Genomic DNA, 72,089 nt, shown 5'->3' on the forward strand with positions numbered 1-72,089 from the left:
AAGTTGTAGCCTAGTTTTGCACAGACTTGTCCCGGCGTATCCTCTATCATCGATTCCACTGTAGCGCAGACTTAGTGTTTTAGGTTGTCCAGTGTCACCAATAGCACCCACCTCAAACGGCTGTAAGCTGCGTTAAAAACTTGAAGAGTTCTTCTAACTTTTCTTCTCATTCTGGCTGTTTGTATGAAATCATTTGTACTCTTGTACCATTCTTTTTGGTTAACAAATAATTTAGAATCATTCAAAATTCCAAAATCACGGTCGTGTCTGAAATCAGGGGGTTACAGAAACATTCAGAATAATAATGAAGTTATATCATCAGTTAAAAAAAAATATGGTTCAAATTCCTATTTCTGTGTCAATAACATTAACCCCTAGTAAAATAGTGGTAATAGCAAAGGACCGGGAAAAAAATAGATTAGTAGGAGACGGGGGTGGGGGGAGCCTTCAAATGATTGGGGGGTGGGGGGGGTAACTGTCTGTGCCTCCATTGATACTCATTGGAGCTTATCATGGCGGGAGAATATAGATGTTAATTGTGCTAATTGGGCTGCGTGGTAGTACTTTGGGATGTTAGAAACTCCCAGGCCTCCTGCACTACGAGGTGCGTATAGGGCAGATTGTTGGATGCGTCTTGACTTGTTCGACCAAATTAAGGTCAACAGTTTGGATTGTAGGCAGTTCAGATCTACTGCTGGGATAAGGATAGGCAAGGCTGAAAGAGATATAAAATTTTGGGGAGCCTTGACATTTTGATGGAGTGGATTCTGCCTAGCCAGGAGAGATTATAGGATGCCCAAGTATTCAGGTATTGCTATTGCAGCTCTCCTTTCCGTGGATGCTTCCCAGCATAGGGACCAGCCACCTTTATCCTCGTCTGTGACTACAGGTAAGGCACTTGGAGACCCACCTTGGGTCCAAGTGTCCACACCAGGTTAGTCCTTACCTATTCTCTGATGCGCTCTCCTGAACTCACACCACTACCTAAAAGTGAGGCGATCAGTTTGATGAGAATAGCCTCACATCGGGAACCTGGGGGAATCCTTGTCTGTCCCTTGGTGGTAATGAAGATATGACAACTGACAGATGAAACTCACAATAGACTCTGCAGTACAAGGTAACAGATATTACAAAACCCAAATAAGAATAATGAACACTGTCGACTAATCTGACAATATGCTGAAACCAGGAGGACACTGACAAGATCAGAACGCCATCCACCAGGGTGATAAATAACTGCAAAAGGTCATGGTTTGAGGATATCCTGTAGAGAGAACACCTGTGGCAACATCTGAGCCGCTGACAATAGTAACATCACTTGTACAATACTATGGAAATTCTGAAAACCTGACCTGTTGGGGGTCGTGAGGATTGGAGTTTGGACAACACTTGTCTAAATGCTGAGTGGGAATAACAAGGGCTTTATCACTTATATCCTTAAAACTCACAGGCAACGGACAGTGGCTGCCAAATAACAAGTCAGCCATAACTTGTAATATGTGATGTGTAATATACCAGTAGTGGTACTAGACTCAAATCATATTATTACAATGGTGGCAGTCATCCTTATTCCTAGTAAAGAACATGTCACTGCTGGCCCGTCTATCAAACACCTTGAGGCTGGCTCCAGAAGACCCTCACAAACATGTGAGACTGTATTCTTTGATTTTCCTGTCTTCTACGGACTGCGTGACTTTGTATCAGATGAGCCTTTCTGTATTCCTGGCTGTTCTGTCATTGCTGACCCAGACCTGTCTAACCACATTTCTTGCATGTCAGCTTTGCTTTGTGCCTGTAGTGTTTGGTCTGATACCTATCGATTTCCCTGTTACCTATAGGAAGCTATTTGACAGGCCATGACCTGTTGTTCCTATGTAGCAAAATCTATATCCCAGGGAGGGCTGTTAATGTAGCCTCTTCTTGCCTAGTTAGTTATAGTCCTTTAAAAGCCTGGAGTTCCCCACTTCCTCTGTCCTGGATACTATTACCAAGACGGAGGGAATGGTTGAGGAAGTACGGGTGGCTGGGACCTTAGGAGGCAGTGATCATGCTATCCTTGCATTTTGGATAAAAAGAGGAGGAAGACCTGAGAAAACCCAGACCTCAAGGTTGGATTTCAGAAAGGCAGATGTTAATGAACTCAGAAGGTAGGAAGAATCCAATGGCTGGATGTTCTTAAGGACAGAAATGTCCAAGAAGGTTGGGAAATATTGCGAGATGAGATTCTCAAAGTACAATCGTTAACAATCCCTAAAAGAAGGAAGAATGGGAAGCATTTAAAGAGGCCAGGATGGATGAACACAGAACTTGCACACATTTAAAAATGAAGAAAAATATGTTTATCAAATGGAAAGAGGGGGGAATATCTAAAGAAGAATGTAATGCAGTCTGCAGAAACGGTAGGGAAAGTGTCAGAAAAGCTAAAGCTAATAATGAATTGAGGCTTGCAATAGAAGCCAAAAGCAATAAAAACGGATTTTGGGGGTATATCAAAAGCAAAAGAAAAGTCAAAGATGCCATTGGATGTTTACAGGATGAAAATGGTGAATTGGTTAAGACTGATCTCGAGGAGGCAGAACTTTTAAATTCCTATTTTGAATCTATTTTCTCTCAGAAAGTAGATGTAACGTCAACTGATCTTCCTTGTGCTATTGGGGGAATAAAAGAATGTAGGCTATCTATAAGCAGAGAGATGGTGAAGGAGCACATGGCTAAGTTAAATTAATTCAAGTCTCAAGGTCCAGATGAAATACATCCTAGGATACTAAAGGAAGCAGCAGAGGTAATTGCTGAACCACTCGCCATAATCTTTGAAAATTCCTGGAGAATAGGAGAAGTCCCAGAAGATCGGAAAAGGTTAAATGTTCTCCCTATCTTCAAAAAAGGGAAGAAGATGAATCCAGGAAACTACAGGCCTGTGAGCCTGACTTCTATACCGGAAAAGATTTGTGAACAAATTACCGTATTAAACAGCATGTATGCAAGTACTCGGATGAAAATAGAGTAATTAACCAGAGCCAGTATAGGTTTGTAAGAAACAAGTCATGCCAGACAAATCTAATTTCTTTCTATGACACAATCATCAAATGGGTTGATCATGGAAATGCGGTGGATATAGTATATCTTGACTTTAGTAAAGCATTTGACAAAGTATCTCATATTATACTTATAATTATAAAAAATGATCAAATATGGGATTGACAAGGCAACTGTTAGGTGGATTCACAACTGGCTGAGTGATCGTACTCAAAGAGTGGTCATAAATGGCTGCACATCCAAGTGGAAGAATGTATCAAGTGGGGTACCACAAGGCTCTGTCCTGGGCCCAGTGATGTTCAACATTTTTATAAATGATCTGGAGGAGGGAATAGATGGCAAACTGATCAAATTTGCAGACGACGCAAAGCTAGGAGGGATAACTAACACTAAGGAAAAGAGAGAGAGAGTATTCAAAAGGATCTAGAAAAGCTTGAAGAGTGGGCGGCGACTAACAGAATGGTATTTAACAAGGAGAAATGCAAAGTCCTACATCTGGGCAAGAAAAATGAAAAAAGCACATACAGAGTGGGAGGAAATGGGCTAAGTATCAGCACATGTGAAAAAGAATTGGGTATACTAATAGATCATAGACTGAACATGAGTCAACAATGTGATGCAGCACCGAAAAAGGCAAACACAATTCTGGGATGTATTAAGAGAAGCATAGAGTCTGGATCACATGAGGTCATTATCCCCCTATACTCTTCCTTAGTCAGACCTCATCTGGAATACTGTGTCCAGTTCTGGGCACCCCACTTTAAAAAAGACATCAACAAACTGGAGCAAGTTCAGAGAAGAGTTACTAAGATGAAGAGCGGTCTGCAAATGATGTCCTATGAGGAACGGTTAGAGGATCTGGGAATGCTTAGCTTGCAGAAGAGAAGGCTGAGAGGAGACTTAATAGCTGTCTACAAATATCTGAAGGGTTGTCAGACTGTAGAGGGATCAGCCCTATTCTCGTTTGCACAAGGAAAGACTAGAAGCAATGGGGTGAAACTGAAAGGGAGGAGACACAGATTAGATATTAGAAAACACTTTCTGACAGTGAGGGTGATGAATGAGTGGAACAGGTTACCACAGGAGGTGGTGAGTTCTCCTTCAATGGAAGTGTTCAAGCAAGGGCTGGCCAAATATCTGGGATGATTTTGTGAATCCTACACTGAGCAGGGGGTTGGACCCGATGACCCTGGAGGTCCTTTCCAACTCTACCATTCTAGGATTCTATTCACAGAACACTAACATGACATCCCCCAACAACAAGGGTTTGTATCCATTTCAATGTCTCTAAAAAAAAATCTATAATAATATGCAAATCTGTACTATTATTCCACATGAAAAAAATTCTATAGTAAATAATAATTTTAAAGCTGTGAAACGCCCCACATCCAGGGGTTTGCACATGGATTGTTAGGGCGATATCGGGCCATGATTCACGGCCCAATATCATTCTCACCAGTGTGAAGGAGCCCTGACTCTTCCTAGCGGCACTCTTGACTGAAGCACAACAGCGCCGCTAGACTAAACATAAGAACTTTGACCCGGCCTGACAGTCACTTAATGTATCAAACTCAAATTTTATGGTGAGGATGTCACAAATCTAATGCCACCAAAGGTCACGCAAAGGGGGCAAAGTTTGGTGCAAGTTGGAGGCTTTTTTTGTATTAGGCTCAATGTCAATGGGCGGATTTTAATTATAAAATCCGAGCGGGAATCCACACATCTAGAAGCCCATAGGCAATTTAATGCATGCAGATGCGATTTTTTTTTTTTTTTTTTTTTTATCAGCATGCAAATCGCACGCACAAGAAGAAATCGCAGCATGCTCCACTTTTCTGTGGATCCCGCAGGCAGGCTTCCATTCAAGTCAATGGAAGCTGTCATATTCGCGGCACACCCGCAGCTGACATTGTGGCTGTGCCACGGATCTGCGGGACACCAGGACATTTTTTAAAAAGTGAGCACGGCGCATGCGCGGCACGCTGAGCACATCCACCGGGCAGAAGCAGGAAGAACCGGCCGCGATAGAGGAGAGCGCCGCAGTGTCCGAATAGGTGAGTAAATGTAACTTTTGGCCTCATGACGGGGACGGGTGGAAAATGCTGTAGGATTCCACACTTGCATGCCCGTGGACATTAGGCTTTAGATGAACTTGGTTCTGGTGCTGTATTTATGTACTGAGCTTGGTTCTGTAGCTGTATTTATGTTAAGACCTTGGTATTGCTATAATATGCATTCGCGGAGGTGTCCTGGAGTGGGCACACTGTTACCTTGCTGATTTCTGCTCAAGCAGAATACAGTTAGACTACTTAGGCTGGGTTCAAACTGGGTGGATTTGCCATGGAAATTCCGTCCAGAATTTCACTGCGGCAAATCCGTCTGCGGCCGCTAATCCCGGGATTAGCCAGCCATATGGACCAGATTTCGCAAAGCTGGCAGAAGCTGGCGCTGCAGAGCGCATTTGCCGGCCGCAGCATGTTCATTTTTTTTCTTCTTCCGCTGCGGCCGCGCTTTCCTCTATGGGAGCTCTGGTCGTAATGGAAGAGCGAGCGTCCAGGCCGCTTCAAAAGCTGTGGCTAAGTGCCTCGGGTTTTGAAGCAGCGCTTCTCACGGCGGGAATCTCACGGTTTCCCTCTGCAGCCAAACAGCGAGAATTCCGCCGGGATTACGGTGTGTGTGAACCCAGCCTTTTTACCGTGTTTCCCTGAAAATAAGGCAGTGTCTTGTATTATTTTTTTTCAAAAAGCTTTAACTTTTTTACATGTATAGCTGCCTGGACACTATTTAAATTGACTTTTTTAATTAACTGTTAGCAGGGCTTAATTTTGGAGTAGGGCTTATATTTCAAGCATCCTCAAAAATTCTGGAAAATCATGCTATGTCTTATTTTCAGGATATGTCTTATTTTCAGGGAAACAGGGTAGTACAGTATATAAAGTTTTTTTTCCTTATGGTGGCTGCTAAAAAAAAAATCTGCACAGGGTGTAATCTAACCTAAGGCTCACACTGAATGTATTAGGAGGGAAAACTACTCTAACCTAATGTGTATAAGCAGTTTGCCCAATCCTCTCCTCTGTAGTTCCTGTTATATAAGATTGGTTCTTGGAGAAAGCATTAGCAAATCTGAGTCCATAGAATACAATGCACTGTTGTTTCGTTAATAAAGGCCAACATGCAGCACATGGGGGCTGTTCTGTTTGGGTAATCTTGGCGGCACCCATACAAAGTAATCCTGGCATTTGATATCCAAGAATTTATTTTCCTAGAAAATCAAAGTTTTTGCAGCAAACTCTTATTAACTGCTGAGCTCTTTTATTCCGATCTTATTGCAATCGTCTTTGGAGTGGGGATTACGGTAATGTTGTGACATGCCTGGTACGTTAGCTCCGATAATAGGTGATATATAATCATCCCTGCCGGAATGCTGCATGGATATACCTGCTACAGTATTACAGTAGCGCACGCCATTTGGAGATAATCGTAGCCGTGGTCTGTGTTTAGCCTTTGGCTCCAGTTCCCTACTTGAATAATCATTTAATAATATGAACAAAGCGAACATTGTAGTCAAAGTTTCTGAAAATGTTACATTAATAGGTTCTCTTTAATGCCGGATAATTCAATTTCCAAATCTGAAAGCAAATACTGTTGGGTTCCACATCCAGAGGCAATGTGCCAGGGAAATAGATATTCGGCCACAAAATATTTAATCACTACAGACAACTAGCGATTTCAGCTACAACGAGGCGATTGTCCATCCACTGTGAAGGACTAGTTAGACCGTACATGTAATCTATTAAAGGCACGCACCATTAATAATCCGAGATGGAAACCCCTCACTGCTGCGGTCCTCTATATCTAAACGCTCATCCAAAGATACTAAATATCCTTCTTGAGGATCCTTCACACGTAGCAGAATTGGTGCGGACTTTCCAACCAAAATGTAGATCAAAACCCAAATACCATATCAAAATGCGCACCATTGGGGAGGATGTTGTTAAGGAATTTGCAGCGGATCTGCAGCGGACCTCACCCCTTTAATTGAAAGGGTGAAATGTGCTGCAGACCCGCTGCAAAAAATGCATCGAAATCCACACCAAAATACACTATGTGTGAATGCAATGGAGGAATGGAGGAACGCCCCTCTCGCCGGCTCACCTTCTCTCTCCTTCCCTCCGGCTGTTTGCAATTGGAGTGGGTGGGATGGGGGTGGATCTAAGCACCCGTCCTTGTCTGCAGCCAGCAACGGCTTAGCTCCGCCCCTTCTATTGCAAACAGCCGGAGGGGAGGAGAGAAAGGGGAGGGAGTTTAGCAGTCACGCTGCTAAACTCCCTTCCACCTCCCTTCTTTGGCCACTGTCATTTGGCTCCCATAGGAACCTATGCAGTGGCCAACGTATTCTGGGCACAAAGATAGTTCCAGGACTATCTTTGCTGCCTGCCGTAGAATCGCCTGGAGCCATATTTGTCGGCCGAGCGCTTTTACGCTGTGGAAATACGCTGTGAAAACGGCGGGCGATATACGCTCGTGTGAATAAGTCCTCATATAATCAGGAGTATAATCTGTGGTCTCCTCTATTATAACTGTATGACAGAAGCTGTATAATGATTACCAGTAACTGTGACGGGCGTGCCTGTGTCTCCTCTAGGCCGTTTCTGTGGTAGGGTCCATGTAATGATATCATACGGACTGAGAAATTGTCTAGAAACTGAACACATAAACCCAAAGAAATCTGAGCGTATCAGAGCTGAGATCACATGACCATCTGAGGAGAAGGAGGCCAGGAGTTTCAGAGAGAAGGGAATAACTAACCAAGGTAACACTAGCTTCCTTCTATATACTGCGAGGCCAGTTACATAATAAATGAGGAAAATTTTTCACCGGAGTAGCCCTTTATGTTAACCTATCTGAAGCATGTAATACAATATATTAAGTATTCATGAGTCTACTAATTAAAGCAGGTTAAATCAGGTTAAGGAGGCAAGACAGAAAGAAGGAAAATGTGCATAAAAGAGCACTAAAAAGCCATTATTCGCAATATGTACAGTTAGTAGAAGAACACTGAGGGCTTAAGCGGATCGGCGTATATGCTCGCCGCTGTGGAGCGTTTTAGCGCATGAACCAGGGATTTCTTCCAGACTATTCAAACTCCGCACTAGTGCTCGCAAGTTTGAAAAAAAAAAATAAGCGGGAGGATAGGTCCTGGTCCTGCCCTATCTTTCCCACACGTAGTACAAAGTATTAGGGCAAGTCCTTTCTTTTCTTGAGCGCAATATTACCTACAGTGGAAATGAAGCCATTGAAATCAATGGTTTTGTTTGTCCTGTTATTCGGTCGTAATTAAGCATTAATTGCCATTCCGAGCACTTTCTTGGGATAGTTGGTTTCTATCGCGTCTGCATATTTTTTAACATTCACGCAACAGCACCCCGTGTGAATAGCTTGAAAAACGCAATGTAGTAATTTTTCCTCCACGGGAGGGGGGGGCGGCAGCGACACACTGGACTCCACAAAGGTATAGAACTCACTTTAGCCTTTATTGCTGTACAGCGCACTCCATGCAAAGATAACAGCAACAGTCCATACGACAGAAAAAGGTGCACCATGCAAGGTGTTTAGAGGCTTCTTCCTCAGGCTGTCAGGCTGTACAGCCAAATAATAGGTCCATATGACATAATTCATTCAAATCTGCACCACACAGGGTGCTCAGGTCCACCAGGCAAGTGGTAATCCCACCTCAAGATGTTAGACACTGACTCCTGGAAGCTGCAGCCTTTTTTGCTCCCTTAATGGGGTCAGTGCCTCCAGTTGAGCTACCTGGGAACTAGGGTGAAGTTGTGGACTGGACCGCTACCCTGTCCAGACTAAAAGCCTAGGAGGGAGGTATACTCCATCCCCAAATTCACCCTTTAAATGCCTACATATCCCCCCCCCCTCTTCTCTCTTCTCCAGACCGGAGGCCTGAGTCTTCTTAGTGATCAGACAATGCACCCTAGACAGGGCATCAGCGTTACCTTGTGACTTGCCTGGTCTATACTCGAGGGTGAATATTCTTTTCCGTATTTTGCTTCATCCAGGTCAAGGGGGCATGGTCTGACACCAACTTGAACTCTCCCTCCAAGAGATAGTACTTTAACGTTTCCAGTGCCCATTTTACTGCTAAACATTCCCGTTCAACAATAGCGTAATTCTTCTCCGCAGGAGATAGCTTCCAGCTTAAATACAATACTGGATGTTCTTCCCCATTTATGGACTGGGACAACACTGCACCCAACACTACACTAGAAGCATCCGTCTGCACAGCAAACTCTTTTGAGAAGTCGGCCGTTAACACTGGCTGTTGGCAAAGGGCCGACTTTAAATTTTGAAAGGCCTGCTCGGCCTCGGCTGTCCATGCCACCATTACTGACTTGCCCCCTTTCGTCAAGTCCGTAAGTGGTGCTGCCATGGAGGCAAAGTTAGGCACAAACCTACGGTAGTACCCGGTCATTCCTAAAATGGCTCGGACCTATTTTTTTGTTAAAGGTCTAGGCCATGCCTGTATGGCCTCTATCTTGTTGACCTGGGGTTTAATGACTCCATGGCCAATAACATAGCCAAGGTACTTGGCTTCTTCCAGGGCTACTGCACATTTCCCAAGGTTTAAGGTTAAACCTGCCCTTTTTGGAATCCATGACCGCTTGTACCTTCCCAAGGTGACTCTCCCAATCGGTACTAAAGATTACAACATCGTCTAGGTATGTGTCAGAATAGTTATGGTGAGGCCTCAAAATCCGGTCCATTGACTTTTGAAAGGTGGCAGGCGCGCCATGTAACCCAAACGGCATGTCTTTGTACTGAAACAAGCCCTCGGGGGTTGAGAAGACCATTTTCTCTTTGGCCTTGTCAGTCAGAGGTATTTGCCAGTACACTTTGGTAAGGTCAAGTGTGATGATATATCTGGCACTACCCAGTCTCTCAATTAATTCATCAACCCTGGGCATGGGATATGCATCAAATTTGGAGATTTCGTTTAACTTCCTGAAATCATTACAAAACCTCCAAGTACCTTCCGGTTTGGGAACTAACACAATGGGGCTTGACCACTCGTTTCTTGATTCCTCCATCACTCCTAATTCCAGCATGCACTTAACCTCGGCAGCAACTGCTTCTCTACGGGCTTCTGGAATCCTATACGGTTTTAAGTTTATCTTCTTCCTGGGTTCAGTTATGATATCATGTGTTATGACATGTGTATGACCGGGCAGGTTAGAGAATTTGTCTCTTTCTTTGCAGGAACTCTTTTGTCTCCTGCCGTTGGCACACCGAGAGGGCCTCACCTACTCTAACGTCGGGCTCCACTTCTGATGCTCGAGGTAGCCAACGCTTCTCTATCCTTCCGGAGTTTTATTAAATTAACATGGTACACCTAATACGGATACGGCTTCCTTTTCCCCGGCTGGTGCACTCTATAGTTTACGTCGCCTACATAGTAACATAGTATGTAAGGCCGAATGAAGACAATGTCCATCTAGTCCAGCCTGTTTATCCTCCTGTGTTGTTGATCCAGAGGAAGGCAAAAAAGCCAAGAGCAAAAGCCAATTAGCCCTTTTGGGGGAAAAATTCTTTCCCGACTCCCTAATGGCAATCAGACTAATCCTTGTGTCAACTAATATTTCCTACCTTCTGTATACCCAGATTAACAGTTAACCTAAGATTTATATCCTGTAATATCCTTCCGCTCCAGAAAGACATCAAGTGCCCTTTTAAATACCTCTATGGATTTTGCCATCACCACACTACCTTTTCAACAATTTCGTAGGGACCCTGGCACCTAGCGAGAAATTTACTCTCTACAGTAGGTACCAAGATGAGAACGTGGTCACTGGGACTAAAAGTTCTCACCTTGGCAGAACGATTGTACACTCTGCCTTGGGCCTCCTGCTCCCTCTGCAAGTGTTCCATGACAATGGGCATTACAGTATTAATGTGGTCCTGCATCTGAGCCACGTGCTCTATAACACTCCTATAGGGAGTAGACTTGGATTCCCAGGTTTCTCTGGCTATATCCAACAACCCTCTGGGGCGCCGACCATATAGCAACTCAAATGGCGAGAAGCCTGTGGTACCTCCCGTATGGCGAATATGAGATAAGGTAATAGATGGTCCCAGTCCCAACCATCTATCTCCACTACCCGCTTTAGCATTTGCTTCAAGATCTTTCTGAACCTCTCTACCAACCCATCCGTCTGAGGGTGATATACTGAGGTTCGTATGTGATCAATTTTAAAGAGGTGACACAACTTTTTCGTAACTTTGGACAAGAACGGGGTTCCCTGGTCCGTGAGGATTTCCTTGGGAAGACCTACTCTGGAGAACATAAGGGACAATTCTCGTGCAATGTTTTTGGCAGTAGGGCTTCTCAAAGAAATTGCTTCAGGGTACTGGGTGGCATAATCTAACATGACCAAAATGTATTGATGTCCTCTAGCCGACTTGACTATAGGACCCACTAAATCCATTCCCATTCTCTCAAAGGGTACCTCTATAATCGGGAGAGGCACTAAGGCACTGCGGACGTGCGACACAGGAGCGGTGATCTGACAGGTGGGGCACGACTCACAGTACTCTTTTATGTCCTTGTACACCCCTGGCCAGAAGAACCTTTGAAGAATTCTGTCCTGCGTTTTATCAGTTCCTAAATGCCCCCCTAATACATGGTGCCAAATCTAGCACCTTGTGCCTGTACAGCTTTGGCACGACCAACTGTTCTACCATTTTCTCGATGATTTTTGTTACTCTATACAACAAGTTATTATTCATGGCAAAATGGGGGAACCCGGATCCTGTAACACACCATTTATTATCACAACATTTTCTTTTGCAATAACAAGAGTGTGGTCTCTTAATTGGGCTGTCCCAAAGTTCTCAGGCGCATCCTCCAGATCGGACAGATTCTGAACCTAGGGGTGAACTTCCTCTTCAACATCATCTCCAGCCAAGACCTGTAAAGGAAAGGTTACATCTCCTGGTTCAATGTCCACATTTACCCTGTTATCCTGCGGAGGGGTAAAGTCAGCTGGGTTTGCTTCAGTCTCTTTAGAAGTCCCAGAACACCAGAAAATCACGTCCGAAAATTACACTGTGCATTAACCCTTTGACCACACCTACATCGTAGGTCACAGTTCCGACATGGGTCTCAAAGTTACACCGTGCCATAGGATATACCCTTGTGTCACCGTGTATACACACACCACACTGATGTGCTTACTACTTGGTAGGAAGCCCTCTGCTACCAGACTAGCATGTACTAAGGTGACCAGGCTCCCCGAGTCCAATAGCGCCTCCACAGAATGGCAGTTTACACTTAACTGACACAGTTGCGGCTCAGTCTCTAGTCTTTGGGAGGCACCGCAACTAGGCCTTGCGAACAAGGACCGGCGCCAAGCATCGTCACACTCCATAGGCTCATTGGTTACAGGGCACTGAGCCAACACATGTTAGAGCCCCTGGCATGTCTAGCACCTCAAAGGCCTTGGTTTCCTCTGCTTAGCAACCGAGTTGGGGCTATCAGGGGCTTTTAAATTCAACTGTGCCCCTTCCGGTGACCCAACCTCCTTCCCGCCATGCTACTGCTTCCCTCCAGCATCTTGTGGTCTCTTACCCCGTGTAGGCCTGAAAGTCGTAGCGGGGGTTTGGACGGAATGGACGTCCCAGAGGCAGCGTAGTGGTCAACCAGATCCAGCAGCTGGTTAGCATCCCTGGGTTCTCCATGGCCGACCCAGTGCCGCATGTCCGCCGGCAGGGTACGGGTACATCAATCCACCATGACCCTATCGATCATCTGGGCGGGTGTGCAAACGTCCCTCCTCAAGGTCGGATGCTTTAGGAGGACCTTCATCAGCACGTTTAAACATCACATCGCGCTCGTATGAAACTTGCATGTATATATGACGAGTGCTATGTGATTTCATAGCAAATAATAGGCAGGTTTTCGGCAGAATCGCAGAAAAATAGAACATATCGCAGTCTTTCTATCTTGCAGCATAGGTGTGGGAGAAAAATCACCCCTGCAAATAATGGGTTCAATTTTTGTGCGAGTTTTGGGCGTCTTGCAACTTAAAAAGCCTGCACTAGGAAATTGGCTGTGTAAATATGGCCTAACTAAAAAAAATAATGTACATATTGTCATCCGTGCGTTGCTGGCGCAAATGCACAGTACAGAGGACGCAGGGCCGTTGCTATAGTGATGGTTACGGGAGCCGCGTCATTCTGCAATGATGATTGCAGAATGGCCGCGGGATGGACGGCTTCCATTGACTTCAATGGAAGCCGTCAATGCGTAGCCTGCACAAAATCGCAGCATGCTGCAATCGATTTCCGCTCGTGGGGAAGAAATCGTGTTTTGCCATAGCATGCTATGGGCTGGGTTTGCTGCAGAATTCAGAGGCGGAATTCCGCTCCGGATTTCGCAATGCAAATCTGCCCGTGTGCAGGAGGCCTAAGGGGACAGCGTAACGCTTGGATTACCATTATTCAAATTCCAATTCCCATCACCTCTATTTCAATTACAATATTGGTTTTGATTCCACTGTCTTCCTAGATTTAAAGGGGTTGTCTCGCGGCAAACATCAAAATTTTACCTTACCCCATTCCCCCTGTCACCCCCTGGCATAAAATAGCAATTTAAAGCGTTTTTTAAACCGCTTGCTACTCACCGATCCGACGAAATATGGAGTTATAAAAATCTTCTCCCTAAGATGGCCGCCGGTCCTTTCCCAGGGATGCACTGCGGTTTTCTCCCATGGTGCACCGCGGGTCTTCTCCCATGGTGCACCATGGGCTCTGTGCGTTCCATTGCCGATTCCAGCCTCCTGATTGGCTGGAATCGGCACACGTGACGGGGCGGAGCTACGATGACGACGCGGTGACCAGCTCTCCGGCACGAGCGGCCCCATTCACCAGGCAGAAGACCGCACAGCGCAAGTGCGTCTAAAAACGCCAGAAGGCAGCGAAATTAGACGGATCCATGGAGACAGGAACGCTAGCAACGGAGCAGGTAAGTGAATAACTTCTGTATGGCTCATATTTAATGCACGATGTATATTACAAAGTGCATTAATATGGCCATACAGAAGTGTATAACCCCACTTGCTGCCGCGGGACAACCCCTTTAACTCTTTTCAATCCACTGCCTGACGTCTGAAGACATTATGATTTAAGGCTGTACAGCTCCGATGTTGGAAGACGTCCGTCGGGGTTCTCTTACTGTATATTGTCAGTCTCTCTGCTGTCGGAGCCTATCCAACGTGTCACCTCATGCAGTACTGGCTTTAGCCAGTAGATAGCACCATTTTATAAAGGCGGAAAAAGAATAAGCTCCCTAGGAAAACAAGGATGCAAATTGGATTGGAAAAGGTTAACCAGGCAACACAGGGCTGAAAACGGCCAACGATAGGGCATGCATCGCTGCCAAAGCACAGCGTTGAGGACGCTTGTGTCAACAGCCCCATTGAAATGAATGGGAGCGTTGTACAGCGTTTAGCGCAGTGCTGAAAAGGCAGTACTAAACGCTGTACAAAAACGGCCGTGTGCGGGAGGCCTGAGTGTTATTTCATGCACAATTCCCTACTTCATCTTGGCTTAACCTGGTTTAATGCAAATACTCATAAATATTCAGTGCATCGCATCACATGCTTCAGAGCAAGGAGGCAGCTTGGTTGGAAACGCTTAAGAATGATTCCCTTGTGATGTTTTCTTAAGCTTTCAGCATGTGAATTTAAATGGAAAGATGGCTCTTGTCTTTGGATGAGTGCTGAACTCAACCTTTGTTTCTTTAGTTATCCCCAAGGCCCGGAACAGTGTTTGTAGCGTGCACCATCCACGCTGGATCAATACATGTGGAGCTATCTAGCGGTGAGCCGATTCAAACTGCGCTATGCTAACTTCTGTAGGGTACTTAAAGGGGTTGTCCCGCGAAACAAAGTGGGGTTCAGCACTTCTGTATGGCCATATTAATGCACTTTGTAATGTACATCGTGCATTAATTATGAGCCATACAGAAGTTATTCACTTACCTGTTCCGTTGCTAGCGTCCGCGTCGCCATGGTGCCGTCTAATTTTCAGCGTCTAATCGCCCGATTAGACGCGCTTGCGCAGTCCGGTCTTCTTTCTTCTGAATGGGGCCGCTGGTGCCGGAGAGCGGCTCCTCGTAGCTCCGCCCCGTCACGTGCCGATTCCAGCCAATCAGGAGGCTGGAATCGGCAATGGACCGCACAGAAGACCTGCGGTCCACCGAGGGTGAAGATCCCGGCGGCCATCTTCGCAAGGTAAGTAAGAAGTCACCGGAGCGCGGGGATTCAGGTAAGCACTATCCGGTTTTTTTTTTTAACCCCTGCATCGGGTTTGTCTCGCGCCGAACGGGGGGGCTATTGAAAAAAAAAAAACCCGTTTCGGCGCGGGACAACCCCTTTAAACATGGGCAGACAGTCACCCAAGTAATCGCTGAAATGAGTGACTGTTGACTCGGGTTAATACGGGAGACGATCACTCACTTGTCAGATTCAGCTCACCGAAAAAGTCAGCCATGTAAACAGGCAGTCGTTCATCTATAAGTGACTGCCTGTTCATTCTGAATGAAGGCAGGCAGTAGGAAGAGATCTTCGATGCACTCAGCCTACATTCAGTGAGCGATCATCACTCCTGTGTGAAAGGGATATTGCTGGGACAACTGGCATTGACTGGCATTATGCATTAGGGCCCTTTTACTCAAGGCGACCCAATGGTGATTATTCCTGGGCTTTTACAAAGGAATGATCTTCATTCAGTGAATAGAGACGGATCGAACCGGGGATCGTTGCAGCCTGCCCAGCTCCATTCACAGTTAACAGGCAGTCGTTCATAGAATAGTAGAGTTGGAAGGGACCTCCAGGGTCATCTGGTTGAACCCCCTGCTCGGTGCAGGATTTACTAAATCATCCCAGACAGATGTCTGTCCAGTCTTTGTTTGAACACTTCCATTGAAGGAGAGCTCACCACCTCCCGTGGCAACCTGTTCCACTCATTGATCACCCTCACTGATCTGTGTCTCCTCCCTTTCAGTTTCATCCCATTGCTTCTAGTCTTTCCTGGCTAGATGGCCTGTTTACACGGGCCTATTCATTGTTCGGTTTTTGGGCATGCATAAACTGAACAAGGAACAAATTATCGTTTTTCGTACAGTCGATGAATGCTTTAAAGGGGTTGTCTCGCGAAAGCAAGAGGGGTTAAGTACTTCTGTATGGCCATATTAATGCACTTTGTAATATACATCGTGCATTAAATATGAGCCATACAGAAGTTATTCACTTACCTTCCCTGCGCTGGCGTCCCGTCTCCATGGCTCCGTCTAATTTCAGCGTCTAATCTCCCGATTAGACGCGCTTGCGCAGAAGGGTCTTCTCCCATCTCTTCGGTCCGGCACGAGCGGCATTCTGGCTCCGCCCCCTTCTGCGCGTCATCGCATAGCTCCGCCCCCGACACGTGTGCCGATTCCAGCCAATCAGGAGGAGATTAGACCCTGAAATTAGACAGAGCCATGGAGACGGGGACGCCAGCGCAGGGAAGGTAAGTGAATAACTTCTGTATGGCTCATATTTAATGCACGATGTATATTACAAAGTGCATTAAAATGGCCATACAGAAGTGCTTAACCCCACTTGCTTTCACGAGACAACCCCTTTAACACCACTGAAAGATAATCGTTCATAGTCTAGCTGATTGTGGGAATCTGAATAATATGTTGGCTTGTGTGACGTTGACCCTTGAGGACAGAAACACATGGAGCATGTTCTAATGACCTCGCCGCTACGGAGCATATTAGTGCATGAACCATGTTTTGTTTGTTCCGGACTATTCAAAGTCAGTATGTGTGAGTCTGAAAAAAGAAGAGGGTACGTCGGTCCTGCCATATCTTTCTCACATGTAGTAATAATGTGCAGGAATCCCGATAGTGGAAACAAAACCAATGAAATTAATGGTTTTGTTTCGTCCCGTTGTGCAGCCTTGATTTTCATGGCCACATAATGGGACTAAGACACGTCCATCTATTTAACCTCTAAGGCTTCCTTTAAAAGGGTTGTCTGACTTATTCAAATATTATCTCAACATTATACCCCAGAATTATCAGCTTTATTCGCTGAGCTGTCCTTGGCTGCAGCCTGTCACAAGCTGCTGCAGCCTGTAAACGTTACATGAAAGGGGAGACCAGAGTGACGTCACTGGACATTGATGAGGAGCGCTAAACGCCAGAAAATAGAACAGACTCCGCTCGAAAATCGAGAGGCTCCACCGAAAAAAAAGTCTGTGTGAGTAAGTCAAAACTGCATGCTTTAATTTGCGGATGCCCATGCATACCTATGAGAGGCTTGATTTGCAGATCTCCCGCGTGGGTGTTCCGTGCGGATTCCGCAAATCAAATCCGCCCGTGGACATGAGGCCTCCCTCTCACGGATGTTTTTGTACAGCGTTTAGCGCTGCGCTACACTCTGTACAACGCTCCTATTCATTTCAATAGAGCTGCTCATGCAGGCGTCAAAACGCTGCGCTCTGACAGCAATGCATGTTCTATCTTTGGCCGTTTTTAGCCCTTCATCGCCCATTGAAATGAGTGGGCAGCAACTTGGTACGGTAAACGCAAGCGCTAGTTGCACTACCTAAAAAAAAAAGGAATAATTGCCTAGCAGGTGCTGTCGGGGTCTCCGCCGCTGCTCTCCAGAGCTCCGGGCAGACTGCCGGGCACTGGTCACGCTGACAAAGCATCTATTGCTAGTGACGGGGATTGAAATCCCCACCTCCCAGTGAGAAATTGCTCGGATTGGTTCAGAAGCACTGGCTCCGCAAATCAGAGCCCGCACTCAATGCACCAATCACATCCATTCAATAAATGGCTGTGATCGGTGCATCCAGCACTGGCTGTGATTGGCTGAGCCTGCTGACACTCAGCGGCGCTTAGCCAATCAGAGCAATCTCTTGCTGGAGGCGGGGTCTTCAAACCCCGTCACTAGCAAAAGGTCCTCTGTCGGTGATGACAGGTGCCAGGAGCTCTGGAGAGCATCGGCAGGGACCTGGACAGCGCCGACTAGGTGAGTATTGATTTTTTTTTCAGCCTTGGCTGAGTTTTTAAACGCAGCATTGAAAAACTGTGTGTGTGTGAAGGAGGCCTGAGGGTTTGTACAGATGACGATGATCTTTGTGTAGTCTATGTGGTCAGTTACATTTTCGGCTCAGCACTTGCTCTGGTAATCCAATAGCATATGTATGTAACATGACCTGTGGGTGCTGGGGGAACATGTTAAGGTGATCCTTAATGCATGATAGCCAGGGATTCCTCTTAGATCCAGAAAACAAAAGTTACTCCCCAAGGACATACAGTAACTCTGTAACAAGAGAAGCTGCTATCTCAGTCGATGCCGGACATCTGTTGCTATGAAAGCCTAGAATGGCTGACCAGCAGTGTCCTTATGTGCGAGTAGACTCGCTAGACTTATACTTTGCATTACTCGAATATGTTTAGCTGACATTACATCAGTATGCTCCTCTGCGATATATGAGGGAGTGGCCAGCAACTATGTTTCCCTTTTGGGTGTTCTACCATTGTGTGTACTTGGGAAAGGGGGTAGGGTTTATTTAACTTTTATTTTATTTAAAAAACTTTAAATATATTTTTACTTTTTTCTTTAGTCCACATAGAGGAGTTGAACTTGTAATTTTTTGATGTCTTTCACAATACACTCCAAATGTTTTACGTTGCAGTATATTGAATATTTGCTGGTATCTAGTAGGCAGTTTGTCACATTTGAGGATAGAAGGAGCCCTCTCCCCTTATCAAGCCATTTAAACGTTGCAGTCAGTGCTGACCGCTGCATTTAAATGGTTAAATAGGTTTTCCAGACATATACTATTGATGGCCTATTCTCAGGATCGGCTGGAGTTCACCGTTTGGGACCCTGGCCGATCAGCTGATATGACGCCTGCCAGAGGTGTAATTTGAAGCTCCTGGGCCCCAATGCAAAACCTGGAACGGGGCCCCCAACTATAATGCTTTATTCATAGTACTGGGCTCCCTATATGGAGAAGAGAGGCCTTATGGGCCCCCCAAGGCTCCTGGGCCCGGGTGCAACCGCATCCCCTGCATCCTCTATAGTTACGCCCCTGGCGCCTGCTGTCAGCTCCACAACACACAGGGATACGGAGCAGAAGTAGTTAGTTACAACCACTGTGTAGTGGCTGGCACTGGTAACTGCAGGCTGGGGTCTCCTTAGAATCAATGACAGTTGTACCTGCAATTACAAGCACCAACCACTACACAGGGGTCGGAACTAAGTGCTTCCACACTGCACCGCACCCGTGTGTTGTGGTGCTGACAGCGGGCACCCGATAAGATGATAAGACGGGGTTCCAAGAGGCGGTCCCCAGCCGATCCACTATTGATGACCTATCCCAAGGATAGGTCGTCAATGCTACTTGCCTGGAAAACCCCTTTGAATGTCTGGGATTGGAGTTACCTCTGATCCTCACCGCTGTCAGCTGTCCTTCACACGGCGCATACATTTTTATGTTCGCTCGTGCGTGTCGTTAATTCGCATGAATAGACGATTTTCCTTGATCAAATCCCTAGCTTAATTAGCGTTTTTTCGTTCATTCACACGGCCGAGTACGATGTATTAGCGAAAAAATACGCCGCAGCCCAGAGATCCTCGGACTCCATGTTCCCTGTCTTATGAGCAGCATAACTTAAGTTTATAGTGCTTATTACATGTGACGGGTTCCCTTTAAGCCTTGGGTACACTGTGAACATTCTAAAATCTACCTTGGTATTAGTTTTCTCAGTATTGTGAGGTTTATGTGTTACAGAAGGTTCTCGTTGGACAAGTCATAATCACCAAATAATCTGGCCAAAACAATGCAGGCTCATTAGGTGGGCGAGCAGAACATGTGACCTTTTCGATAATACCGAGTGATGACAGATAGAACACAGTGTCAGTGATAACGAAGCCTCTGCTATCACTGGTCATTGATGAAGGATTAGATGAAGGCGGCCCTAAAAGTCCCACTGGTGAAGCCAATACGCCCGTAACTTAACCCTTGTACTAAAAATGTCTATGGCGGCACAATAACCTCCGCTGTTAATCCGTTCCATCAGATGCTAAATGTACTGGACGAGATTCAGTAATGTTTCCTTTCAAGTTGTTGTTTCTGTGATGTTAAAGTTTAGAGGGGGTGTCCCACCTGGGCAAAACTTTCTCAAAAGCAAGCCCCCCGCAGTTAGCGGATATTACTGGTGGAATGTGTGGTTGGCATATCTCTCTTTAGCCGGATGACTAAAGGCCCCCATACACAATAGTGAAAAGTTGATTGAAGTTCCCAACTTGGGGGCCTCCCAACTTTTCTAGACAATTGATGTTGGGGAAAAGAAGAATTGGGCATGTTAAATGTCAGCACCCGATCCTTTTGTTCTTTCTAGTAAGCTATCTAGCTGTGGCCTTTCCAACTATCTCAATGGGGAACATGAGCACTTGGCCGAATCAAGAGTAGATGTGTATAGGACAGTCGAGAGAGATCCATGAGCATCTGAACTCACCTGGCCACACTGGACCCTGTTTAAGGGGTTATCCAGGACTTTTCCTATTGCCTTTTACCTGTTCTCAGGATAGATCATAAATAGTTGATCGGTGGTAGTCCACTGATCAGGATCTCTGCAGATCAGCTGTTGGCTCGGCCTGTCAGTGTCAGTGCAGAACGTGCTGGGAACAGATGGGAGGTGTGCCTGCAGTACCAACCTGGGTCACCGCAATGTTGACAGCACTATGTGCTTTCAGCGCTATCCGCACTGATGGCGGTCTGGTAAAGAGCTGATTACCGTGGATCCCGAGTGGCGGACTACCGTCGATCAACTATTGATGACTAATCCTGAGGATTGGTCAATAGTAAAAGTTGTTCCTCTCCTTTCCCAATCGCTGCCTTGCCAATCTCCTGCCTTTATTCTCCCCCTTGCTCTCTATAGATATCCTGAAGCCAACAGCCATATGTCCACTGACATTTCTTCAGCCACCAGCTCAAGGCCCTCCAGGAGGCTTCATACAAGTAAGGCGACATGTACTATTGCCATCTGTTCTTGATGCCACTGAAGAGGAGTCCAGGTTCATCTCTGGTCATTTTTAGGTATTTTTTTATTACACAATACAGAAACAGACAATTTTGAGTAGGTTTTCTAAAGCTAAACCTCAGCTGCACAACAACATGCGCCATGGTGGTTGAGTGGCCCCAAACCTAGCGACAGGTTCCCTTTAAAGTTGATGGCACTGAAGTTGATCATTTTTGCTGAAACTGAAAATTTCTCCGAATGGCTTATCCAGTTCTGCGTAGTTAAATATTAACCGGAGTTCGTGTTTCCAGCGTTATCATCTAGAATTCTTCGTCTGGTTGCTGATACTCCCTGTACCTGGACTCCCACAGCTCACCTGAGCAGCTAAGTGTTAGGACTTCAGCATTAGCCGGAATGCCCACATGTGATTCCTTATAGACGTCATTACAAAACGCTGCTGCTCTCTCCCAATCTGAGTCCTTCTGAAAACCAGTCGTCCTTCTCCGCTGTAAGCCAACCACCTGTCTCCTTTCCAAGAGAGAAACAAATCTCTATTTTTACATGGCCGCCTGTGGGGGATTCCAGGTCTTCCCTCTAGAATTGGCTTTGATGTCTGAACTGTTGGCAGAAATTTCTACCAAAGATATCAGAAAAAAATTAGCAACATAAACACAAAGTTCCTGGGTCCCAATGCAAGATCCGTAATGGGGCCCCCTTCTACCATGTGCCGTTTCTAATATTGATGTCTAAATATGAGGTTCCAAGAAGACTGGGCATAAGAGAATGGTGGGCACTTTGTACCAAAGCTAGAGACATTGGGACATATTTGCTGAAGGTGCCCATTAGACAAGTCTCAACCGAACCGGACGGTTTTGGTTGATGAGCTAATGTAAATGAGAGCCTCCTGACTCTCCTCAATGTGGCCGGCCATAGCTACATGTGACCCATGCCATCACAGGACGTCAGATGGCTTGTAGGTTGGGGGCGATTGCTCCTCTTAGGTTTGCCTGCCCAGATGATCTTCCTCCATGTGGCAGCGTCTTGTGGAGCTACATGAATGATCCTTCTCTTGGCGTTGTCTCCTCCGCTCTTATATATTTTGAGTCGCTACTGTCAGCCCATCGACGCTTAGTTCTGCTACTTTATTCATATTTTGAGCTTGGTTCTGGTATTGTATCTGTGTACTGTGGTGGGTGGGTGTTATATTTATGTGCAGAGCTTGGTTCTGGTGCTGTATTTATGTACTGAGCTTGGTTCTGGTGCTGTATTTATGTACTGAGCTTGGTTCTAGAGCTGTATTTATGTATTGAGCTTGGTTCTAGTGCTGTATTTATGTACTGAGCTTGGTTCTGGTATTGTATTTATGTACTGAGCTTGGTTCTGGTAGAGTACATATTCACTGACCTGTTCTGGAGTGAGGAAGCTGCCATCTCACTGCAGACCGCCTATCAATACAATATATTTTGTTCTTTTCTTATGATGGGGGGTCAGCACAATAATATTCCACACAGGGTGCCATCTAACCAAAGGCCAGCATTGCTCCTCCGAAATAATATGTTCAGGCAAGAAAGAATAGCTTTGGCCCATTCAAATGAATTGGTGCCACGTACTATATTTTCCTGCCCTGCAGCTAGGCCCTGAGTTGGGGTTGTCATATTAAGACACCCCCTGACTAATTGCAAACCACATATTGACTTGTCGTTAGGTTATACTGTCAAATCAATTTGCCAGGTATGAGATTCAATGTTGATGAATCCATTGTAATCTATGGACTGGCAAATCTGCATAATATTCTGTGCTGTCAAACTCCTTGGATTGGAAGGCGTATCCGCTTATCTCTATGGCTCATGTACGGCTTCTCTCCAATCAGGATGGAGTCCTTCCTCAGCAATGGTGGAGATAAAAAGGAGTTTTCCAGCAACGGAACATCTCCCATCCACAGAGCAGAGAATAAGTATCTAATCGCTGGGGGGTTTGACCAGTAATACCTTAAGCGATCACGGGGGTTTGATTACTGGGACCCCCAGCAATAATGAGAATCAGGTCCATCTGCCCCGCTTGATTGGGGCAGCGGTTGTGCATGACCCCTGTCACTCCATTCACTGTCTACAGGAGTGCTGGAAGTAGTTGACAGATAGATCCTATGATCACTGGGGTCAGATACTTATGCTGTAGATAGGGAATGTTTTGTTTGTGGGAAAACCCCTTCAAAGGCCCATTTAGACGCAACGATGATCGCTCGAAATCTGCTCAAATGTGTGTTTGAGTGACCGTTTTGAGCGATCATTTTGCATAAACTCTTAAGTAGCTACTCAGCTACTTAAGAGTTTATTAGCCTGCAAATGAAGCTTTTCGCTGAATGCAGATAACAGCTGGAGGTCTGCTATCTGCATACAGCAGCTTTTTTCTCGAGCGGGACTGCAGCTGAAAGAATACTATCAGCGCTATTCCACGGAGAACTCGGCGTGTTGTCCCGATAAGACACATCGCTGACTTCAAGCTGGCTGGAGGTGAGCAATGAACGAATAGTGCAGGAAAAGTGCACAATGGGCGCGCGTTTAGACACAACGATTATCGCTCAAAAGATGGCTTTTCAGTGAATTTTGAACGATAATGGTTGTGTATAAATGGGCCTTAAGTGACTATTTCTATCTTGTAAATTGCTGTTAGCACTTTATGATTGAAATGGGTCTGGGTCTGCCATGGCCTATAATTGCTATTATTATCAATAATACATTGCAGTACAGAAGTAATGCAATGTATTATCATAGCGATCATAGTATCACAGGTTCAAGTCCCCTACAGGGACATTAAAAAAGTAAGAAAATTTTGCCCCCCCAAAAAAACGCAATAAAACTGATCAAAAAAAGACATGTGTATCTCAAAATGGTACCAAGAAAAACTACAGCTTGTCACAAGCCTCCACGGAGTTCCGTCGATAAAAAAATTAAAAAGTTAAGGAACTTTGAACGCTGCCCCCTCCATTCACAGTAAGCACGAGTCGCAGAAACATTGAGCAACTCCTGTTTATACGGCCGACAGGTGAGCGGCTTCTCACTCAGGGCACCTTCACAATGGCGATGAAATTGCACGATTTCCCAGTGCTGCGAAAAATCGCAACATTATGAAGCAAATGGGTTCCAATGGCTCCATTCACATGTGTGATGTAGCATTAAAACAAAATCGCAAGTCCATTAGTTTTGCGATCTCGCCCATTGTTTCCAATGGGGCCAGTGGCAGAAGCGCCGGCCCCATTAAGGTCAATGGGAGGTGATCGCGATCCTCTGTGAAATTTAAGCCCTACCCCGAAAATAGTCCATAACTGTAGAAAAAAAAAATACATCACCTTAGTAGCGCTGTCATCTTTGGTGCGTCTTCTACCAGGTCCCTGCACTCTTCTTCTGCTTCTCTTCTGGCCAGGAAATGAAAAATCTCCGCCTCCTGAAAGCGCTGGCTCTGATTGGCTGAGCGCTGTGACCAATCAGAGACAGCACTCAGCCATTCACATCAGTCAGGAGCCTCCGTCACTGATTTCCGTTAAAATACAGGATGCATGCAGCGCTATTTCATCCTGTCAAAATGACGCCCAGAAACCGAACAGACCGTATTGTAGTCCATGTGCTTCCATTAGGGCTCATGTCCACGGGCTTAAAATCCGCAGCGTTTCTCCCGAACGCGGATCTGCGCCCTATAGGGATGCATTGGACACCCGCAGGTAGTTAAATACCTGCGGATGTCATTTTTCCCGTCAGGCGCGGATCTGCGTGCGGGAAAAAATGGACATGCTCCATTTTCGCGTGGGTCTCCCGCGGGGATGGCTCCCGCAGGCTTCTATTAAAGCCTATGGAAGCCGTCCGGATCCGCGGGAGACCCGTACCAGAATTAAACTCACCTGCTCCGGACGATGCAGATCTTCCCTTCTTCGCGGACGGATCTTCTTTCTTTGGTCCGGCGGATGTGCCCGGCGCATGCACACGGCACGCTGCCAGCGTGCGAGCACATCTGCCGGGCCGAAGAAAGAAGATCCGGCCGCGAAGGAAGGAAGATCCGCATCGTCCGGAGCAGGTGAGTTTATTCTGATTTTTAGGCCTCATGTCCGCGGGGCAGGAGGGACCCGCTGCGGATTCTACATGGAGAATCCGCGGCGGGCCTGATTTTCCCCGTGGACATGAGGCCTTAGGGCTCTTGCGCATGTGCATTTTTCTTGCGCATTTTCTTCGCGCGACATTGCTGCATTTTTTTTACGCGATTGTCCATGGGACTTTTATAATGTTAAAAACGCATCGCACAAAAATTGCAGAAGTGCAAACTTGAGTTCTTTGTGCCATGCGTTTTTAACATTAGAAAGTCCCATTGACATTTGCGTGAAAAAAATGCGCAAGAAAAACACAAGTGTGCCGGAGTCCTAAAACGGAAACCTCTGGCACTTACCCCGATGTGATCGAGTCCTTAGTGCACGGCTGTCAACCTGAATTCTACTTTTTAAAAGTTATTTTAAAAAATCCCAGACATGAGAGAGGAAGACTATAATAAATGATAATGATCACTAGATGTCTATAAATGCTAATATGAACTGTCCACCACTATTTACTGTGCGCTGATGACAATTACAATCACCCCATCAATTATCATAAACCTGAAAAAAGTACTTTATTGGTAAAGACTGTCCAGGAACTTAAAGGAGATGTCTCGAGGAAGCAGTTAATTTTTTTTTTGCCCAGTCCCCCCCATTAAACATACATTACTAAGCCCCCCTGTAAATGACATTTCTAGCTGGTTCGTACTTACCGTTCCAGCGTTTCAGCAACTTATAAAAGTTTCCTCAAGATGGCCGCCGGCTCTTTCCCCGTCGCTCGCTGCAGCCCGACGTGCGCGCTCCCGAGACGCCGCCAGCTGTGTCTCCATGGCAACCGGACGCCCCGCAGCCGCCGACCAGACGCCCCGCAGCCGCCGACCAGACGCCCCGCAGCCGCCGACCAGACGCCCACCGCCAGGCAGCAGGTAACCGGCGCTAGCCCCCGGCTCCCCAGCGCTAGACCCTCAGCCCAGGTGAAGGCCCCGGAGCCCAGCGCTAGGTTCCGGAGCCCAGCGCTAGTTCCCCCGGCCTAGCGGCAGCCCCCCCCCCCCCCCCCCGGCCTAGCGACAGCCCCCCCATCACAGCGGCAGCCCCCCCCGGCGCAGCGACAGCCCCCCCCGGCGCAGCGACAGCCCCCCCCGGCGCAGCGGCAGCCCCCCCCCCGACCCATCACTTACCTGGGAGGCTTCTCGGGGCTGCTGGGCTGGGCTTCTCCGCTGGGCAGCTCCAGTTTCTGCACCTTCCTCTAACAGAGGATGGTGCAGAATGGCCGCTCCAGCGCGCTCCCGAGCAGTGACAGCTCGTCTGCGCATGCGCAGAAGAGCTGTAGCGGGGAGCACACTGAAGCGGCTCGTGCTGAATGGAGAAGACCGGACTGCGCAAGCGCGTCTAAAAAAGCAAGCTGCCAGCGAATTTAGACGGAACCATGGAGACGAGGACGCCAGCAACGGAGCAGGTAAGTGGAATAACTTCTGTATGGCTCATAATTAATGCACAATGTACATTACAAAGTGCATTAATATGGCCATACAGAAGTGTATAACCCCACTTGGTTTCGCGAGACAACCCCTTTAAGTTTGGTTGACAACCCTGTGTAAACGGGCGTAGCTGTAGTGTAAATCCCTCTAATCCATGTGCTGATCTCACACTTCCCATCTGCTGCCCGTCCTGCCCTCACACTCCTCGCACTGCCCTTTTCATTGCCAGTTCCAAAAATGGCGATCTCCAGCTCGCAGCAGACAACGTCACTCCTAACCGCAACCGGTCAGAACAGATAACCCCGCCCCAAACTACGAACGTCACCGAGTAACCCCGCCCACCCCTTTCTGGAAGCTATATAAGGAGCTCGCTCAGAGCCGGCCCTGGCTGGCTGAATCCTGTCTGACTTCTCCTCCATTTACACGCAGGCACAGCGCGCGTACAAGAACCTCCTCAGGCTTCTGTCTCCTCATCGTATCTGACGGATTAAGCAGCGCCGCTGAGCCGCTTCTCGCCCGTGCCTCCCTTCGGGCTTATGGCAAAAGGCGCCCGTGTGATTTCTGCTTTGTGTTCCCACACCACTCTTTAAAAATTCCGCCAAAAAAGAGAAGACGATTCCCCAAATCCTTTGGGCCGTTACCTCACGTAAGTACCTGCCGGAGGGTCGCGCCGTGGTGGGCTGTTTACACAAACCCGGCTTCTAGGCGAATAGCTCTGCTCTCCGCGGTTAGTAACCCCCTCTGTGTCATTTGAATGGCTCATTGTAGTGGCGCCCTCTAGTGGTTGTCCTGGTCTTACCACCCCTCCGGTGACGGCTGTGCGCCGCGCGTCACCCGAACGCTTCAGTGCACGAGCGCTGGGGGGGGATGTCACGTGGTCACGGCTCGAGAGAGCGCGGGAAATTCAAAGTGGTGGAGTTCGGCGGGCGGATGGCGGTTTTTTTTTAAGTGTCTGAGGTGTTTTTGTGGTAAAAATGTCATAAAATGATGTGTGGCCTTGTCCTGTAAGGTTCCCTGCGGCAGACATGACAGCAGTGTCCTCAGGTGATGTGAGGACCAGATGTGACAGCACTAGGCCGGTCCGTGCGTGGCGTGTGCCATCGTCCTACATGCGACTTGTATTAGGCGCCCACACCTGTTTTTTGGGGGGGGCATGTATTACAGGCAGCACTATGTAGTTTTGGTGATTGTCTGCTAGATCTGGCGCTAATACGTGATGAGGGGTACGGTTGCCTTGGTAACGGCCCGTCGCTGTCTGATGAGACTGCAGTTGGGATACGGATTATAGGGGTTGTTTGTTTTTTGCTATCGCTGACTGACGGGTCATCAGTAGGTGATTGGTGGGGCCCTCTGGTTGGGGTGGGCAGCGCTGACTAGAACGCAGTGGCCCAGGTTGGTATTGCAGGTGCAGCTTGTGGCCGCTCCACTGCCATATCCTCTGAGGTGACAGGAGAACCAGCTGATCGGTGCGGATCTGAGGCCGATCCCACAATCCTCTCCATGACCCGTCTGTTATCGGTCGCGGCAAGAAAGTCCCAGAAAAACCCTTTAGGCTGGGTTCACACGGGTTGGAAATGTCGCAGAGTGACCGCACGGAGATACCGCCAGATGTCCGCGGCAGAAACGAAGCTTCAGAACTCTCAGCGCAGCTTTTGAAGTGGCTTCACCACTTACATTCTGCTGCGGCCGACCGTCCCCATGGAGGCCGCAGCGCAGACGGAGATATAATGGACGTTCCACGCCGAGATTTTTGCGAATCTGGTCCACTTTGCTGCTTTTTCACTGGATATAAATTGCTGACGACATTTGCGTCCCGACGGTCTGCGGCCATCCCGCCCCGCGTGAATCAGCCGTAAACCGGATGACATCAGTGAGGCTTCTGCGCTGATGGTGGCGTATCGCTGCAAGCGAACTCGTCTTCTGTGACCAACGTTTTCCTTTAATGTAACCTCTCTGGGTGGTCTGACTATTGTGTGTTGTAGTCGGGTGCGGCTGTGTAGCGTCTGTGTTGGAGGCTCCATAAAAGGCTGGACAGACCGGACGCCATTCTATATAGTCAGAGGCTGTTGGCATGCCTGATCTGGCAAAGATGGCACAGCTCTTCAAAGCTCTGTTCACATAGTTATAAAGTGATCCTCTGGATAAGAGATTACTTTATGATCAGTTGGGATCCACATGCCGGGACCCTCGCTGAACCTGAGAACGGGGGTCCAGTCAGTCCCAGAGTGATGTGGAGGTCGCCTGTGTGCTCTAGTCACCTGAATGACCGCAAAGGAGAGGAGTGCGCAAGCTGTTTGACAATCTCCGGGGTGGTCAATGACGTGAATGGAGTGACGGACCGCCTGCACAACCCCCATTCACTTGGGAGACCCGCCGGACCCCCGTTCTTGTGATCGGTTTGGATCCCCATTTATCATAAAGTTTCTCCTATCCAGGAATAACTTTATAACTTGAGACAAGCCCTTTAATACTGAGGTTTAACCTGCAGCCAAGGCTGGGAGAATCGTGGGCACAGGCTTACTGTTGGCGCACACATTTGGTGGACTCCACTGAACCTTGGGCCCCCCCTCATACAGGTGCTTTTTACCACGATTGGCATGGCGCTTTCAGCTCTGCGCCAATCGAGGTACAACGCTTGTTTTCAATGGGACCGCTCATACAGGTGCAGACAGCCGCTTCTCCAGTGGTGCATGGTCTATTTTCAGGCATTCTGGCCCTTGAAATCAATGGGCAGAGTTCTCAGCGCTGTGTTTTTGACAGCGCTAAACGTCCTAGCTACACTGCATGAAAAAAAAAGAAAAACCTCTGGGAGGTGCCGCCCGGGTCCCTCCTGCTACTCTCCGGCAGGCGCCGCCCGGGTCCCTCCTGCTGCTCTCCGGCAGGCATGCTTGCATTTGTCAGCGCTGACAGAGCATCTCTTGCTTTTAAGAAAACCCTGCCTCATTGAATGGCTGTGATTGGTTCATCGAGCGCTGGCTCTGATTTTGGTGTGGCGCTCGAGAACCATTCGAGCGATCTCTGGCTGCAGGCGGGGTTTCCAACCCTGATACCAGCAAGAGATGGTCTGTCGGAGGCTGACAACGTTACTGAAGCCTGCAGGAACGCTGGAGAGCAGCAGGAGGGATGGCGCCTGCTAGGTGAGTAGTCCTTTTTTTTTCCAGCTTCCCTAGCTGTGTTTCCATGCCAGCGCTGTTGAAACTGCTGTAAACGAAGTGTTACAAATGGTTACGGCCCTTTTACACTGGACGATTATCACTCAAAATCCGGTGCGACTGCGGTGGGATCTGAGCGATAATCATCCGGAGTAAATGCATACAGACAACTGAATAACAAGCCGTTCAGAATGACTGTTTACACTGAACTATCTGTACAGTGAATGGAGGCTGGTCGGGGGGAGAGCGCTCACCGGACCGCTGCACCTCCATGCTGTGAGCGATACCAATGATACTCGCTCCTGTGTAACGGCACAGGAGCGAGCATCACTCGGGCGAGTGTTGGGCATAGTTTGCCTGATGGCTCGTCTCCTCTAACAGGACCCTTAGATTAGAGGATGTGATGGTTTCCTTAAAGTGTGTTTAGGGCGTACTTAAAACGGAGTGTCCGTGATTGTCTGGTGTAGCGCGTTCCAGTGAACCACTGCGCTCTGAGAAACTTACAGATCGCCACTGAAAACAGAGCTGCTGAACTAACAGGGTTATCTTCATGGCTGGCAGCCTGAAAACCTTGAGGCATACGCTTAGTGTAAGGCCGCTGTCACACGTACGGTCACAAAACGGGGCATCCGAATCCGTGCCATTTTACCGCAATTTTGCACAGCGCTTTTAAACGCATGTTATAGAGCTGGATAGCGGTTTAAAATACACCCCATCATTGTGATGGGTGATGAGGTGCGTGAAAATGGGCAAAAGTAGAGCACCGTTGACAATCGCACCGTTAGAGCGCTGGTCTGCGAAGCCCAGTTGAAATCAATGGAGGTGTTGTACCCCAGTCAGCACATTATTAGAGGGCGGTAAAAAGCTGGCTGTGAGAGCGGCCTAAGGCTGGATTCACACGAATGTATATCGGCTCAGTTTTCACGCCGAGCCAATATACGTTGTCCTCATGGGGGGGGGGATGGAAGAGCCAGGAGCAGGAACTGAGCTCCCGCCCCCTCTCTGCCTGCTCTCTGCACTATTTGCAATGAAAGGAGGCGGGGCTAAGTTATGAGAATTAGCCCCACCTCTCACCATTGCAAATAGTGCAGAGGGGGCGAGAGCTCAGTTCCTGCTCCTGGGCTCTTCCAGGATCCCCCCCTGCAGATAGAGACGCCGTATATCGGCTCGGTGTGAAAACGGAGCCGATATACGTTCGTGTGAATCCAGCTTTAGGCTGATTTCACACCAGCGTTGAGATCAGTTTAGGGTTTCCATGTGATATATATATTTTCGGAGGCGAGAAACTGAAATAAGGGTAAAGCAGATTTGTTTTTGTTTTTTCACCCATCTGATTTTCAATGCCATTTTAAAAGAAAAAAATTAAAGGCTTTCATTGGGTTTCCATCCTCTTAGAATAGCGCGGTCTGCAGCGTTGGTCTTCCATACTGTCAGCTTCACTTTTTTATGGATGGTAACATCAGTTTGCTTTCCGGGTTTTGAAGCCCTCACTGAAATCAGTGTGGAAAAACGGATCAATTTTTTTTGTGTGTGTTTTATTTCAATTTCTCTCCTCCAAAAACGGAGCAGAGAAATGGAAACGCTGAACTGACCCTAACGCAGGTCTGACCGCAGCTTCCTGGCATGCGGAGAGAAGAAAGCGGACATCGGCTGCTGGGGTGTGTCCGGCCTGCCATAGGTTGCCATAGAGACTGCAGGCAATAACACTATCATAAGGAAATGATGTGCAGGCACACGTCGATGTGGAGTAGAATATGAGAAGTCGCAATGACCTGCTTTCACATGACTGTGCTGCCAGTATTATGAAGTTATATTCCTTATGGCGGTGAAAGGGATAATCTGAACCAGATGGACAGTGCTGTAGGATTTGGGTCCAATTAGAACTTGCAGGCCTGTAAGGAACATCACACACCTGTCCTGCTGGAGCTGCTACAGGTAGCGCTTCCAGAAGGCCGCACTGCCTGTGTCGGTTGTTTCTAGCTTCCCATCCTCATGTGAATCTTCTATGTTCTGGTCAGCACAACGGCCAGTTCTCATATGTACTGTTCTCTGTAGGTTATGTGCTGCAGCTCTGTGATAGTTGTACAGTAACTTACTGTTTCTCTGGTGAAATTAAAGGGGATGTCCTGCTAGAAAATAACTTTGTTTAGAGCCGCATCATCTAAAACAAAAAACAGAAAGGTACTTGTCGTCCTCGGCACTGGCGATCCAGAGCTGCAGTCCAATAATTCATCCCATTTCTGACAGCAGAGATCGGATGACTGCAGTCTGCCAATCAGAGACCGAAACATCACCATCTTTGTAACTCCGGGCATCATGGCACCAAGGATGCCAGGAAAACAAGCTGTCAGGCTGTGGCCTGATTGGTAGGCTGCAGTCACCTGACATCCACTGTCAACTGACTGGGTGAATTGTTGGGCTGCAGTACTGGATCACCTGGGCTAAGAAGTAACCTTTTGTTGTGGTGTTTAAGGGATGTGGCTCTCAATTTTATTTTTTTCTGCCAAGTTCACACTATTGAATCGCAGTCGAAAAGAGAAAACAAGTGCAGGATCGGGCATGAATGGACCCCTCTGACTATACTGGGGTCTATCCAGCATGGGAATGATTTGGAGCTTGACATTAAAAAGGTGAAACTGCAACCCCAGTAAAAGCATGACATTATTCGGCGTGGTGTTTAAAAGATGTTAAAGGGGTATTCGGAGTTAAATTGTTAGATTTATGGAACTTGTTACCTTGTAACAGCCCCATAAATATAATTATAGTGTGGTTCAGGGAGGTGATGGGAAGCCAAATGATGTAATTTTTATACTTGCCCGCTCCCTGGTTCCTGCAGTGAAGATTGCACCAGACACATAGACTTGTATGGGAGTGTGAACATCATTCAGAAGAGTCAAATCTTCATGTCCAGTGCAATCTTCATCAGCGGAGAGCAGGTGAACATAAATACTTGTCTCCCTGTCACCTCCCGGGCCAGATTTATAACTTAAGCCACATTTACACGGGACGACTGTCGGGCAAGCCATGCCCAACACTTGTCGTAGTATGTACTCTCACGCTGTTGCACAGGAGCGAGTATCGTTGGCTCACAGCGGGGCGACTGGAGGTGATTTTTCTCCCCCTTAACACACGGCGTTCAGTACTGAAGGGCTGCTGTTTACACTGAATGATCATCGTTCAGTACTAAACGGTCATGCGTTAAGTGAATGGAGAAGGGCGGGGGAGCATGAGGAGAGAAATCTCCTGCAGCCATCCTGGCCCCCCTGCTGACCGCTCTCAGAAAGCCAGCGATACTCGCTTCTGTGTAACAGCACGAGAGAGAGTACACACAGGGACGAGTGTCAGGCAGTCTGCCAGACATTCATCCCGTGCAAATGGGGCTTTAGTTAATAGTGGTGTCCTGAGGTGGTGAGGGTCCCTTTAAACAGCTGGTCATGAAGAAAAGTAGTAAAAGAACCTATATTCACCAACCCCAGATGCCTGCAACTCATCGCTCTCCCTGCCAGTGCTTTGCTTACAAGCTGCAGTCAGCATGTATACCGAATGCCAGGCTGCAGCCAATCACAGGCCTCTGTTTATAATGCAGTGAAATGACACGTGGTCTTCTGTGAGTCAGTAAGAGAACAGCAATAACAAACTTATGTTTTTTTAAGTTTTTATATAGCAATACTTAATTTTTTTAATTGCCTTGTCGACATATTTTTACCTGTGTATTTTTATTTTTTCCATTGATGGGGGCTGTAAGGGCTTACTTTTCTGTGGGGTGACCTGTCGTTCATATTGGTACCATTTTGGGGAACATACAACTTTTTAATAGCTTTTTGTTCAATTTTTTTTCTCTCTTGGAGGCGGTGTGACCAAGAAAGACCACAATTCTATCATTGCATTTTTTTTTCTGACAGTAAGTCCTCATGCACACGCCTGGTCCGGATTCCGCCAGCTGCATCCTGCACAAAATCCGGCCCTGACCGCAGCGGGTGACGCTGCATACGTGTGTGCAGGCAGTCGTCTTTGCCGATTTCTGCGAGTAACTGGCTTCTCTACTGCGAATGGTCTGCGCTGTCTGGCGCGCACTACAAATTTAAATGTGTCTTTTTCTTTTTTTTTCAAACCCCTACTTTTCCTGTGGAATCTGAGGTAGGCAGCTTTCAGTGACCTCAAAGGAAGCCGTCAGTGCAGGAACCGCAGGAAAACGAAGAATGCTGCAATTTTTTTTTTTATTTTTTTTTTCGATCTGCAAGCCTAAATCGCAATTGATTTTCACTTGTGGGTATGAGGCCTAAATCATGCAGGATTAACAATGTGATATATTATTACATTGGAGCTTCACAATGTAGAGATACAGAGATATATATTTTTCTACAGTTTAGTCCTCACAGGGGACTTGAACTTGCGATTGTTCACTTTTACAGTGTTTTAATAGGCAAGGCAAACTATCATTGCAACCCTGGGATCTTCAGTTTTCCAGGTCACCATGACACCAGATGGCAACCCTGAAAACCTATGGGGGGTGGGGTCTTCAATTGTGACTGTTGCTGGGCAGGTGTATGGAGCCGGTTCAGCTCCTGAGCGCTTTCCGTACACAGCGTGTGCTGGGAACGGCTATCCACGTCCAGACTACGTGGGGTATGCCCAATTAGGACGTAAATAGTGGTGTCAGTAAGGGTTCCGTTGCTCCTTTGTTTATATAGGCTTTCAGTAGTAGAGCATATTTGTGCTGGAGGTCTTTGGCCTACTTAGCCTGTCTAGACTGGAGGGTAATTGGTTTACCAACAGCTAACATATTGGAGCAACATGTTTGTGATCAGCTTTGAGCAGGCTAAGGCGATCATGTGTATTAACATGGACTCGTTCTTTTATGTGAGTGCACTGTTTAAACTGGAGTCCTAAGGATGTGGTTACATGGGGGCACTCAGTCTTTCCACCATGATTTTAGCTGTGACTCTAACCCTGTCAATGAACAACATTCGCGTGCGGAATTCAGATGTAGAAAATAGTTTCTGCAAGTTACCATGTACAGAAGTATCATGTCACTACTTTTCACATGGAAACAGCCTCACATCCCTGCATGGGTTTTCCATCCCTGCCACGGCTGTCACAGCAAAGACAGGGGATCTCAAAGTTTTTCTCATTGTTTTCAATTGGGCTGGCGCTGCTGCCACAGGCTCCAATGAAAACAGGTTGAAGCCCCTGGATGTGACAGCCTCACATCCCTGTGGGGCTGAAGGAATTGCCTGCTGCAGCCGTCACAGCTGCGGCGATATCGCAAAAAGAAAAAAGATGCTGCAGTGTTTTTGTTTTTTTTATTCATTTTTTTCATGCAGCATGGCAGCAGTGAAAACATCGCAAATGAGAATGAAACCATTAAAAATGATTGGTTTTATAATCATGCATTTTCATTCACTCTTTCTCGCTAGTGTAAAGGAGCCCTAACCATTAACTTAGAAATAATTGCATTATACTTCTCATGAGCGCGCTCGCACAGCCCAGTCATTGGGCCTCGGAAAAACTTGTTAAATGCGTTGTCCAGAGTTAAAAAAAACGTGAGTGCTTACTTTTAAACACAGCACCCCACCCCCCTTATCCATGGGTTAGCTGGTACTGTAGCTCAGCTCCCATGCGCTTTAATGGGGCTGAGCTGCAATACCACACGCAACCTTGGGACAAGGGTGGCACTGTATTTGGAAGAAAGTAGCCTTTAAGGGGTCTTTCCAAGGAAATACTATTGATGCTCTATTCTCAGGATAGGTCAATAGCGGATTGGCTGGGGCCTTCCTATCGGGCCTTCGCTGTCAGCACTGCAATACACAGGAGTTAAAGTTTAAGTTGCTGCTCCGATCTTGTGTATTGTGGAGCTAACAGTGGGCGCCTGATTAGCTGATTGACCAGGGTCCCAAGTTGTAGCCAATCAACTGTTGAGGACTAAAGACCCTTTTACACGCAAAGATAATTATTCAAACGACTGAAAGATATAGCTATCAATTTGCATGAAGTGTTAATGGCCGTCAACACTTTATCCTCTTCATTCGCATGTAAGTTCTTTGCAGAGTCCGTCCATCTATTGAAAGATGAATGAAATACATTCACATAGAATATATTTGCTCAGGCTTTCAGCTGCTGAGCAATGGATTTCAAGTAAACGAAAATCCACAGTTCGAACGAAAACTGCACGATGCCCACGTTTACATGTAACTATCGCTCATTTTCCGCCATCTGGATGAATTTTGCGCGATAATTGTTGCATGTAAAAGGGCCCTTATCCTGAGAATAAGTCATCGGTAGGTTTTCTATGGAAAACCCCTTTTAATTATATTGTTGATCCCTATACTACAGATAATCTGCCTATCTAGAATGATTGAGCGCTGACTGACATGCTCATGGTTGATCAGTGGTTTTATCATGGGTAGTTTGTGTAAAAGAAGCCTGTTATACTCCAGAGCTGCATTCACAGTTCTGCAGGCTGCAGAATTTAGTGAATTATTGTATTCCTCGACTAGAACTCTGGAGTGTATTCTTCTTAGATCTGCGCTTTGTGCTGTTCCTCTTACTCCCAGGGCTAAACCTCCAACTCCTCAATTGTCCCAGACTGATTTCGACTCCTTCATAGGATTCATGCTTAAGTGATAATTTACTGTATTAAAATGGTAACTTCAGGCTTTTCATCACAATTATGATAAACTAATTAAGCTATTTAGATAAACATGAAATATTTATTGGAATACAACTTTGGAATCAAAACTAGATTGTAAAGTGGGGAAAGCTGTCAATAAATGTAGTGGCCATTTATGCTGTTCATGGATTTGTTCTTAGTATTATCTCCATCAGATCCTCCTTCATAGAGCGCTGCTGGTCTGTGGAGGAGATCAGACCGGGCCGCACAGATTCATCAATGCAACAGCATAAGGCCTCCCTCTAGCACTCCTCATTGATGTGGAGCGCTAAACGCCCCAAAATGGAATAGACTCCGCTCGAAAATCGTGTCGCTGATCAAGCTACTGTCTGAGGCTGTTAAGGCTCCACTGAAAAGAATGGGAGCCTCTGACAGCGTTAAGTGCTGCGCTGAAAGCTAAAAAATGTCTGAGGGAGGCTTAAAGGGGTTGCCCCGCGCCGAAACGGGTTTTTTTTTTTTTTTTCAATAGCCCCCCCCCCCCCCCCCCGTTCGGCGCGAGACAAACCCGATGCAGGGGTAAAAAAAAAAAAACGTCCAGTACTTACCCGAATCCCCGTGCTCCCGCGACTTCTTACTTACCTTAGTAAGATGGCCGCCGGGATCTTCACCCACGATGCACCGCGGGTCTTCTCCCATGGTGCACCGTGGGCTCTGTGCGCTCCATTGCCGATTCCAGCCTCCTGATTGGCTGGAATCGGCACACGTGACGGGGCGGAGCTACAAGGAGCAGCTCTCCGGCACGAGCGGCCCCATTCGGAAGGGAGAAGACCGGACTGCGCAAGCGCGTCTAATCGGGCGATTAGACGCTGAAATTAGACGGCACCATGGAGACGGGGATGCTAGCAATGGAACAGGTAAGTGAATAACTTCTGTATGGCTCATAATTAATGCACAATGTACATTACAAAGTGCATTAATATGGCCATACAGAAGTGTATACCCCACTTGCTTTCGCGGGACAACCCCTTTAAGTTTTTGTCTCATGGGGAGAAAATGCTATAATTGAAGGTTTTGGTTTTTAAATCACTGTTTCCACATTCTGGTCATAAATGATTTTGATAAATAGGGGCTTAAATGAAGAGAACATTTAATTTAAAACGTTCCTGAATTGTTATGGAAGGACAGAAGCAACAAATTCTGCGTTCAATTAAAATATATAAATTATTTAAAAGCTGGGTTGGTACATTTGTTGCAACTCCACCAAAGTGGGACCGAGACTAGAAATTTCAAAATAAACAGGCAATTGGGTATCACAAATTTTGGGCTTGTGCCCTTAGACCTGGACTGCTCATGATAGCGGGGATGGTAATTGTCAGTTGTCAACTTGTTGCACTTTTGATTATTCGGGTGACTATCGACCCATGTAAAAGTACCCTTAGGGGGGTCCATCCCATGGTCCGTATGCCATTTGCATGTCACCGGCTGCTGTATCCAGGCTCCCGGAGGTGGCTTGGATTTGTGGAAGCAGCCAGATACCCAGTATTGCGCTGCCTCCATAATACCAACAGAAGTGAGTGTGAATTGCACAAACTGCATAGTTACAGGATCAGAACTGAGAGCAATGAAGTATTGGATGGTGCACCAAAAGTGAATGGGGAAGCGCCTAAATCCGGTCACCACACAGTCCTTCAGAGATGGGGCTGCTTCTATGCAGCAGCTCACTGTTCTGGCTAGTCCACTAGCCCCTTTGATATGCAGTGGATCCCCGTTCTCCCAGTTCTCCCAGTAGCTAGACATTTCAAATCCAAAATTTCTAGCAAGTATGTGATTTACTGTAAAGAACAAAATAGCTCTTACCAGTAAAATGCAGAAATTACATAGATATGCAGTTATTTCTGTTGTGCCATTTTTTTTTTTATAGCTCAGTCAATCATGCCTTCTGTCAGGAACTAGGCTAAAAGTTATGAAGGGGTTAAGATGTGTATAATTTGGCTATGCACGCACATGCCTTTTTGGTGATGCAGGGGTTATCATTAGCAGGGATGCTAGAACAATCGACCAAAGTCATGCCCTGCTTTGGCGCCGGCGTTCCCTGTCACGGATCCTGTGTTCTTATATCTTTTTGGGTCTGTGTGCTGCATGCCGCCAGTGTTGGTGGCAACAGTGCAAATAGAGGGAATGCAGGGTGGGGTGAGGGATTTCTTTCCGGTCTGGGCCAGCCCAATCTAGTTGAGTTTTTCCTGTCATTAAATTAACAATGTAAAAGGGCTCTCTTCTAGTTTCACTCTCAGCCTGATGGGCCGGCAGAGCACTTGCATTACTTCCATACGTCTCATTCCTTACAGCCATGGGAGCTGCTGCGCATTGTAAATGTCTGAGGTAACTCCATTACGTCTCTTACTTGGCAGGGGGATAGATTACTAACCTCTGTGGTAATGGCATTCCTTCCAGTCTGTTGTATACAGGTTTTAATTTCATATATGGTATTTTAATCAACTTTTGACAATTTTCTTGACTCGAACCTGATTTGTTAGCATTGTCTGCTCTACTATAAAACAGCACAGTGTGTCCTAATTTTACTGCTCCTGGAGAGTTTGGGGTCTGATTTCCTAGTAGTGGTGTCTATCGACACTTTTGTAGCAAAGTGAAACATACGTTGCTACTTTAATGCAACTTTGATATCAAGATGCTCCATCTATTTGCTCCTGCATTTGGAAGCTGTGCCTGAATGAATGGCAGGCCTGCAATAACAGTTTATGTAACCTCGCGGCCTCACTTCTTGCAGACTCACCGGTTCATACTTTGGTTCATACTTTGTGTGCCGTCAGGAATGGATGTTTTGCCGTCTCATCTTCTACATTTAACTGTTAATGATCTGATGGTCAGAGCCAAGCTGCAGTCTTTCTGGCACAATCTGTAGTACAATTGTGTATGTGTGACAGTTTGTGTGATGCTGTAGTGCTGGATGCATGGTCCTTCAGTCCAGTTTTTGTGTGGACAGACTGTCCTTAGTAATTAAGCTCTTCAGGACTATAGACGGACTACTTTTTCGTGATGGATAGGTCTTGTGCCAGACTTGCTATTTCTGCAAATTATGAAGTTGGTTATAATTAGGTTTATTTGCGGGCATCACTTGTAATACTAGTAATGTTTTTCTTGTAAAAAGTCTTTCTATTCTGTAAGATAGAATTGACTTTTGTGAACTAATGTTTTAAAGGGGCTTCATGATTTTACATCTAGTATAGCTATGCAGTACCAATATGCTCTAGTTTGCTATGTGGCATTTCAAAGCTGCACCCATGGAGAGTGCTTGGAGAAGGCTACATACGGGATATAACTATATATGAGTATATGATCATCTAAGCAGAGGAAAGGACATGTACACAGATCTTTGCATGTATAGTGTCCAGGCTGGTTCTCTCCAGCATGTCACACTGTAAATTGTGGGCACCCCTTAGCTTATGTTCACATCTGTGTTTGTAGGTTCTGTCACAGGTCTGACGTGAAATGCTGGCCGAAAAATTTCAGCGTTAAGCACTTTTTCGTCTAATAAAATGCTGGACAGATGAATGGAAACCAAATGGACCACATTATAGTCAATGGGGTCTGTTTGGTAGCACTTGGTTCAATTCCCCCTACACACACACACCCTTTTAAGGGTAGAATTGGGCTGCAGGATGCACTGCAAGCCATAGTTAATGCCACAACAAAAACTGCAGGTTATCTTAGCCCATCTTCACATAACTGAGAAAATGGTGTGAGATTTGTGTGATGCACAAATCTCTACGAATATGAACCCCATTCGTCTGAAGATAGGCATGTCCTATCTTTGAGCGTGCCATCGCATTGCCAATTGTTTTCAATGTGGCCAACAAAACATTGCATAGCATGCCTGTTCCCGTGAGTGCGATGCAAGGTTTCTCATTGAAAACAATGGGAAACGCTCAGCGAATCTCAGCTGTGCCAGATAATCACTACCTCTCCTAAGTGATGGAGCTTTTTTCTTATCAAAAACGTCTCGCATCTGAAGGAAAATCGCACATTGGCGATGATGAGATCGGGCTGTGTTTAATGGCCTGATATCACACTTGCCTGTGTGAAATTAGCCTTAGTTTGTGGTTGCTATTTTTTCCACTGTATGCCCTCCACCCCTTAAACACTGACATCGAGGAGGCCATGTGATCACTGGTGGCCAATCAAGAAGCACTAATTAGAATACAACGCATAATACTGGCTGGGTCTACAGAAGATTGGCCAGGTTTACCATAACATTTTAACATGGAAAAGTGGTTGCTTGAAATAACTGCACAACTGATGCATTTGTTTTTATATTGTCATAAAGTTTGTGTTTTTTTTTTCTTACAGGGCGAATTTTCGGTGAAAGCATACAACTATCCAGAGGGACTAGGAAAAGCGCTCTATAGAGAGCAGTTTGACTTCAACGCCGAGCCTCCTTGGCAGCCTAGCTGATGATAGGAGGTTCCATCTCCTAACTTGTCCATGTAAGTGATGATCTACCACAACTTTGTCTGTTAAATTAATGTCTTAATCAAAAAGCTTTCCCTTAAAGGCCCATTTAGACACAATGATTATCATTCAAAAGATGTCTTTTGAGCGATAATTGTCATTTACAGCGCAAGATGCTCGCTCAAACGTTAAGCGGTCACCTTGCGCTGTGAGCAGAGGATGCAGAAGACAAGCAGGGTGTCTCCGCTTGTCTTCTGTATCCAGCTGTTCACCGCTCCGAGCACCTGGCTGTTATACAGCTGAAAGCTCAGTGCAGAGGATGCAGAAGACAAGCGGGGTGGCCCCGCTTTTGTTCTGCATCCAGCTATTATCTGTTCGGTGCGCCTAGCTGTTATACAGCCGAGTGCTCCGAGCAGGGTATGGAGAACAGAGCTGGACCGCTTTGTTCTTCATACCCCGCCTGTCGTCAGGGAGCGAGATACAGCTGAAACAATAGTATCAGCTGTATACCGCTGTGAATCCTTGATAAGGCTCATTGTTGTCTTCCAGCACGCTGAAAGACAATGATGAGCGACGTCTTAACGAAAACTGCACAATGTCAGTCCAGTTAGACACAATGATTATCGCTCAGACGGCTTTTGAGGAATAATCGTTGTTTAAGCCTTTAATCCTATACAAAGATTGTTGTAAAGATAATGTGGTTTTGAAAAATCCACTTAAATTTGATTTGTTCGTCTGCAGCTTCTGTCGTACTTCCTGTAAGGCGCAGGCCACTCTGTCAAAGCATTGTTTAAGGGAATGCTTCTTAAATAACTTACATTTTCTCTAAAAATAGGCATCTGATTAGGTCTGCTGCTATTTTTATTCAGTTGGTCGTTTTCCCATTTGAGCCTATATAGTGTATGTCTTTGGACAGTCATTGTTGGAGAATAGTCACAATACAGACAGTGATTGTTAACGTGCTTGTCTTAATTGCTCATGTGTCCGGCACGCTCTAAAGTGCCATTGGGAATAAGAAAAGTTATGCCATGTTGTAAATAGAACACCCTGGGTGTGCCTATTAACTATTGTGTTGGGGCGACGTGCAGACTTGCTGGTTTTTGTACGATAGCATCTAGGAAAGGTTTTTTGTTTGTGTCAATGTTCCCAAAGTTAGCAATTAATGGTATTCAGAAAATTTTTCATTGTGTAGACTACGTCTGCTGGCTTTGGGGCTGGTTTGGCTGAAATCTACTTGGGTAACAGCCTTTTACATCTGTGTACTAATAAGCAGAACACATGCTTTTGTCTAGTATATGTATATAAATAAGCATTAATTTATACTTTTAGCATTAGGCAATAAATAGAATTACATAAATTGCACTTAAATGCTCTAAGCTTATTGACTACACATACAAGTGAAGTTTTCGGAGAGCTGCTAATCACACGTCGGAGGTTGGTCAAGCAGAAAGATGTCCACCAGTTTCTCTCATGGCTTAAATTTAGGCCGCCTGCAGACAGCCGGCTCGGAACCGGCAGTGAGAATTCTCGCCACAGGGCCCGAGCTCCTGCAGAGAGCAGCGCGTACTCACCCGCGCCCCGCAGCTCCGGATCTTTCATGTGCTGGCAGTCGACGCATGCGCAGACCGGAGCCCACGGTGGATGAGTGACGTTTCTGTGCAGGGCTCTGCAAGCCCTGCACAGAAATAGAACATGCCACGGTTTGTTTGCCGCGCGAGATTTCGCGTGGCCGCCTGCATAGGATTGCGTTTGTTAACGCAAACTTATGCAGGCTTCCAGCGGTGGAAATCCCGCCGTGGAATTTCCGCCCGTCTGCAGGCGGCCTTAGGGTCTGTTACACTGAATGATTATCGTTCAGCTTCTTGCTGGTTCGTGGTAATCTGAACGATGATTGTTTAGTGTAAATACTCTGAACGATAATTGTGTTCAGGTTGTGCAGGCATAAAAATCAAACAGTCTGCCTCTGTAAACAGGCAGTCCATCTATGAACTGCCTTTTTATGACTGGCCTGGAGGTGAGCGGCTGGAAGCTGTCCTCCATTTACTGAGCGATCATCGCTCCTCTCAAACCACAGGAGCTATTGTCATTGGAGCAACTGCCAAGAGCTTAAGCGCCCAACTGTCATCCTGTTTAAAGGGCCCTAAGGGTGCTGTTTTACATAGAAACTTGCTGATCAATGGAATCTCCGGTCATCACACAGGCTGATTCAGACTATTGGGAAGCAAGCAATCGCTCATGCCCATATAGCTGACACCGATGGGCTGCACAGCTCCTTCTTGGCACAGGAAGAATTGCAGCTGACAAGTGAACCAACCATTTTTTTATGTTTGCATACAAGATATGAATAACGGTCGAACTAGTATTTGCTTGTTCGTTAGCTTATCGTTTTGTGCTTTTACACTGCCTGACAACTGGGCCAATGAATTGTCAAGTGAATGTGTTTTGATGAATTGGTTGTGTAAAGGCTCTTAAATACCACAGATGAGAAAAGCGCCTAAAGTAAAACTAAACTTTAAATGGTTTGCATATTTTAGTGTATTATATCTTCTTGCTTGAGATGCATCTATGATCTATTAATGTTATGTTAAACCTAATGTGTTTTTATTTTTCTCCCTCTAGTTTGTTGCATATTTTTAGGAGCCCCAAAAACTTGGACCCCTTATTTGACGTTTCTTGGTTTATGATTGTCGGCTTTGCGGAATACGGCTGAGATGAAAGGATTTAATGAAGATGCAAATTACTCCATTGGCCTACTGGATGATGCAGCAACTCTTACAGATGTCATTAATAACTACATCTATGAGCATACCCTGGTGAGTTTATTCTACCGGTGACTAGTTTGTTTTCTATTTGCTTCATACATTGCTAATTTGTATGCCGCTAATTGTAAAAGAAAAAGAAGACCTTGACAAACGACTGAAGTATGTGCCTTGTAAGTATTGAGCTGTATGCACCCCAAAGCATGATTAAAGATGACTTACCAAAAAAACTCTTAAAAGACTTTTAAATGTGTTTAATGAAATTGAAAGGGCAAGGCTTCACTAGAAAGCCTGAAGTTTTTATGTAACATTGTGTAATAAGTGGCTGATTTCAGAGTTGGTTAGGAAAACAAATCATAGCCTTTTTACCAGATAAAACCTTATAACAGAATATTAGTAATGAATGCATTTGTTTTATCTACCAGATGGGGAAAAATGCGTTCTTTGTCGCTGACCTTGGAAAGATTGTCAAGAAGCACATAGAATGGCAAAATACCATGGTGCACATCAAGCCATTTTACACTGTGAAGTATAACTCGTCCCCAGCTGTTCTAGAGATATTGTCGGCCCTTGGGATTGGATTTATATGTGCCAATAAAGTGAGTAATTTGTCTTTTTTCATTTGGTAAAGATAATGTGTAACAGGTCCATTCCTTGATATATTGTGCTCAAAGTGGAGCTCCACCTTTAGTTAAGATGGACTACATGGTTAACAAATATAAAATCCTGCCTACATGTATTCCGGGCATTTTTAAGGGTTCTTTTACACTGGATGGATGATGGGCATTAACATATCTAACAGTTAACCCCTGAACACCACAAGGTGTACATTTACATACTGGGGTATACCCTGTTTCCATGTAAATAAGACCCACCCCCGAAAATAAGCCCTAGCACGCTTTTCTGGCATTTTGAGCATTCTTGAACATTAAGCCCCAGTTAGTTAATAAAGGTGAACTTAAATGGTGTCCAGGCAGCTATACATGTAAAAAAGTTAAACTTTTTTGGAGCAAAAATGAATAGGGAAATGGGTTATATAAAGCGGGATTCTTTCTAAAGGCCACCAGGGCTGCCATGAATAAATGCAGCAGGCATAGACTGCATATTGAAATGCGGTATTATACTGTAGCATTGCATTATATTGTATGAGCGATCAAGTTGCTGACATGTTCAGGTTCTCTGAGCACTGGAAAAAAAAGTAACTAAAGGTGCCTTCACACCTGCAAGAATATCGTGTGATGCGAGAGTGAGTGAAAACGCATAATTATGAAACCAAGGATTCGTTATATCCCATGTTTCCCGGTTGAGCCTTCTTTTTTTTTCACATCGCAGAGCACCACCTTGTGATTTTCGTGCGATGCGTTTTAACATTAGAGCCCCCTATTGTCTATTGCAAAAAAACGCAAGTGGCAGCGCTGTTTTTGCAAGCAGCATTGCTGACACTCAGACATCTCATGAGGAAAATTACGATTTTTGCCACTATTTTATCGCGGCGATATCGCAATCGCCAGTGTGATGGAGCCCCTAAGTTAAAACTTGTAAAAAAAAAAAAAGGTTTTGAACCCCCCACCACCTTTCCCAGATTAATATAAAAAACTAATTTGGTATTGCCATGTCTGTATAAGTCCAATAGACATGACACATTAACTGCACACAGTGAACACCGTCAGGAAAAAATACACACCAGAAATGCACATTTATGGGTATTGTCCAACAGATTTGTCATTTTCATCGTAGTGTGTACCGTGTGAAAAAGCCCCCAAAAAGGCTAAATTCTGTGTTTTTCGTTTGCTTTTTTGCAATTTCTCTCCATGTAGAAATTTTCAAATTATTCAGTAAATTTTAGATGTTACTATTAAATAAGGTTCCCTGTCCGCTACCGATATTCGGCCGTGGGGGAGGAGGGTGGAGCGCTGTCAGCTCTCTGAAGTGAGCCTATGTGAGAATCACGGCATGCTTGTGGGACGGGGACGGATTATCGCCGCGAGTAACGCAGTGCACTATGGTCTGTGGACAGGAGCCCTAAGACAACTAGTCTGAAAAATAAGTTGCGATTATTTATTTTTTTGCGAGGAGGAAAAAAAGACGGACTTTCTCCTTATTGTGTTAAACACTGGATGGGGTGTGCAGGTGGGGTTAATGGGGACAGACTGCGGCTTAAATGGATTGGAAGTAGTATAATAAAACAAAGATGCTATATTTTATATTTGCTGACCAGCGTTAATCTATGATTCTTCAACATCTCTTTACAGCATGAAATGACAATGGTCTATGACTTGGGCATCTCTATGGAAAATGTTATCTATACCAATCCATGCAAGCAAATTGCTCAAATCAAACACGCAGCCAAACTTGGAGTAAACATTATGATTTGTGACAATGAAACAGAATTGAAGAAAATAGCACGCAACCATCCTAATGCCAAGTAAGTGTTACAGAAGAGTGGTTTTGTACAAGGTTTTCTAAATTGGCATGGAATATAAAATCTAATTTAAGACTCTGTTCACATTTTGGTCAAAAAGTTAAATTAAGTTCAGCATGCTGCGCTTTTTTTTTTCTCCCTGTACAAACTATGATGGAATCTTTTAATGAATAGGGTTTATCGGCGCCATTCATGTATTTGTGATGGATCTGTCACCAACTTGCATTCTGGTTTTCTATCTGAACTGAAAAACTGAACACACAGTGTAGATGTGAACACTCTAAGGCCACTCTCATACATGCGCTTTTTACTGTGATTACCAGTGTCTTGAATGCCACGGTAATCGCGATATGATCCCATTAATTTCATTGGGGCCTCGCGAACATGCGCTCAATTGCGGCGTTAGAAAACGTAGCGAATTATTTTTATATTTTTTTTCTTCAAGCACTCTACTCCTATTTAACCAACATTTAGCGTGCTTCATAATTCATCACAATGATGGGGTGCATATGTCAATGGAATATTTATCAAAATACAGCATAGTGACTGCATGAAACTTTTTTTTGTGTGGGGGGGGCGGGGAGGCGGGGCGGCGAGCGTTGCTCCATTCAAATTGGTGTGGCACATTAGACATGCTGGCCCAATTATGTATTAGATCGTTGGCCAAGATCAGTTTTGGCTCGCTTTAATCTGCATATGATCAGCTTTTAGGCTGGCAGTTTCAGTAAATTCACATGAGGATGTCCATGTACAATTTGATGCCGTGGTTGCCTTTAACCTATCATTTAACTATGCTAAGGCCACTTTCACATGATATTCTGCATTGGTGTGTGTATATATAAACCAAAGCCAGGAGTGGGCCCAAAACACAGCAGAGGTGCATATTCTTCAATTACACCTTATTTTCCACTCTATTTTGGCTTTCAAATACTAACTTCAATACTTCTGTGAAAGTGGTCTAATGATGTCACTACAAATTTAGTTTGGCGAAAGTGCAAAATGATTGGTCCTGTGGAGGACAGTGATACATGGAGATCTGGGTTGGACTGCAGCATTTGGTAGGGAATTATCTGTGGACAGCAAAATAATTGGATAGTCTAAACTATTCTCTATCAAATCAGTGGGGGGTCTGCCTCTCGGTGCGCCGGCTGATCAGCAGTAAAGTGACGGCAGTGCTCACATACAGCTTCAGAGCTTACCAGGTGGTACATCATTGTATAGTAACACTATCTGGTATTGCAGCTCAGTCCCATTTACTTGGATGGGACTGAGCTGCTCTCGGGCCATGTAATCTAGACATCACAGGTCTGAGAAGATTTTTCAGTACTCACCCAAGTGCTGCTGCCTCTTCAATCGGCTGATCATGGGGACCCAAGCGGCAGACCCCATCAGTCAGATGTTGACATCTATCCTGAGGATAGGTCATCCATATTAGAATCCTGGAAAACTCATTTAAGTATTGAACTTCAAATTCTAGATTGCTGGACCAATGTTTTCGTTCAGCTTGCTTTCTCACGTTATTGTTTTTGACAAAATACAGTAATGAGCTTACTTATTGCTAATGAGATCAGAATGTGAACTGGGCTAATATCTCCTCTTCTGGGGTGAGTTTTGTGAGCTGCCATGGAGTGAAAATGCTTTTCAGTTTAATGTATGGAAATTGTCCTTTAAAAGTCTTGGCCAGTGAGCTTGAGTATTGAAGGAAACGTTTTTGTTTTCAAACTCATCTCCTGAGACAACCATTGGGACCTCTTTTATATTTTTATTTACAGCACGAACCTGAGAATAAGTACTGAAATATGGTTTGCTGTAATTCCATGTGTCCCACTCGCAGCTCCCAGTCTTGGGCCCTAATTGCTAGTTTTCTTTCTATACAGGAATGTTTCTGACTAGGTTCTTGACTCTTCAAGGATGGCGCTCGAGCTGTGGCAAGCTTGTCAACATACTTCAAAACATCATGTGCTGATGTAAACCAACTGTGCCCCAATCATCTTCCCCTTCTCTTAGGCTCTTGCTTCATGTTGCAACGGAAGGAGTCAGTGGAGACGAAGACATGAACATGGTGTTTGGCAGCACGCTGAAAAACTGCAGACACCTCCTGGAATGTGCTAAGGAATACGGTGTTCAAGTAATTGGTGTAAAGTAAGTTCACTGTATTCACAATCGAGAACTTTGGTTTATGAATATTATGGATTTTGTGCTGCAAGGTTTGATCTGTTGACCCATCTTGCTACCATAACTGTTAATTAGTGGATGGGTGATCTGACTGTAGACTTGTTTACACTGGCCAGTTAGTCCTAGATCTTGTTAGCAGTCACAGGGGCAATTAACATCAGTAAAACTATTGTCAGTGGTGCAAACGAGAAGTTCTCTTTAATGGCTATGGACAGCTGGAGCACAGTAAGGAGACAGCATTGAATGTCAGCAGTGCTGCTGTCTGCATTTTGTAAGTGGTGTAATAAAATCATGCATTGGAACATTGCAGCAAGCATGGAAACTAAACTTGTAAAAATACTTAACTTCCAATGTCAAAAACAATTTTCAGTTTAAAAAAATGATTAAAAGTGTGTAGAAGTGTCCATCGGCTTTTTTTTTTATTTGGTAGCCTGATTGGTAAATGCCACACTTACAATGCCTAATATGAGGCATGCAGCATGGATTCTTGGTGGGGAGGAGACGCTTTCCTGCTGGAATCTAAAATGGTGTTGGAAATTACCATCAGATCCTAATTGCACAGTTCTCACAGATCATCCATCCTGTGCAAATGGACACTTGGTTATTGAAGTGCCTTTACCATTCCCGTTCGAACAGACTTGGCAGAAGCAACAGATTCCCATGCCAGATGGAGTAAACACTCCTCAGAGGCCATTTACAAGGGGCGATTTTTTTTAAATTAATTTCGAGTGGTAATTATGCAGTGTAACTGTAAAAATTTCCTTTTGATTTGTAAGTTATCGCTGACTTTCAGTCAGCAGAAAAACTATCGCTGGATTCTTGTTCTATATAATTGCTCCCTGTCCGGCGCTTCACATAAAGGTGAAGTGCTGAGCGAGAGCCCAGTGATCCAGCGACGAAGCCTGTCTGTTTTAATGCTCTGTGTGAGCACTAACTGCCTTAGTGGTGACGTTGGCGCATGTGCAGTCGTTTACCCAATTCTGGTCCTGTGTAAAAGGACCATTAGATGTAGAATGGGTGGATTTACTATTTCTGTGTAAATGGTGTCAATTTTAGACAAGATATTCCAAAATGTGCTAAATTTATTAGTGGCTGATGCTGGATGATAAAATTGCATTTTTAGATACATTTGTCTAAGTGCGTGCCAACTATTGGCTTAATATCCTCCAAAATCTGGCATACATTTCTATGTAGGCACGTGGAGGTGCTGGGATGCGCCTCATGTATCAGTTGCACCAGGGTAAATTTTACTAAGACCAAAATGTCTAAAACACATAAATGTGGTACAAAGCATGTAAACTAGTCATTAAATCCAGCCAGCGTAACAAGGGTGTTATCGCATGACAAAACTGCCACAAATAACTCCATGTCTTGCATGTAGACTGATGTATGGTTTTTTTTTACCAAATTGCTGTTGATTAAACCCTTTGTATGCAAAGTCTGGATTCACTGCATTTTTACAGTAAATCCATGTGTAAAACAAGTGGGTTTGTTTTGTAGCAGATTTTTACAAGAAATGTTACCTGTAAGGCCCAATGTCCACGGGAAGATCCACAAATCAAGCCCCCATAGGGATACATGGGCATCTACTTGTGAAATAAAGCATGCAGATTTGCTTTTTGGACCTTATGGTCCAGAAAATCGCAGCATGCTCCATTTCACTGTGGATCCTTCACGGACAGCTTCCATTGAAGTCAATATAGCAGTCCAATCTGCGCCCGTTCGCTGTTGAATTGCAGGTTGGCTGTGGATTCTGCAACCTGCACTCATCCGCAGTGAAGAAAAGACTCGGATGGGTAAGTAGAAGCCCTGCAGTGTCCTCGGCCACAGACGGGGTTTGATTATGCTGCAGGCTCCCGCATGCGGAAACTGATCTCCCTGTGGACATGAGGCCTTAATCTTCCAATGTTTCACTATTCTCAGTTTGCAACAATAGTAATTTGATGCACCAACTTTGTATTCAGTGTTATGAGGAAACAACATATTGTTTGAAACCTTTTCAGTAAGAATTGTTGGTGCTTTTGTTTGTTGCCATCTTTGAAAAGAATCCTGCAATTTTCACTGTGACCACTGAGCCTCATAATCTGACACATCCTGTTCTGTAAAGAAGTCATTCAGCAGTCATCCCATTATCAATCACAGGAAGGATTACAATGGGAGGTATCACATATAAATAACTCAGGATCCACCATTCATAATAGATGATATATTCAGCTTGACTCCTCCACGCTGCAAAATTTATTTTGCACAGGTAATGCTTCATTTACACTGGATGACTGCACGAGTGGGTGACATCGCTGCTCGTGCAGAGCGTTTAGACAGGCAAATCACTGCTGAAGTATCTCACTACTTGCTCAGCACTCTGCATTCCATGTGAAACGAGAAGTGTTTACACTCAGCAAAAAGTGAGCGAACTAGCCATGATTTTTAGGCTGGTTGAAAGTGAGCAGCAAATGAAAAGTAAACTAATAGTAAATGATGGCTGTGCGTGTAGATGTAACGATTATCAAAGATTTTCTTTTGCTTGGATGAATTTTGCGCAATGATCCTGTGTAAAAGGTCCTTAACAGTGCGCAATATAGGTGCTGCAGAACTCGTATCAAGTTTAACCTTGGGATTCTGAAGCTCAAAATGGACAGCTTTACAACAGATTTCCTGTTGGCGCAGCTTATTCCATGCTGTCAATTAAGGCCTTTTAATGACTGCTGAGAAAAGGCACTGAGCCTGTTAAGGGGCTTACATGGTCATAATATAATTAGATTGCTACAGTAATAAAAAAATATTGCAAAGAAATGTTTGATATGGTATTGCTTATTTTTTAGTTTACGTATCGTTAATCTACATAAAAAAAATATTGAGTAACTTGGTAGCTTCAAAAATAGAATACATTTACAAACCTATGTGTGACATTCAATAGACTTCCAGAATATGACATATACACTTGTTCTACAATGTACTAACCTGGGTTGCTAAACTTCATATCAATTTGTGCATTTCATTACATTTAATGAACTTTGTCTTGTTTCACCAGGTTCCATGTGTCAAGCTCTTCCAGAGATCCACAGGCATATACTCATGCTTTATCTGATGCTCGTTGTGTATGTGATATGGCAGTAAGTGTCTCATCCTTTGGAAGAATTCTTATTGTTTAGAGAATCTATTCCTGTGTCACTTGGGGTGCATTTAGGGCTAATTCCCACAGGTGGGTCACGCGGCGGAAATCTGCACGTTTTCCCCGCAGCTATTAGTTTCTATTGCTCACGGTGCGGAATTCCATCCCGTGAATTCTTCCGTACTCACCCGCGGCATGTTCGTACGCGCGGACGGCTTCCATTGCAGTTGATTGAAGCCGTCCGTTACGCTATCTTCCGCTGTAAGACAGCAGAAGATAGCGTGAAAGCGCGTCTCTGCCACGCATGCGCGTCGGAGCGTCATGTGGGATGTCGGGCAGCGGATCCAGAGGTAAGCATGGGGTCTCTGGGGATGGGGGGTGCCGTGATGGGCTCCACTGCGGTATTCGGCTTGCAGAGCCTGTTACGGCCATGGGCATTAGGCCTTACATGGGTGATTTTCTCATGCAATTTGTGTTGCGAGATGGTCGCAGAAAAGAACTTATTTTTACGGGTTTATTTACATGAGTGATTTTTCTCTCGCAGCGATGCGGCAGAGGATACAAGAGTTGTAGCATGTCATGTTTTGGCAGATTAAAAATGACCTATTCTTCCCTATGGGAGCAAAAATAGCCTTGCACTTGCATGCACATGTGAGTGCAATGCGACTTCTTTTTTGTTCCCATAGGAAATAAGCGATTTTCATGAGCGTGAAAATGACACATGCAAGCTGTGCTTTTCTCTTACCTAAAAAAATGTTGGGTTTGCAAGTGGGAAACTTAAACCAATATTGCAGTTGCCTGTGTAAACGCACCCTTACAAGGATGTTCTACAAATAGAATGCCGTGCATTTTAAAATCCTCCCCCTCTCCAGCTAGTTTGCACTATGCCCGAGATGCTGCTCTTACCCAATGCCCGTAGGTGGCTGACTGAAACAGAACTAGCTTAATACTGTAAACTATTTTAGGTTCAACCTTCATCTTCACACTTGAACTCCATTAATCAGCATTAAACCTAATCGTACATAACCACGTTGGTTTGTTTTTTCTAGGAAGAGTTTGGTTTTAAGATGAGCGTACTGGATATTGGTGGAGGATTTTCAGGAAATGAATTTCAGTTGGAAGAGGTAGGTTATCTGATACAGAAATGCAAACCTAAAACTGCCAAATGTGCACTTCCATGGGGAAGGTATAGATCTAAGTGTGAGCGGTTTGTCTCGTAGGTTTATCATGCCGTCAGCCCTCTGCTGCATGCATATTTTCCTGAGGAATCTGGAATTGGAGTCATAGCAGAGCCTGGAAGCTATTATGTTTCATCTGCTTTTACGTTAGCAGTGAACATTGTTGCAAAGAAAGTCGTTGAGCATGATCAACATCTTCCTGGAGGTAATTCTTGTACAAGTCTACTGGACCATGCCACAAATCTGCCCATTTATTATATGTTGGTTAATAAAAGCCAATGGCCTTCTGTTCTCATAACATCTTACTGCTAAAAAGCAACTTCTAAACAGACTTTCAGAAAGTGATTCAGCCTTTTAGAAGTGTAAAATGCTTCACTGTTTTAATATTTGGGTTTCTATAGTCAGTAAAAGTCCTTGAACTCCCTCTTCATCACCCTTTAACTGATGATTGAGTTATATAGCAAGGCCTTGTGTCACTACTTTGACCAGAAGAACTCCAACTTTGTTGATTAGTTGACTTTTGAAAGTATGAATTGGCAAATCTACATGGTTATACAGGTGTATATTGCCCTATTCCAGTATAGCGATCCGAGGTCAGAACAGGTCATGCTCAAATTAGCTTAAAGTATAAGGGCTCCTGTCCATGGGCGTATGCCTAAAACGCTGTGGGTCACCGCTTAGTAAACATCGGCTGAGTCGGCAGGGACTGCTTATTGCGGCGACTGCACTGCACATGGCCGTGTATCGCACGCACATGTGCAGTGAGACTTTTTCTTTATGTATTGCGTATGCACAACATTTACAAATGTATCGGGCTTATGCTACGTCATTCGCAGAGAAATAGAGCAAGATCTATTTCTTTTGTGAGTACACACACATGTGCATGGATCAGTAAAAAAAAAATTGGCTCCATTAACCACGTATCATGCGTCCGTGCAACTCGCGCATATGTGATGAGAACACTGTCGTGGACATGATCTCCCTTCCCTATAAATCCCATGACATTTTGTGCCATCACTGGACCAGGCCAGTCGTTCACAGCTTGCTGTAATGATGCCGCTGCCTGTGATTGGATAGCTTACTAACATAATGGACACACTTGAGCATAAACCTACACGGGGGCCCTAAGCTGTAGTGGTAATGAATTGTAAATTGGCATCGTCCTGTAGGCAGCGCTTACAAGGCTTCTTTTTATTCATATTCCCAGAAGACATTTGTAGTATTCTTGTGGCTTTCCGTAACACTTCCCGCATCATGACCTTCACTTTTCTATTTCAGGGAAGCAAATAAGTAACGGACCAGCTTTTATTTATTGCATGAATGAAGGAGTTTATGGTTCTTTTGCAAGTAAACTATCTGAAAGCTTAAATACTGCCCCCAGAGTACATAAGGTAAGTAGCTGTGTTCCTAGTTGTGTTTCACACATCTGAGCCCTCACTGCAGGAAGGAGACAGCCGTACCTCAAGACGGACATCTCTCTGCAGCGCTAAAGAAAGAACACATGACCGACAATGAAGCCGGTCACATGTTCTTTCTCCCGGCGCTGCAGAGAGACGTCCGTATTGAGGTACGGCCATCTTCATGCAGTAACACGGGCGCCTGTGTGACTGAGCACTTAATCTTAGTTCAGGCTTTAATCACTCTTGTCATTTCAGGCATACAAGGAAGATGAGCCACTTTATGCCAGCAGCCTCTTGGGTCCATCTTATGATGAACTTGACATAATCGTGGATCACTGCCTTCTGCCGGAACTAAATGTTGGAGACTGGATTGTGTTTGAAAACATGGGATCTGGTACAATGAATGAGCAGTCGGCATTTTTAGATGCTGAAAGGCCGTCCCTGTACAACGTTATGTCATTCAGTGACTGGTAAGATTGTGGCATTGCCGTAAATGTCCTAACTATGTCCTAAACTAGCATTTTAGACAAAAGTTGGTATTTCTGACCTAAACAAATATCACCTCACATAGCAAGGTCTTAGCAGGTCAGTTGACTATTCCTATTGGCCTATATTTACATTGTTTTGCTTTGTTTCATCGTAGGAATATATAAATAAAGAGCCAGAACTAAATGGCACCAAACAGACCCCCTTTGAGTGTAACTGGGTCCCTCCAACTTTAGTCATGCCTTCCAGCATTTTCCCCAAATGAATGTGTACTGGAGGCTCTGAGCAGAACTTTCAGCACAGATGTGAATGTAGCCGCAGGGATAGATGCATCGAGATATCTGGCTTATGTAGCTTTAGAAATCTGAGGGTAATTTGATTAATTAATTTGTCAATTCAACTTTTACACAGGTTTAATTAACAAGTTTACTTTGGCTTTCATGTAAAGCGCAGATATAGTATATATCCAATGTCCAACTATGAGAGAATCAGTCCTGTCTGTAAGCTAGTTCCACATACCCCTTCACATTTATATCCTATTAAATATTCATGTGACTTAATTCTCACATGGAGTCTATATTGAAGACACTGCCACTCTTTATGCCAATGTATGACCCCAAGAGGAGGGTTCCCCTTTAGTTTCAGCAGGGCCATTACAGATCCATTTAATACTGATCTAAAATACCTTCCTAGTGGTTTCTGGATGTTATCTGGTATCAGCCGGTGCAAGTTTTTTTGGGGGTGTTTTCTACAGTTTAATAGAGCATTTCATTTCTTTTAACCCTAGGTATGAAATCCAAGATGCTGGGATAACATCAGAGACCTTGATGAGGAGCCTGTGCGTGCCTTGTTTTCAGTATGGTGATGACAACTTCTCCACAGCAGCTTAGAAATAAACTTTTCCTTAATATGAAATCTACAGGTACAAGTCTTCAGCTTGCCTGGTCAACATTCCAGACTGGATGAGAGAAAAAGAAACCACGTCTTGAATTAACCTCAACTCAAAACTTGAAGTTCAGTAACGTGAAAAATGGGACCAGGCAAAAGCAGCTAAAGTGTGTGAGACACTGGGGCGAGCATTAGTTATGTCTTCATGTCCATGTGCCAGCTTTCTCCATCCCCTGCACAGTTTAAATAAAATATGCAACAAAATGGATGACTTAGTTGAGATGGAAGCCATGACCTTGGGTTCCTTGTAAGTTTACATAAGTACACCGTTTTTATACTAGGGATTCCTGTTAGTCTTGTAAATTTATTGTCTCCTCCAGTAAAACATGTCTTTGAAAGACCAGTGTGTGACATAGATAATGTTTAGTGTGTGTAGAATGTGTAAATTTGTGCTTTGACCAGTAGTTTAATAAATGTAAATTGCATCGTATTTTTATTTCATTTTTTCAACCTGACAGTAACATGATCGCAATAAACTTTTGTGTAGAACTCATGGCTTCGTTTATGGATAATTCAGGATTCGTTATTACCCTGCGGGATAAGTTATAGAAATGTTTGTAAACTCCATAAAGTCCGGAGCTTATGGAACTGTGCATCAAAATATGTGACCCATACAACTTGTACAATGTCTTGCTCTGAAACTTGCAACTTTTCCAATTTCTCACCACTTTTGAAATGCTGAGAAATGGGAAGGGCTGAACAGATCTTTATACTAGAGTGGATTCTAAAACTTAACTTTTACTAGTTAATAACTCACAAATAGGCTTCCCCGGTAAGCACAACATCATCAGATGCCACCAACGTTAGCGGAGTTCTCACCAAACTCAAGAAGGCTAATCAATATACAGGTTTAGGAAAAACAGACAAGTGTTCATTCAGATTTCCCTATGGATGACCATGGGGAGTTAGAAAACAGTCTTTTTAGGAAAAACCATATGTTCCCAGGTAGAGGATATGAGGTAAGCCTCTACATCAAGGGAAAAAAAAAAAGAATATAGTCTATCCATAAGGGAGAAGACCGATTCTCACATGGGAACAGAAGTGGAAACCCTGTAATAGTTTCACACCGATCAAGCTGCTTATGGATTCACATGTAGAGGATACGATGCCATTCTCCACACTGTGAAATAAATGAAGGATGTTCATAGAGCCTGGAAGAAGATGGTCAATCCCCATGTGGGAATAAAAGGTGGAAACCTTATGAGCAGTATCCCACCAGATATAGGCCCTATATTCAGCAGAACATCTGATCAGAGTGGTGGTAGATGTATACCTTCAGACGACTGTTAAAGATCAGAATGATGTAGAATCAAATCAATCAAGAGCTTTCACAATATAGTAGTATGTCCTCCTCATGGGAAATATGATGGATTGAGAAAAACGAAATAAATTCAATCCCTCTTTTTCATGGAGACTACAATCTGTAGAGGTAAGGTATTGTACAGGTCTGAACTGGCTGAATCAGATATGAATACACAAGGTTGATTTGGTTTAAAATGGCTTATTCAGATCTAATAGATTAAATTGGTTCAACGCATTTCTTCTGGTAGTCCAACTTTATCAGGAACCATTGAAATAAAGCTATATAGCAAACATGCCATAACCACTGTAAATTAATTTCTGACAAATGGGGATATCAAAAGATTGAGAAAAACTATCCCACTTTGTCTGAATAGCAATGTTTTTCTACAAATGGGTCCTATTGCTACCTAAAGAACTACTCGTTATAAAGTAACCAGAAAATAATAATCTTGGCTTCAAAGAAAAATCAAATACATAAGCTTTGTGATTGGTGGTCTATGACGAGCCATCTGACGGGTCACTGATCTCCAGCCTACCATCCAGGCTGGAGATGCTGCTAGGCTCTTTTTGTTTGTTTTTGTTTTCTTTGCAGAGTTTATTTTCTGGTTCTGTTATCTTGGACTAGGACAGCTAGAGACACTACTGATATTGTATCAGCATCATTAGGGCTTTGCTTAGAGACAATTGTTCCTATATAGGAAAAAAACTATTCTATATCAAGACATAGTTCCCTAGATAGAAAAGCGGGGTTACTTTATAACGAGAGCTCTTTTTGAGTTTGGTGGGATCTGATGTGCTTACTGGGGATTGCTGAGGTTGGTGGGATCTGATGTGCTTACTGGGGATTGCTGAGGTTGGTGGGATCTGATGTGCTTACTGGGGATTGCTGAGGTTGGTGGGATCTGATGTGCTTACTGGGGATTGCTGAGGTTGGTGGGATCTGATGTGCTTACTGGGGATTGCTGAGGTTGGTGGGATCTGATGTTCATCTTACTGGGGAAGCCGATTTGTGTGTTTTTATTAAATAGTAAAAGTTAAGTTTTAGAATGAACTCTGTGAAATATCTGTTAGTGCTACTTGATTCTTCTGCCTTGGTGAATATCTCTACTCGAGCTTCATTCCCTATTCTGCAGGCTTCAGATGGGAGTCCTGCAGCATGTGCAGGCTCAATGTGTGGAGCTGTGATGACCGGGAAGTGTAGCCTTGACTGCAGACCCTGCACAGTGATATGATGTGGACAGTATGTTTAGGAGGCTTGTCGATGGTTTCCGGTACAGATTACTCAACTGTGAAGATAGCTGGGAGATTGGAAACTGTCTCTGGATTACCTCTACATGAGACAGCCAAGCCTGGGTGCTATAAAATGTAACTTGGCTGCTTTGTTGCTTGCCTAGTATTAGCGGTTTGGTTTTGGAGTGTCATGGTGCTAGGGCAGGAAAGTGGGGCTTTTTTATACTAACCATGTCATGTATCCATGAAACCTTACAGCTGCAGATCATTACATGCAAGAAGGTTTTTGAAAAGCAGCACCTCTCTCAAACATGTTTTCAATAAACCAATTACAATATTGAGACCCGATACAAATTTGCCAATACCTCATATTTAACAAGTAAAGTATTTGCTTTGACAACCATTATAGCAAGTGTCTGCACAATATAGAAAGTTACTGTCTTCTACCAGCAGATGTCGCTGGTGTTCAGCTGTTTGAGACATGCAGGTTGCCTAAAACTCTTGTATAGACCAGTAGTACACAACTGTTAGTAGTACATTGTCGTATTGAACCGTTCTCAAGGGCTGCAATAAAACTTAAAGGGGTATCGGCATTTGAGGCATTTTTAGCGTATCAGATGTAGAAGCACAAAATACAGGTCACTGAAATGGCACAACTGTGGAAAATTGGCAATTTTTACTCTGCACCATTCACTATGCATTATAATCAGAAACATACCTATGTGGTCAAAATGCTTAATGGACAAATACTATGAGGGGGGTAAATTCCAAAACTGGGTCACTTTACGGGGACCCCAGGAGCTCAGCAAATGCTACATTGTGCAAGTAATCGTTTTAGTGAAACTTATGTGCCAAAAAGCAAACCTCGGCACATCTTTCCCCCTGAGCCTCGCTGTGTGCCCAGCTAGCAGGTAACTGCCACCTGTGAGGGTATTGCCATACCAGGAGAACCCTTAATTTATTGGATGTCAGTGATGACCCAAGCTAAGTACAGCATATCAGACATTAATGTATTCCACATAAAGGACCATAATGGCCTATGAGGATATTCCCATGAGAGGTCTAAAATGCTGCATGTACTATTGTCTGGGATACTAATACATGCAGAGTTCATGAATATTGGACAGGACACACAGGGGTGTTACGCCTGAAATTTATTTTGAGGTGCAACTTCCATAGTATGGCTGTCTGAATATGGCCTGAAAGTCACACTTTTGAAAACTGTTTTTTGTAAACTATACTCAAGCTGCCTGTCCACAGGCGTTATTGCATTGTGTTCCCCCACAGCGATAGTCCGGCCGCGGGGAACACAATGCAGGGGATCCGCCGCAGGGTACCGCAACACCCGTGGACAAATAGCCTAAATGAGTAAACGCCTTTGGAATAATTTTGATAACATTAAAGTTACTCCCATGTAAGGTGACAAAAACGAGATGTGAAGAATTAGGTCTGTCCTGAAATCTAAAATGGGATTCATTTACTGGGTTAAACTGGGAGCTCATTAACTTTTATAGTATTTAATTTCATTCCGAAACTTCTACAGATTCATCAGGCATCGTCTCACGGCACCAGATGGAGTTTTTGACTGGCAGAAAATAAAACCTGTAGCCCTTTCTATCCACTGGAAATATCCATCCCATCTGCCTTTTCTCCATTTTTTTTGGTAAAGGGTGACTTCCTGCTAATTTCCATCTGATGTTTATTGCACTGAAAAGCTCACTGCCCCCGGGACATCAATGGGATGAGTTGGTAAAACTGATGCCACAGGCCAGGTAAGTGCCCATTAGGGTGGCCCTTATTTTGAAACGTTCAAAAAGTTTAGCTCAAACCCCTCCCCCATCTTGTTGAACAATTGCGAGGCGACCCTCATCACCCATTGAAATTTTCACCTGGAAATTCATTTTTTTCAGAATTTGTTTTTAGTAACTTTATAACTTGTAAGCCCTAGTAATGGAAATGTGATGCGAGTTTTCATTAATTAGCATTTCTATTGCCAAGTTAAGCATGTGCTACAAGTGATTTGACATACAATTATGCGATTGGCATAATATTGCATGCAGGACTAATGGCGGTCCTTTTAACATGGTCCCCTCTGTATGACGCTGTGCACCTTCGGTCTGCGTTATACATGGGGATCGTTATCGGCTTCATCACTGCACTTAATGAGGTGAAGCTTTCTTCACAAGATTTTCTATCCGCATCGGTTTCCTCGACAAAGACCCTTCAACATGGAAGGAGGATCCTGGTTACAAAAGTGGAATTGAAAGACCTGAGCAGACGGTTGTTGTGAATGACGTTGCAGAAAGCGGCGGCGCTCATTCCGGATTACGGTAACGTTCTAACAAAAGATGAAAACTAGAAACAACTTGTCTTACAGATCGTTGCTGAAACCGTAAAAAATACCCAACTGCTACTAAATCCTCTGAGGAGTAAATCTTCAATGTTCTCATTAGGTTTTGATTCTACAGAAATTATTGTAAATAAAAATGCATTTCTCTTATAGAAGTGTGCGCTATTTTTTTTTTTAAAAAAACTAATTTTTTAATTTTTCATGTTTTGGGAATTTTTATTCAGCATGTTTTAAAAAAAAAAATTGCTGGGCTGCCTAGATGTGTCCACGTAAATCTCTCTAAGAAGGAAAAAAGAAAATGGTCGAGCTAGGGAAGAGTATAGCGCTTTTAAACGGAATTAATCCTTGCGTGATGTGTATACTATGTCCCAACTTCAAGGCGTTTGAGGGTCGCCTAGCAGTTGTCCGACTTGAGCTGAGGTTTTCCACAGTTCGTTTTTTTTTTTTTTGTTGATTGGAACAGGATTAGAGGGTGGGAGCAGCAAAAGTTCAACCTTCAGAAAATTATCTACAGCCAAGGGCCACCCTAGTGCCCATTCGTTGCCACCATTGGTGCTGGACAGAATAGCTATGCAGTTTTGTCCAGTACAAATTCTGGAAACCTTATTGGTCTGACTAAACTCTCGTTCCATTCAGTGTTCTGTCTGAATCCTACCCTGTTTCCCTGAAAATAAGACATATGATTTTCCAGAATTTTTGAAGATGCTTGAAATATAAGCCCTGCTAACCGTTAATTTAAAAAGTCAATTTAAATAGTGTCCAGGCAGCTGTACATGTAAAAAAAATTAAACCTTTTTGAACAAAAATTAATATAAGACACTGTCTTATTTTCGGGGCAACACGGTAGTTTTGGGGAATCTTGAGCCCTAGCACTTGGCCTTGCACACAGTATGAATGCAGCCTTGTCAGAGGGCCATGGCTCTTTGCACTGTATCATGCTCTAAAGAGCTGCTCACCGGGGTCAGTGGCATGATCAGCAGAGGAGATCAACCTCTGGATGTAAACAAGAATATTCCCGAGGACTGAGCTGCTATGTGTACACACACTGGCAGAGTCAACTTATTCTAGAACTTTGTATATAGTCTGTACAGGTCTCCATTGCTGTAAGGGGACTACATCACTGCTTAATGTACAGATGAAAGACAATTCTGGAGCCAATTCCATATTTAGCCAAAATCTGCATATTCATGTTTGATTACACTGCATCCATATGTGCCGAGCCTATATTCATGAATTCTGGTTTTTCTGTTGCATTATAGGAGCTGAGAAAAAAAATTTGCAGCTTTAACTAATTAGACGGACACCACCAGTGCCTAACGGACCGCATTGACTATCAGGGCTGTTGGTTTTCCATCAGGGTGTCTAGCATTTTACTGGAAAATTACTGTTCTGTAAAGTTTCTGCAGCTTTTGTAAATGAACTATTCCATGGTGTGAATGACATCATATAACAAAAAAAGGTCACAAAGCTAAGACTTACAAGTTGGTCAATTTGCCAGTCTTGTAGAAATCTTGTAGGGTGCTTTGACACCTTGGTTCTCTCCTTGTTTCAGCCATGCCATGTGCCACTCCCCTCGGGCTCTGTACTAGACACAATACATTGTAGGAAGCTCAAGTTGTCATTCAAAATGTTTCCTACATTATCCTGTAGGCATTAAATTACAAAACCATAAAGTATGTGAACCCAGCCCTTCCCTGGAACCACAAATTGGGTAATTTGGTAGACATGTATTAGCCAGCTGCTTAAAGGGCCACTCCAGCAAAAGCACATTTTTCCATCTCTGTCCTGCTCACCTGCTTGCCTGTCGTACTCTGGATGTCTCCTATGTATATTGCAGTCACTTTCATGCAGTGCAGGTTTCTCCCTGATTTCACTATTCAACTATGAAGCCGATAATGCGTCAGTACATCACATGAGCAGCTACAGCTTGTACCATCTCTACCCGCAGGGAGGATACTGTAACAACGCTGAAATATAAGCCCTATCCTGAAAATAAGCCCTGGCTGCATTAAAAAAGGGGGGGAAAAACTGAATACATCGTTTAAGAGGTGCTATCCAACTCCACCGCTCATCTCCTCTGCAACTCTGGTGGACATGCTTGTAGTTTTCACTACAATCCAAAGCCCTTCAGAAAACGTTGATTATGATTGTTAATCTGTTTTCCCTTTGACACGAGCATTGGGTTAATTCCACCCCTGTGTACTATTAGAGCAGATGGCATTTTTAATTAATCAAATTAAACTAATTAACTAGAGCCCCCCTACTCTATAGGAAACGACCCTGTGTTTATTATAAAGTAATGGTACATAATTAGGGCGGGAAGCTGGTGCTGCTGTCAGGACTAACGATCAATCTTCATGTAACAAATATCGCTCAAAATTCATTCAAACAAACAAATTTGAGTGATAATCGTGTAAATGCAACAAAAGCATCACTCACTATTCACAAGTCTTTATCGCTGACTTTTGGAACTATCACTGGCTTCTCGTTCCGTGTAAATGCTCAGCGCTTCATCTTCTGTGTGAGCAAGAAGCCAGCGATCCAGCGGTGAAGTGTGTCTATTAGAGATGAGCGAACGTACTCAATTCGAGTAATTACTCGATCGAGCACCGCGATTTTCGAGTACTTCCGTACTCGGGTGAAAAGATTCGGGAGGCGGCGTGGCGGAGCGGGGGGTAGCAGCGGGGAACAGGGGGGGAGCCCTCTCTCCCCCACTCCCCTCTGCAACCCCCCACGGCGCCCCCCGAATCTTTTCACCCGAGTACAGAAGTACTCGAAAATCGCGGCGCTCGGGTGAAAAAGGGGCGTGGCCGAGTAGGTTCACTCATCTCTAGTGTCTATCTAAACACTCTGCACGGGCGCTAACAACTTTAGCGGTGACGTCAGCACTCATGCAGTCGTTTAGCCAATTGTCGTTCCGTGTAAAAGGGCCATAAGGGAAAACAGATTAACAATCATAATCAACGCTTCCCTTACATCCTACAGCAGCACAACCACTGGGGGTTTAGCAAGTCACTTTAATGACATGGCGGAACTCGAACTTGACCACCCAAGAGCCGTCTCCTCTGAGAACTTAAATTTCAACTTTCAATGGTTGATAAATATATAACACGAGCTCCGAGCCGCATGGCAAATCTGATTCCGGCTAGATCAGCCCAAGAGTTAGTGTGGGCTCTAACAAAATTAGGTGGGTCAAAGTACATTTAAAATAGAAAAAGTAGCAGTAAGCAACTAGCTTAAAGGAGATGTCTCGAGGAAGCAGTGATTTTTTTTTTTTTGCCCAGTCCCCCTAATTAAACATACATTACTAATTACCCCTGTAAATTACTTTCCTAGCTGGTTTGTACTTACCGTTCCAGCGTTTCAGCAACTTATAAAAGTTTCCCCAAGATGGCCGCCGGCTCTTTCCCCGTTGCTCGCTGCAGCCCGACGTGCGCGCTCCCGAGACACTGCCAGCTGTGTCTCCATGGCAACCGGACGCCAAGCAGCCGCCGACCGGACGCCCCGCAGCCGCCAACCAGTCACCCACCGCCAGGCAGAAGGTAACCGGCGCAGCCCCCCCCCCCCCCCCCCAGCGACAGCCCCCCCGGCGCAGCGACAGCCCCCCCCAGCCTAGCGCTAGTTCCCCCATCACATCGGCAGCCCCCCCGGCGCAGCGACAGCCCCCCCCCGGCCTAGCGCTAGTTCCCCCATCACAGCGGCAGCCCCCCCCCGGCGCAGCGCTAGTTCCCCCGGCGCAGCGGCAGCCCCCCCCCCCGACCCATCACTTACCTGGGACGCTTCTCGGGGCTGCTGGGCTGGGCTGGGCTTCTCCGCTGGGCAGCTCCAGTTTCTGCACCTTCCTCTAACAGAGGAAGGTACAGAATGGCCGCTCCAGCGCGCTCCCGAGCAGTGACAGCTCATCTGCGCATGCGCAGAAGAGCTGTAGCGGGGAGCACACTGAAGCGGCTCGTGCTGAATGGAGAAGACCGGACTGCGCAAGCGCGTCTAAAAAAGCAAGCTGCCGGCGAATTTAGACGGAACCATGGAGACGAGGACGCTAGCAACGGAGCAGGTAAGTGAATAACTTCTGTATGGCTCATATTTAATGCACGATGTATATTACAAAGTGCATTAATATGGCCATACGGAAGTGTATAACCCCACTTGGTTTCGCGAGACCACCCCTTTAACAAAAGCACCTGCTCTAGTCCACACAGGACAGAAAGAAACACGGGTGGGAGGAGCAAGACATGCCTAACCCCTTAAGAACCAAGCATAGTAAATATATGGCGTTTGGTCCTGGATATTAATCCCCGCTGATAGCAGATGTACGGTGCAGGATTAAAGCCTTAGCTCCTGGAATCAAGCAAGCGCAGAGGCTTTAATTTTTTTTAGCTTTTTACCCCCCAATAAACTAAAACATGGGAAAAAAAAGTTTGTGAAAAAAAAAAGGATACAAAAAAATTACCAAAAAGAAAACAGCAAAAATTATTTTGGTAACTGGAGGAAAATAAATAGGAAATAAGACGGTACAACCACCACATGGGTAAAGTCCCCAAAAAGTGTCTGGTCTTTTAGGACTAAACCAGACTAGTCCTTAAGGGGTTAAAAAGTAAGGGAGCAATAATTAGAGTTTAATTTGGTAAATTAAAAATTCTATCTATCCTAGTAGTACACAGGGCCAAAATTAACCCCAAGTAGTTGTGCTGCTATAGGGCTTTTTCACACGGGCGTCAACATTTTTACGTTCGCCCACCGGCGATATAAAAAGGTGTGAGCGGGCGCACAAATCTAACATACGCCGAGCCCACAATGCCGTCAGGTGGGGGAGACAGTTTAACTCTGCTAAGCCATCTCCCCATTCCCTCCCCTTTGCTGACTCCCAGCAAAGGGAGGAGGTGGGACAGGGCAGGAGCTAGTGTGCTAAGCTCCTTCCCCCTCCCATTGCTGGCTGTTGACATGGGGCGGGAGCTTAGCAAATTAGCTCACTATTTGCACGTCATCATCCACTCCTTTTGTCTTTTTTCTAGTACGAACCCTCATATATCTATTTCATGTACCACTATTGCAGGACTGAAGAAGAGGCAAAGTGCCTCGAAACGTTTTTTGGCGTTTCATGTTGGATTTTATCTAAATAAAAGAACGCTTTTGTTCAAATATGTGCACATGTTTCCTAATATACGTTGCGCTACCCTACCAGTTTTTTGCCCTACATCTCTCACTCATATATACTGGGGGATAGCTACATAACAAATGAAAAAAAATCCCCGGAGTGGCCCTTTAAGTTTATAAAACAGTAAGTCAGTCTACTGTGAAACAAAAAAAAAACAACTTTCCTCCAAACATTAAAGGGGTTGTCCCACGAAAGCAAGTGGGTCTATACACTTCTGTATGGCCATATTAATGCACTTTGTAATATACATTGTGCATTAAATATGAGCCATACAGAAGTTATTCACTTACCTGTTCCGTTGCTAGCGTCCCCGTCTCCATGGTGCCTGTCTAATTTTCAGCGTCTAATCGCCCGATTAGACGCGCTTGCGCAGTCCGGTCTTCTCCGTGTTGAATGGGGCCGCTCATGCCGGAGAGCTGCTCCTCGTAGCTCCGCCCCGTCACGTGTGCCGATTCCAGCCAATCAGGAGGCTGGAATCGGCAATGGACCGCACGGAAGACCTGCGGTCCACCGAGGGTGAAGATCCTGGCGGCCATCTTCACAAGGTAAGTAAGAAGTCACCGGAGCGCGGGGATTCGGGTAAGTACTATCCGTTTTTTTTTTTTAAGCCCCTGCATCGGGTTTGTCTCGCGCCGAACGGGGGGGGGCTATTGAAAAAAAACAAAACCGTTTTGGCGCGGGACAACCCTTTTAAGAGCGGAGGAGCCATAGGTCCTAGGGTGCTTTTAGACAAGCGAAAATGAACGATAACCATTCTGTCTGAACGAGCGCCAATGACTGAATGAACGATAATCGTTCACTTTATACAGGCATGAAAATCATTGTTGGCCAGTTCACTTATCGTTTGGTTGAACCAGCGCTTGTTCACTCGTTCTCAGTCACTTATAGGCTGGGTTTACCCGCGGCACTTAGCTGCGCTTTCCCGGCGGAAACCTCGTGGGTTTTAGCTGCGGCAAAGCTGCAAGATTTCCGCCGAGAATCCGATCTGTGTGACCCCAGCCATACAGTGAATGTGAACGACTGAAGGATTTCCCGTATGAACGAGCCAACAAAGTATCTACCTGTATAAGCAGACTGCCCAAGCGAACGAGCCAGCGGTGATGTCATTCGCTCATTCAAACAATAATCGTTTGGTCCAAAAAGGACCCTTGGGCCGCTCTCACACGGGACACTTTTTACTGCGATTAGCCGTTTTACCGTTTCTAACGCCTTGGTTTTTCAAGCGCTATCTTCTCTATTTTCCCACGTGACAGTGATGGGCCGCATTAAAAAAACGCTGTAACATGTATTCAAAAACGCCGCACGAAATCGTGGTAAAATGCCGTGGTTTCAGTGCCGTTTTCTGAACGCATGTGTGAGAGCGGCCTTACTTAATCCACAAATACCTGCTGTTTTTTGTTAGGACCATGCGCTCCATTTGTGAAAGCTATGGAACTCTGCCGAGCTTGTGTGGATAGTGAACTTGCTAAAAGAGTTCAGAGGCGCCTGGACCCTTACGCAATCCACAGTTGCATACTGTTTTTTTTTGCTGGACCACGTTCTCTGTTTGTGAAAGCTATGGAACTCTGCCTAAGCATGAGGTGATGGCGAACTTGCTAAAAAAGTTCAAGAGGGGCCTGGATGCCTTTCTTAAATGGGTTGTCTCGCGGCAGCAAGTGGGGTCATACACTTCCGTATGGCCATATTAATGCACTTTGTAATATACATCGTGCATTAAATATGAGCCATACAGAAGTTATTCCACTTACCTGCTCCGTTGCTAGCGTCCTCGTCTCCATGGTTCCGTCTAAATTCGCTGGCAGCTTGCTTTTTTAGACGCGCTTGCGCAGTCCGGTCTTCTCCTCTCAGCACGAGCCGCTTCAGTGTGCTCCCCGCTACAGCTCTGCTGCGCATGCGCAGACGAGCTGTCACTGCTCGGGAGCGCGCTGGAGCGGCCATTCTGTACCATCCTCTGTTAGAGGAAGGTGCAGAGCCGCCCAGCTGTCCCGAGAAGCCGCCCAGCTGTCCCGCCGTCCTGCCGTCCTGGTAAGTGATGGGCCGGGGGGGGGCTGTCGCTGGGCCAGGGGGCGGCTGTCGCTGGGCCGGGGGGCCCTTCGTCTGTTGTCAGGGGGCTAGCGCCGGTTACCTGCTGCCTGGCGGTGGGTGACTGTGTGCCGTGGTCGGCCGCGTTCAATCCCGGGGTCCGGTCGGCGGCTGCGGGGCGTCTGGTTGTCAGGGAGACACAGCTGGTAGCGTCTCGGGAGCGCGCACGTCGGGCTACAGCAAGCGATGGGAAAAGAGCTGGCGGCCATCTTGGGAAAATTTTTATAAGTTGCTGAAACGCTGGAACTGTAAGTACAAACCAGCTAGAAAAGTCATTTACAGGGGGGCTTAGTAATGTATGCTTAATTAGGGGGACTGGGCAATATTACATGTTATGGTCAGTGATGACTTCAGAAGGGTCGGTGATCCAGGGATTATTCTCATTGCAAGGTTGGAGGCAAATTTTTTTCCCTAAATTGAGGAAAATTGACTTTTGCCTCATGCTTTATTTTTTCCTTCCTCTGGATCAACAATGCAGGATGACTGTCTGGACATGTGTTTTTTTTCAGCCTTACATACTGTGTTAACTAAGCGGGGTGGGAGACAACATTATATATTAATGCTCTATTATTACTATTACTTTCCAGGATTATGGTTGAGTAATTCAGGCAGAGAAGGAAAAAACCTGAAACATTTTTCTCTTTGGGTTAATCGCAGGTCATTGATTTTTCTCTTTGCAGCAACACTGCCCTTTCACCTACTTTCAGAAGCCTGTTCAGATGCCACTTGCTTTTGAGAAGCAGTGAGTTACAACTTCCTCCATTTCTCCTGGCTCTGGTGTTTTGGCGTCAGCTCTGCATCAGTAATATTGGATTTGTCAGTCTTTTCATCAGCTACAAAGAGAAAAGTTTGCTACCATGTTAGCCAGTGAAACAAAAGGCTATTGCTGTCAGTAAGAGAAACAAAATAATCTTGTAGATATGATACTTTTTAGTGGCTAACAAAAAGAAATAATCTTACAGCTAGCTTTCGAGACTACTTAGGTCTCTTCATCTGGCTGCTGTACAATTAGTCGGTACTGGCGCATCTTGTCTCCACCAGAAATATGGGTGGAGAGCTGCACAGTGATAGGTAACACCTTGTTCACGCCCCCCAAAGCTTTGGATTGGATGACGTCCTGGTCGAGCGCACACAAGATCCAGAGCTTTCCTGTGGTTTGCTTTTGTAAGCATGGCCATCCCATGGCTGGGGGAGATGCAACGGGTCCTGCAGCAGGCGATGGTGGCTCCCTGAAGAGCAGTTGGAGCCACTTTCAGCCTAAAAGCAGCACCTTTGGCATCACCACTGGTGAAGCAGCTTCCAGGAGCTTGGCCGCCACATCGTCACTGGTGGAGCGGCTTCCAGGAGCTTGGCTGCCAGGGCCGCAGAGAGACAGGTGGGACGGGAGCGTAGCTGATGCTGCGGTCCTACATATGTCAGTTGACAGCGTGGCCGCCTTCAGCGTTCGTCGGAGGACGGGAGCTGAGAATCCAGCAGGGGAGGCCGGCGGGGAGAGTGTCAGCGGCTGAGGCGGTAGCCGAGAAGGCCGAACGGCGGCATGCATGACAGGAAGCAGGAAGGGCAGATTACGGGAGAGCAGTGGAAAATCCATCTCAGAAACTGAGATGAGAGGCCGCCGGGGAGACACTGACACCGGGGGCAGAAGCTGAGATGGCAGTCCTCCAGGGTAAGAAAATTGCTGTGGATTAAGGAGTGCAGATGGGAGGGCATCAGGTAGCATACAGCAATCAACCAATCCGCAGTTGTGGCCATCACCTGCCCGTCCCCTATAACTCAAGTCGCCCAACCCATGTCTCCACCCATTCTTCCGGTGGAGACAAGATGCACCAGTACCCAATTAGTCAAAGCACAGCGCCACAAAAAAGGACTGTAGAAGGTGTGGGAAATAAACTGAACTTACCTGGTGTGAGCAGCCCGTCGTCGCGAGTTGCTGATCCTTGCTCGCCACTAAATTCACTTATGGTCGTCCAGTCCACCAATTGATCCCTGTTGATATCCAAATGACAGGTAGAGCAGCTGGAAAAATGCCCAAGGTACGTACGTACCTCGGCCGTAGAATCAGGGAAATGGTAGGTTAGTAAATGCCAGTATGGGGGTTAAACAAGGTTGAAAGAATATAAGATTAAACTTCCTTTGTTGAGGGGTTCGTGAGCTTCACCAAACCACCAGTTAAACAGGCAGATAAACCGACCATAACAAGCGATGATATAGCAAGTCAATTGGTGCTCATTTGCTAGCATGGACATTATTTGGTAATTGTGAGGCTTTTGATGTACAATTGTTTATACAGTATTTTGTTCCTCCAGTTCCATTATTGCTTGCAGAGCAATCCCCATTTACACGACGGGATCCAATTATTTTTATGTTCACATAAAAATTTGAGGAATGACAAAATTGTTTGTTGATCAATTACGTGACATATTTAGAGATGATCATTGCCTTGTGTAAACCATTTCTCATTTACTTATTAGGGTATATGAACATCATAAATGGGTTTCTCCCACCGATGCGGACTTCACCTATCCACATATTAACTGTTTCTCAAAAGTGCATATTCTGCTCCATAGCTCTCTATACAACACAAACAAATAACAGCATCAGGTTGGACATTCTACATCAGTACTGAGCAGCATAGATGTAATTCCAGTAGCTGTAACACAGTAAATAACTTACTATTAACTGCAGCCACATCTGTGTTTATATCTCTCTTCCTCCTCCTCCCCTTTTCACTCTTTAGACTTCTACAGACATCACACTCCTCCGCTTACTGCTATCTATTTTCTTATCTGTGTTAGGGCTCCTGCACATTGGCAAGAGCAATATTGGGATGTGATTGACGCCCCCGATATCGCTCTCGCAATCCTTCTGAAGCCCTGGATGCGAAGCCATTCTGCAGGGAAACAGCCTCCCATCCCAGCAAGGCTGAAGGAATTCAATGCTGAGTGCTACCTCTGATTGGTTACAGCGCTCAGCCAATCAGAGGCAGCGCTTCAGGAGGCGGGGATTTTCAATGCTCGGCCAGAAGGGGAGCAGAAGAAGAGTGCTGGGGACCTGCCAGAAGATGTGCTGGAGATGACAGTGCTACTAAGGTGATGTATTCTTCTTGTTGATTATTTAATTTTTTCTACAGTTATGGACTATTTTCGGGGCCCCCTCCCCCATCTTCCCCCCAAAATCCTCTCCCACTGCATTTAATAGAACTGGAGCTGCTTCCACCGGCCCCATTGGAGACAATGGGCGAGATCTCAAAAAGAATAGACATGCCGCGATTTTGTTTTAATGCTGCATCGCAAGCCTTAAAAGATTGAAATGTGCATGGAGCCATTGGAAGCCACTGGCTTCATAATTTTGTGATTTCTCACAGCCTCACAGCGCTGGGAAATTGTGTAATTTCCTCGCCAGTGTGAAGGCACCCTTACTAGAGATAGAATTCACTTGACAACAGGCAGTGGACAGAAAATTAGACGGAATGGATACCCCTAATATTCAGCACAAACATCATTGTAATTCAATAGAGTGATTTGCACCTTTTGTAGTTATTACACTAGCTATCACATAAGCACAGGTGTCACGTATGCACTCTGCCCAACATGTGACTTGGGTGCAACCATCAGAGGTTGACCTATCTCAGCCACACAATCTTGCACACAGGCTTATAAATTGAGCATATATGACACTGCAGCACAGTTCATACATCCCAAACTCTCACTGCCACCACCCCTGGAGAAGACCAAGGGTTCTGCACTGCTGGGTGATAGAAAATAGTGCACACTTCAGCCACAGGCTGTCCTAATAAAATGTAACCTCGTCCCACTGCTCAGATTAACTTTTTATAGTTTCCACCCTTGACCTCAGGAAAGTAGCAGCCCCTTAGTCCATTATGGAAATCCCCAGGTTGGGATTAGACAGTGAAGTAATAAGGGAGACATACAATCAATAGTAAACTGTCCATCTTCCTGTACTTTCCCCAGCTGGTAGTAGGGGATGCTGGATTTGGACCAGCAAATGTCCATCTGCTCTCCCCTTTAAAGCATATCCAATTTGCTTCTGGCTTCCTATGAACCAGTTTGGTCAGCTTTGGGCAGCAGTTACGACAGTCTTTTCTAGTATGAGAGCAACCAAAATAGAAGATCCTGGTGAGTGAAAAGACTTTACCAGATAGACCAAGTGAACCTTGTGGGCATGAACTATATACAAAAATACAGAGTCGTCATATATTGCCATCCCAACAAGTTGTCTCAAATTGCAAGGTCGATTTAACTTATCCCCCATTCACAGGATAAGGGATAAATGTCTGATCCCGAGGCTCCGACCAATGAGATCTCCACTAATCATGAGAAGGGGGTCTTGTGTCCTCCCATATGAATAGCACAATGGTGGATAATGTACCCTGCCATTCCATTGAGCTCTATGGAACTGCTGAAGAGAAGCAGAGTGCAGCGCGGCAATCTCCGTCCGTCTCACAGGAATGGGCGTACATTTAGAGCCTGGGGGTTTGAGGTTTGTATGTAGGGGGATCAGCAACTGATTCCACTCCATACAATGCGTGTGCCGGCTGTTTCTTACAGCTGA

At 45.3% G+C, this 72,089-nt stretch overlaps 1 protein-coding gene across 1 annotated transcript; it reads left to right on the forward strand.

Moving 5' to 3' along the window:
- Positions 1-27,059: 27,059 nt before the first annotated feature.
- Positions 27,060-55,891, forward strand: AZIN1 (antizyme inhibitor 1). The gene is made up of 12 exons (XM_066578625.1): positions 27,060-27,335; positions 40,817-40,953; positions 43,538-43,731; positions 44,103-44,276; positions 45,930-46,102; positions 48,107-48,241; positions 51,306-51,387; positions 52,436-52,510; positions 52,607-52,769; positions 53,843-53,955; positions 54,220-54,434; positions 55,238-55,891. Exons 3-12 carry the CDS (start codon positions 43,630-43,632, stop codon positions 55,338-55,340), a joined length of 1,335 nt encoding a protein of 444 aa, XP_066434722.1. The 5' UTR covers positions 27,060-27,335; positions 40,817-40,953; positions 43,538-43,629; the 3' UTR covers positions 55,341-55,891.
- The last annotated feature ends 16,198 nt before the right edge of the window (positions 55,892-72,089 follow it).

This window comes from Eleutherodactylus coqui, chromosome 9 (assembly GCF_035609145.1).
Source record: "Eleutherodactylus coqui strain aEleCoq1 chromosome 9, aEleCoq1.hap1, whole genome shotgun sequence".
Classification (NCBI taxonomy): Eukaryota; Metazoa; Chordata; class Amphibia; order Anura; family Eleutherodactylidae; genus Eleutherodactylus; species Eleutherodactylus coqui.

Bases quoted from the DNA above. Each gene is read 5' to 3' on its own strand.
- AZIN1 (XM_066578625.1), top strand. From the start codon at position 43,630: ATGAAAGGATTTAATGAAGATGCAAATTACTCCATTGGCCTACTGGAT. The intron at 43,732-44,102 runs GTGAGTTTATTC...TTTATCTACCAG, and splicing joins ACATCTATGAGCATACCCTG to ATGGGGAAAAATGCGTTCTT. The intron at 51,388-52,435 runs GTAAGTGTCTCA...TGTTTTTTCTAG, and splicing joins GTTGTGTATGTGATATGGCA to GAAGAGTTTGGTTTTAAGAT.